The 72,089-nt window shown below is 32.7% G+C and overlaps 5 protein-coding genes, 4 long non-coding RNA genes and 1 pseudogene across 12 annotated transcripts; 5 read left to right on the forward strand and 5 right to left on the reverse strand.

Moving 5' to 3' along the window:
• The first annotated feature begins 1,798 nt into the window (after positions 1 to 1,798).
• On the forward strand, positions 1,799 to 7,502 carry LOC148784495 (uncharacterized). Its single transcript, XR_016063810.1, has 2 exons — positions 1,799 to 1,909; positions 7,006 to 7,502. It is a non-coding gene; the product is annotated as an uncharacterized LOC148784495 (long non-coding RNA).
• Positions 7,503 to 21,875: 14,373 nt separating this feature from the next.
• On the forward strand, positions 21,876 to 23,822 carry LOC148784496 (uncharacterized). The gene is made up of 3 exons (XR_016063562.1): positions 21,876 to 21,943; positions 22,609 to 22,671; positions 23,557 to 23,822. It is a non-coding gene; the product is annotated as an uncharacterized LOC148784496 (long non-coding RNA).
• LOC148784497 (uncharacterized) lies at positions 23,819 to 25,795 on the reverse strand. Of its 4 annotated transcripts, none has more exons than XR_016063559.1 (4): positions 25,617 to 25,795; positions 24,566 to 25,370; positions 24,287 to 24,496; positions 23,819 to 24,206 (listed from the first exon to the last, which is right to left on the reverse strand). It is a non-coding gene; the product is annotated as an uncharacterized LOC148784497 (long non-coding RNA). The 4 variants fall into 4 exon arrangements; XR_016063560.1 differs by having other exon boundaries at positions 23,877 to 24,206; positions 25,621 to 25,795; XR_016063561.1 differs by having other exon boundaries at positions 23,877 to 24,206; positions 25,301 to 25,370.
• A 1,483-nt stretch (positions 25,796 to 27,278) lies between these two features.
• On the forward strand, positions 27,279 to 29,831 carry LOC105176868 (uncharacterized). The gene is made up of 4 exons (XM_088877330.1): positions 27,279 to 27,610; positions 28,280 to 28,316; positions 29,333 to 29,454; positions 29,559 to 29,831. Exons 1-4 carry the CDS (start codon positions 27,359 to 27,361, stop codon positions 29,619 to 29,621), a joined length of 474 nt encoding a protein of 157 aa, XP_088733456.1. The 5' UTR covers positions 27,279 to 27,358; the 3' UTR covers positions 29,622 to 29,831.
• Positions 29,832 to 30,303: 472 nt separating this feature from the next.
• On the reverse strand, positions 30,304 to 32,530 carry RUG2 (Regulator of chromosome condensation (RCC1) family protein). Its single transcript, XM_011099801.3, has 4 exons — positions 32,147 to 32,530; positions 31,409 to 31,625; positions 30,929 to 31,247; positions 30,304 to 30,852 (listed from the first exon to the last, which is right to left on the reverse strand). Exons 1-4 carry the CDS (start codon positions 32,458 to 32,460, stop codon positions 30,368 to 30,370), a joined length of 1,335 nt encoding a protein of 444 aa, XP_011098103.1. The 5' UTR covers positions 32,461 to 32,530; the 3' UTR covers positions 30,304 to 30,367.
• A 2,107-nt stretch (positions 32,531 to 34,637) lies between these two features.
• Positions 34,638 to 37,179, forward strand: LOC105176865 (chlorophyll a-b binding protein 8, chloroplastic). The gene is made up of 4 exons (XM_011099800.3): positions 34,638 to 34,738; positions 34,826 to 34,978; positions 36,161 to 36,222; positions 36,408 to 37,179. The coding sequence occupies exons 1-4, from the start codon at positions 34,655 to 34,657 to the stop codon at positions 37,021 to 37,023; spliced, it is 915 nt and encodes a 304-aa protein (XP_011098102.2). The 5' UTR covers positions 34,638 to 34,654; the 3' UTR covers positions 37,024 to 37,179.
• A 3,364-nt stretch (positions 37,180 to 40,543) lies between these two features.
• On the reverse strand, positions 40,544 to 42,490 carry LOC105176864 (polyphenol oxidase I, chloroplastic). The gene has a single exon (XM_011099798.3). It carries the CDS (start codon positions 42,463 to 42,465, stop codon positions 40,684 to 40,686), a length of 1,782 nt encoding a protein of 593 aa, XP_011098100.1. The 5' UTR covers positions 42,466 to 42,490; the 3' UTR covers positions 40,544 to 40,683.
• Positions 42,491 to 45,850: 3,360 nt separating this feature from the next.
• On the reverse strand, positions 45,851 to 46,285 carry LOC148784498 (polyphenol oxidase II, chloroplastic pseudogene; annotated as a pseudogene).
• A 500-nt stretch (positions 46,286 to 46,785) lies between these two features.
• LOC105176863 (putative amino acid permease 7) lies at positions 46,786 to 50,702 on the reverse strand. The gene is made up of 7 exons (XM_011099797.3): positions 50,353 to 50,702; positions 49,830 to 50,066; positions 49,270 to 49,363; positions 48,423 to 48,637; positions 48,061 to 48,194; positions 47,716 to 47,943; positions 46,786 to 47,378 (listed from the first exon to the last, which is right to left on the reverse strand). Exons 1-7 carry the CDS (start codon positions 50,447 to 50,449, stop codon positions 46,977 to 46,979), a joined length of 1,407 nt encoding a protein of 468 aa, XP_011098099.1. The 5' UTR covers positions 50,450 to 50,702; the 3' UTR covers positions 46,786 to 46,976.
• Positions 50,703 to 60,947: 10,245 nt separating this feature from the next.
• LOC148784499 (uncharacterized) lies at positions 60,948 to 61,535 on the forward strand. Its single transcript, XR_016063815.1, has 2 exons — positions 60,948 to 61,086; positions 61,209 to 61,535. It is a non-coding gene; the product is annotated as an uncharacterized LOC148784499 (long non-coding RNA).
• The last annotated feature ends 10,554 nt before the right edge of the window (positions 61,536 to 72,089 follow it).

The raw sequence follows: 72,089 nt of genomic DNA on the forward strand, positions 1-72,089 counted from the left end.
GTTATAGAGTCGTTGAGCTATATATACAGACTGAAACAAAGAAGAGGAAGAAGATAACTGTTCCTAGCTAACAAGTACACGTGTGTGCCAGTTGGATGCTGACTGATAAAGAAAGAAAGTGCCTATCTACTTATAAAAACGTAAAACAGAAAAACACGATTTTATAAATAGACAAAAGGCAGCTTCATCTCCAGGTGAGTTGTATTAAATAATATAAATATATTTAAATATTTGTCTTTTATGCATTTTTCTCTTTGCAATTAATGTTTTTCAATAAAATATATCTATAATAAAATATTTTCAAACTTTTTCACCATATCATACATAATTTCAACATATGTTATATCTATATCTCGAATTACCAATTTTTAAACTAGTCAAAATTCTATTTTGATTTTTCGTAAAAGAATATACTTTTTAATGCATGGTTTGAAACTTTTCCAACGTCTCCTCTCTCTCTTCAAAACGCATTCTTAGAAATCTCCTTCCCCTTTCCCCTTATCACACCTCCTCAAACCCAACTCCCTTTCTCTCTCTTACTTTGCATAACCAAAAACGCATAACAATCCTACCTTTTTCTTGCACAATTCACATAAACTTTTATTCACAAAATTGAGTTGATTATTACTCTCAATCTTTGTAATTTTTGGGAAGCTCATCACAAAAATCAGTTCATCAATCTCTAGTTGCTCTCTTTTATAACTGACGCATTTAGGAAGAAATGGAGGATGGATCTGTTTGGAGTCGGGACTTTAATTAAGAAAGAAGTGGGGGTTTTCTACTCTTTTATACAAATGCACATACAGTTCCCACTGGTCAACGGCATTTTTGGTCATGTATAATACGTTGATAGGTCAAGAATAATGAGTCACTTTATAATATTTTAAAATATAAATCTTTTAACTGAAAAAAAAAAAATAGATTTCAATTTATAAGTGATAACTTGAAATATATTTTATATTCTAGTTTTTTAGTTACAAGAAAATACTTGTCATTCTATTTAAACTTCAAAGTGACAACTTTTTATATTGTCACTGTATTAAAATTTTCAAGTGATCACATGAAAATAAAATTATTACTATATTGAAATTTTAACGTGACAAGTAACATGTTGCCGCTTTATCAAAATTTAGAATGGGTTATGTATGGATCAGTTTTGACCTAACTGAATTAAACCAATCACATGACAAATGTGATTAGTCACGATTCTTGAAATCTACACCAATTACTTGATGTATTACATTTGTAATATGATTTTTTTTAAGTTAAAGTTTAAGGAATATTACATGTCCGAATCTTCTTCCACACTTACGCACCCCACCTGTTCTCCATTGGCTTCTCAACGGCCATTAGTCGTTGTTTATGCAAGTATTGACAAAACATCAGCAAATATTTTAGCTATGGCTAGAAAAAACCATGCGGATATTGTATTGATGGTGGTAAAAATTTAAGTTTTTATTTTGATTTTATTTAATTACTGATAATTGTATTGATTTACCGCGATTTTTAAATCGTGATCATCTATAGTATAACGGGAACTCAATTTTTCTTTTTTTTGGCATTGACATGTATATTCCACCATGTCTTTCTATCTTCACATTGCACTTGCACGAGTTTACTGGTTCCTGCGCGTGGATTTTGTCGTAACTTAGTTGTCGTTTCACTGTTCCATGACGATGATTTCAAATTCCACCATATGGAGAAAGACGAAAGAGAAAAACAAAAGAGAAGCGAATTAAGCTTATTTGTACCTGCAAACATTTCCTGGAAACTGCAGCCCATTTCCAGGCTATATAACAAATCTGCTTATCGGCCGAAATTCAGAAGCTCAGGGAAAGAGAGATCATACATAAAAATTTCTGAGAAGCTTGGCCAGTTTGGTTGTCTGCCACTTCATTGAGGAAATGAGGTATGATATATATTTTCTTTTATAGTGATTTCTTTTCGTAAAGAATGAAAGCAACTCCTATAATATTGTAAATGAGCAAATTATTTTTATATATCTTTTGCTAACTCCTAAACAGATTAAGGATAAAAATACTGAAGTATCAAAATTACAAAACTAAAAATTTATTTAAGCCTATTTGTAATCCACTTTAACTTTGTTGGTACTATTGGATTAAACAAAATATTCCTAAGATTAAAATTTTGTATTTCGTATTCACGAATGATTATATATAGTTATCTTGTATTAAATGAATTGATATATAAATAAAAATAATAATATTCAAAAATCCAATATTAAAATAAAATTAATTACCGAAAGCACTTTATTATTTGAAATTATTTTTATAAGAAATCCAGTTTAATAAAATTGATCAAATCTTATTTGTAGGTTTTATATGCCTATTTGCTAGTTTTCAATTTAGTTTAATTTATTTTTATCCTTTATATTGCAATTTTTAGTTTCATATTTTTTATCATATTTGTCATATTTGTTGTTTTAATACTTTTATGCATTTAATATAAAAAATAATAATAATGTAATCATAAGAGATTCAATGAATAGTTGAATTTTCATAAGCATTTTCAATTCAGTAAAATTAGTGCTTTTAATTTTATATATCAACTTTTATTCTTACTACTTTTCTGTTAATTTTATAAATCCATTTATGGGAAAATGTATTTCTCTTTTGTTGATTTATCTATCAACTTTTATTTCTAATTTCAACATAATTAACTCATTTTTTTATTTATTATTTTATTGTACTCAATTGATTCTCAAAATTCATTAATTTGCTTAATATGAAATAGAATTATGCAATTGGAATTTAGTCTGTAGTTGATGTGTCATATACATTTATATATATATATATATATATGTATTATTTTTTATGGATATCTTTTTATTCTAGCTGTTTTTGAAATTTATTGATATACCATTGTTAGTTGTATCTATACTAATATCGAAAGAAAAATCCTTTCATACTCACAAACGGCGGTTAATGACACTGCAGCATCAATTTTTTGTGATGTCAAAATGCCCTTCATGATAAAATAACTAACTTATTCAATTTTTTAGAATTTACATTAATTGATGATTCTTTTTTTTAATTAATATAATGTATTAATTTATATATTTTAAAATACAAAACATTGTTTATTATATGCACGCAGGAACAACGTGCCATAGAGACTAGTCTATAATATATTGTAAAATGTGAAAAATTAGTTATTATATGCACGTAAAAACAGCGTGCAACAACGACTAGTTTAAAAAAAATAATAATTCAAGTTGACTAGACCTTGATATCAAAATAACTATTTTACATATAGCTAGTGGCCAAACAGTTATTTAATTATATTTCAATATCAACTACCATATTTGTATTTTAAATTTAATTATTTTAAAATGAGTAATTATATATCAATTTTTTCAATACATATATTTTTTAGAAATATGTTAAAATATTTATATTTATTCATTTTTTTCTAAAAATAATTAACGTTTGGTTAAACATATATATTTGTCAATTTCTTGTAAAAACCATATATAAGTTGTTGATTATATTATATTTGTTGTATATCTACTATATTTATTAATCTATTCTTTCTTTTAAATTCTTTTTTTATTAAAAACTTATTAGAAAATAAATTGATGATGATTTAATGTGTAAAATGTTAAAATATATTGAGAATAATATAATTATTCAAAGTATGAGGGGCATTTTTGTCAAATCAAGGGGATAAATGTTGCATTTATTAATTTAGAGGGTAAATATTATATTAAAAATAGTTTAGGGAGGCAAAATATATTTTAATATAAGGAAATAACTATGTCAATTGTATTAACTACATGTAAGGTGAGATTTTAAATTTAATTATTTATTATATTTACAATCTTCAGCAATTTAAGATTTTAACTATTGATGTTAAAATAAAATTAATTAGTCAGAAGTCACTCATTTAAAATTTTCATCTACAATTCTAATTTAATAAGATTAATAATTTTTTACTCACAATTATATTTTGATATTTATTTGTTATTATATAAAGAGATACATAGATTCAAATTTAGAATAATATTTTATATATTATTCATGTGTTATTTATTTTAAATTTTAATGTTCCATAAAAAATATTTTTTTTAAATAATTAAGATTTCTTATAGCAAAGTAATTAAATTGAAATATTATTTGTATATTTACTTTTTAGGTGGATATATTACTAATTCTCTAAGCAGTTTAGAGCAATTAGAAGTATTAACATTCCCCTATATTTCGGTGAAATAGTGAAATCCCCCTGTGTTAATTTTATAAGTGAAAATTTTCTTGTATTATTTAAGATACAGCAAAAAAGTTCCTCTATGTTAGAAATTAATGGGGACTGTTTGACACTCGCCTATTGCGTGACTAGGCTTCATATTTTACCTTTTTTAGAGTTACTCTAGGTGTGCAAAGTTCCATTTTACCCCTTTTTTGTCCTTTATATATATTTTAATAGATTAAATATGATTAATTAATTTAAATTATTATTTAATCTAACTATATTTAAATAAATTATATTTATTTATAAAAGATATTAATTAAATTCCAGAACACCTAAAAAATACAAAAATTTGAAAAATTCAAATTTAAATTGAAAATTCATAATACAAAAATATAATATACTAAAATTCACTTTTTAAATTTAAATATTTATATAAAAATAAATATAAATTAATTATTTAATCTTTTTAAATATTCATATAAATATAAATTAATTATTTTAATTATATTAATTAATAATATATATTAATATATATAATTATATATTTTAATTATTTTATTTGTGCTTTATTTGTAAAAAAATAAAATATTTTTTCCCCCTTCCCTCACTGCCGGCCGCCATTGAAGGCAGTCACCGCGCCCATCGCCCAGATCCCTGGGCGACGGCGGTGGCCAAAAGAAGTGGGCGACCCCAGTCACCCAGATTGAGGGAGACGTTGCTCCCTCATTTGGACGACAATCGCTTTGCATCCAGTCACCCAAATGAGTCGACGATCGGTGGCCCCCTTCTCGCCGCCCACGAGGTTTCGGTAGCGATGCATTGCGGCCTAGATTCTGGGCGGTGATGGGTCGCGGCCACAAGGCTTTGGGAGGCGTCAAAGCGGCGATGCGTGGCCATCCATAGAACGACGTTGCCCATCATAGAGTTGCTACCGTCGCCGCATCTATATATATATATATATATATATAATTATATTGTGTATAACGATATATATAAATAAAAATTATATGTATAGTATGTATATACTTATATGTATAATTGTATATATATAAATAAAAAATATACTTTAAGTTACTTCAAATCTGGACTATCCATTTTTTTACTAGTAAGATTAAAGGCTGTCATTACAAGGGTATAACGGCAATTTGGTAAAAATTTTAACGGTACTAACCACAATTAACGGAAGGGGAGTGTGTTACAATTTTAAAAAATACAGGGGTTTTTTGCCTATCTTTTTAACATAGGGAGTTTTCAAATAAATGTTTAAATCAAAGGGGGGTTTTATGAAATTTACCCAAATTGTAATATTAATATATTAACACACATCTAGCAGCATTTAGAACACTTCACAGAATCCCTTGTCTATTTATTGAAACATAATGGTTTAGTGTTCTTTCGACAAATGTTTATTCCCTCCAGTCGTATCTCCTTTTCCAACTTCAAACTCAATCAATTCACAAAATTGAGCGCTAATTTTTCTCCGAATCCTCAGTTCAATTTTGTTTTCAAAAATACTGTTGAGCTAGATAAGTAAGTCGGCATTGGGGAGGATGTCTGACTTAATACAGAAGGTGCACCATCGACAAGATCTAAAGAAGTGTCCTTTTTCAATCGAAAGGATCATATTCCAGTCTAATTAGAGGAAGGTCATCGTGTTCTCAAAATAAAAATAAGTGCTTCCATATTTGAGCCAGATTCAATAAGTTAGCCTCAACCATTTTGGTCCATTCTTTTGAACTCACCACATTACATCTCATATCTTTAAAAATTTACAATATTAATACCAAGTCTTAATTCCGTTAAATTTTTGAAGGGTTATCTCATACTATACCCTGTGTTTTACAGGCTTTCAAAATTAACTCCACATTCCATTAAACAAATAAAGGCCAAATTCATTGACAAAAAGCCCCTTCTACTAACGGCAGTTAGCATCTGTTAATGGCAAACTAGATGTGAAACTCACGTGCCCTAAGCAATTATTGGGTCAAAAAAGAGAAAAATGCCACTTGGATCAGAAATGTATCATTTCAACTATTTTCTCACGCTTTATGAAATTATATATTTTTTTTCTGTAGGTTTAGTTAAAATTTGCATTGTTGGTCCAAAAACAAATATCAAATTTTGTCCTTTTTGGCACTCTGTATGTGATATTCAATTGGACATTAGCCGGTGATTTTTAGAAGCAAAATTATCACATGTCCTTCACGTGCATACAGTAAAAGTCAAACCAATTAAGTAGATTTGGAAAGATTTTCTAGAGGATTAGCAGATGGGTTTAGAAACTATTTTTTTTTTTCCTTTTGGCAATTTTAAGACGGCTGGTTTTTTATTTTTTATTGAATGCGTTTGAGGCTTGTGTGTGTTATGTTTTTCTCTCCCAATAATCACTAGCTAAAGACTATGTGAAATTATGTGGAATGTGAACTAATGGTGGAGTGAATAAAACTAAATTTTATATGATGCATTTTTTAATGGAATCTGTAACCATATGCAAAATCCTATTCTATAAAGTGTGTGGTCAAAGTTGAAATAGCTCAATCTTCGGGGACCAATGTTGTAATTTTGCCATCGAAAGATGTTAACATTTAACAATGGTTAGTGGGAGAGGGCTTTTGTGCAGCAATTTTGGCCTTTGTTTGTAATTTTTAACAAAATATGGGTCAATTTTAAAATTTTATAAAGCATAACATCAAGTATGAAATGACATTATGCTGTAGGACTAGATTTGTAATTTTTTCCGTATGAGGGACATCTGGAGCCAGGTCAAACGAATTTATCTTGTCTTTATTTGTGTAGCAATGGAGGATCTGTTGAACCGGGTGTTGCTGTTGTAATCATCGTTGTCACAATCATTGTGACTTTTGGATCAGTTTGCCTTATCAATGCTTGTAATCGCCATAGTGCTACCGCTCAGATGTCACAGACAACCACATCCTCTGATAGAAATGATGGCGATGTGGTTATAGATGTTGGGAGGGCAGCTGAAGCGGCTACAGATATTGCTATTGAAATGCAAGGTTGCTGTTGTGGCGGCGGTGATGGCGGTGGTTGCGGAGGATGTGGTGGAGATTAAAATCAATATGAGATATTAAATATAAGTATATGAGAGTAGGCATGTACGTACAGTGATGGAGAAGGTGGTAATAGAGGTTCTAAAGGAAAGCATGAAAGCCGCATTTACATTGAATAATATGATTATGGGGTGATAGATTAAGTATGATAAAAACATGGGATATGTTCTAATAGGAGCGATACCATCAATTTTATGAAATTACAGAGATACAAAGGATACGATTTTACCCAAAAACATTTCGCATGGATTTTTCGAGCAATTGTGCAGTTTAACGACATGGATATGTTGCGTTATTCAAAATGTGCTATATCAAGTTTTACAACAGAATATTTGCTCTTTATATCTAACAATATTATTTGTTACTTTACACTATCATTGGCTCTTCCTATTGGCACAATGTTATTATCAGTCCCCAGATCCGTTTTACCCTAGCATGTGTGTGGTGTGGGGGAGTCCCTTGAGGCCTACATGTGATGCACAAAATGAAAAACAAGAGAATGGTCCAATAGCTATGATACTGCTAATTAGCAAGTAAAATTCTCGTTCAAACATGTATTTGCTAACAAATTTAAAAATGAATTGTTCAAACATATATATTAAATAATATAGATTAGCACAAAAAAATTTACTTACTAATTAACTCGATGCTAAATTTAACATCTTGAGCCATTTCCTTGTAATATAACAACAATGTTTTGGGTTAGGATCTCCACAAGTGCAATGGCGTATGTAGTCAGATCGCTCGATAATTTTGTCCCGAAAATAAATTTATGATCTTCTGTAATTCACTACCAAATAAAACTAGTCGAAAAATTAAAAAGTCCCAAATGAACTAGATGCATGCAAGAAATGCAATAATTTCTAGTCACTTTAGCTTTTTGCACGAAATTTGGACTAAATGAGTTATCTTTTTTTTTTTAAATTACAATTTTCAAATCGAACCAGAGTTAAAGTACCATCGCCCAATAACGAGTGGACTAAAATTATATTTTTTCCAAACCTTAAACTAAAAGGCACGAAGGCCCTTTTCTACTCTAGGGATTTTTAAAATGATGAATTTATGGGTTTTAGGTCATCTTATTGCCACCTATTTAAGAAATATGTAAATGCAAAATTTTGAAGACATTAAAAGTTAGATAAATGCTAGATATTCGTAATCTCTAATATATAGTATCCATCAAAATTAAAAAAGATATATATAATTATCGCTATATATGACCAGAATCCCCCATACTTAAAAGACGCAGCAAAGGGAGAAAATAAAAACCCTAGCTATATAGTCTCCTTCCCTTAATTTGCTCAATATCATTATTTAAGGAATATTTTGAGGATGAACTAACTGAAGTTTCATCATTTTAATTAATGGTTTTATTATTATTTTTTAAATAATATATAATTTATTATTCATACAATATATTAAAATTAAACGATTGATTTAATACATCAATACTTCAAAAATCAAGAAATATATTTAAACAAAATAAAAAATTAGTATAAAAATAGAACGTAAACTTAAACTTACAAATTTTTATATTATGATCAACCTTCGGCCTTAAAGGCGTATTAGATCTATATTTTTGTACTTTTGTTTCTCGAATTTTTAACAGAAATAGTCTTAATCCATCTCAGGATTTTAAAAGAACTCATGCCATGCACGTGTTGCTTCAGCAGAATTTAATAAAATTAAAATTATAATTTTTTTTTGAAGTTATGGTATTTGTAATGTGATGATTAAGTTCAAATTTAATGAGATTAACATCACAAAAAAGTTAACTTATGATACATAAATTGTACTTTTTTCAATTTATAACCAAAGCAAATTTAGACCTCAACTTATGGGATTAAAATTAAAACAAAGAATTAATTTTTCAATCACAAAATACAAAGTAGTAGTAAATTAAGATAATCAGAGACCTTAGACCAATTCATGCTCAGCCGTCCCTCAGGTGTACCCGGATTCAAACCTCAAAACCGCCAATGTTTTTTTTTTTTTCTTTATTAAATGAAAGTGATTGATTATTATTTATTGAATAAATCGATTATAATTATCAATATCAAATATTTATATCTAACAACAATCGATAATTATATACTAATCACCAATATCAGATAAACTATATATCTAATCATAAACACCTATTATCAAAGTAGAACAACATGCCTACAATTAAAGTATAATAACATCCCACACGTTGGTGGAATTCGAATTCACCACCTTATAAAGTCATGAAGTCGCAACTTTACCAAATTGAGCTAGACCACATCAGCACCACAATCGACGTTTTGTTAGGTATATGTTAAATATTAATATTAAACGATCATCCTCCTTAATTAGTCGTTTAACTTGGTATCCGACCCAATTGGAACAAATAGTTCTAGATTCAGATCTCATCGCAACAGCTTTTACGTACAGAATTTGCTTAAAATATTAATATTAAACGATTCTACATAGTTTAAGAATCAATGTTTAACAGTATAATCCGACAGTATATTCCTACTCCACCGTGTTCCCTGTTTTCAAATTGTATTTGCATGAGTTAATTTATTGGGTCTTAGCCTACGCGGTTTTTGGTCGTCAATCAATTATTTTTTATTGATCCATGACGATGATTTCAAACGGATAAGGGGAAACAAACAAACAAAAAACAGGAGCAATTGTGTATCCATGGTCTTATGATTCAATTGTATAAACATTAATTCTTGCTAACTGCGCGTCCTGCAGGCTATAACTATATATATATAAACCAATTCGGAATATATGTATTATTCACAACCGATCAGAAGTGAGAGCAAGAAGACATATGTACTATACACCACCCACAAAATTTTACGAGGAGCAGTTCCATCCTTGTTGTATGGCATTTGAGTGAGAATTTACATTGCAGGAGAATATCGTGTTCAAGATCATACAAAGTGGAAATGAGGTATATATATATATATATATATGATGTCGGGAAATAATATTTTCGTTTCGTAATTTAGGGCTTTTTTAACTTTTGGTCACATTGGTTATGGGATTCTTATTTTTGGTCATGTAATTTCTTAAAAGTAGCATTTTGGGTTGCATGACACATTTTCGTTATATGTTTTAACGAAAAAAGTCACGTGTTTAGCTCATGGTCGTTAGATTTTTTACACTTTTGATCCCTTATGTTTTAGGATTATTGCTTTTGGTCCTATAATTTTGAAAAAGTAACACTTTTGGTCTATTCACTGCCGCTCTGACCTTTTTCGTTAAACATTTAATGAAAAGGTATCATGGAACAAAATTTGCTACTTTTCTAAAGTTACGGGACAAAAAGTGAGAATTTCACAACCAATGGGATCAAAAGTGAAGAGACTCTAAATTACACGACCAAAAGAGCTATTTCCCCTATATGATGCTTTATGTATTTTCATTTATTGTATATTCATTTTCCTATGTGATGGGTTAATTGCATTTAGTCCACTAAACAAATAAAAAAAAAAAAAGGATAATATGATCGTGACTTTTTATTTTTCGGTATATCTAATTTTCATAAATAGAAAAAAAGATATAGTACAACAATCATGAATCAAGTAGTGTTTCTCTCGACAGGCCAAGAGATACGCCACAATCTATAAAGTGCATGTGATCGTGACTTTTTAAACATAACGTAACTTGTTGCCCCCCACTTCATTCTTAAAGTTTAGGGGGGTGTGTTGTTATTTTTTTTTTCATAGAATTTTTTTATTTATTAATATTTTAAAGGGGGCCTATTGTATTTAACTCTTGTGTAGCGCGTTATTGTTCCGTTAGAAAAAAGTGTAATTAGAATTTACCTCTTATGATATGGAAAATGTTCAAAATACCATCATGTGGGAAAAAAAGCTATTTTCAAAATGGTGGAAAAAACACCCCTCATGCGTCCTTGTGCGGGTCTGAGGGAGCCAGGGCGAGCGGGTGATGTGCGGGGACTGATAAGGCAGGGGAAACGGGAGAGATGGGGAGGACTGGGGTGTGGGGACATGGTGGAGATAGAGAGAGGGGGCAGCAAGGCAAGAGGGAGGTGGAGGGAGGGAAGTGGTTGTGTCGGAGGCAGTAAGGGGGAGAGAGGCGATGAAAAAAAAAGATATATAAATTTATATATATATGCAATATTATATAAGTATCAATTTTTTATTTTATATGAATATAAGCATTTATATATAAAATATATTTTTGTTAAAAATCTTACAAAATCCCATGAATTCCCAATGTACAGGGATAATTACAGTTTTGGTCCGCATGTATTGTCATTAATTCATTTTTAGTCCCCAAATATATTGAAATTTTATTTTAGTCCTTCAATTTTTAAAATGTTAACAGTTTCGGTTTTAGGCCTAATTAATGACTATTTTGCTCTTTCAGAGAAAATATATAGTCTAACTATATTTTTCCTGTGCTCATGATGAGGACTAACATGTTTTCGAAAATAAAATTAAACCTCTATAAATTAATATACTAGAAACAAATTACTATTGACTATAATATTATTGGTTATGCTAAAAGCCATGATAAATGATTACAATTAACTACGGTTAAACAAAATTGATGCAAAAAACTAGCTTTTCCACCATGAAAAAATTATTTGCCACAACTAAGAGTCATGGTCAAAACACTTGCTATGACAAATATTTTAGCCACATTCACAAAAACCACGACCAAAACTGTAATTGTCCCCGTCAAGTCCTACAAGGATGTTTTTTGGGCTTAATTATTTTATTATTATAAAAAAATATAATTTATTTATAATATGTAATAAAAATATGTCAAGTCGTGAATTACATCCCCTACTCGACATTAAAAATATTTTTTTTTAAAAAATGTGCATGTCGTGGATTGGATCCACGGATCCAGCCACGACATGGATTCAATTGAATACAATATTTTTATATTTTTATTTAATTTTATTTTTTAAGTTATATTTAATTAATTTTTAACATTATATTAAAATTTAAAATTATAATAAAAATTATGTTAATTTTAAAAATATAATTAACTGTACAAATGTAATATGTATATATTTTTTATACAACTCTGAAAAAAAAAATACACTATTGTTTATTAACAATATAAATTACATTAAGACCCATAATTAGTTCATTGTATTTTTATATAATTAATACAATTTTAATATTATAATTTTTTAAATTTTAATATATTGTTAAAAATTAATAGAACGACTGAGCCACACTTTGGGAAGAGAACAGGAGGAGGAGCTTTTAAAAAGTGTCGGTGAAGGTTGATGTGACTAAAATTTTGGGTCTTAATGCAATTTATATTGTTAATAAGTAATAGTGTATTTCTTTTTTAGAATTGTATAGAAAAATATATATTATTACATTTGTACAGTTCATGGCATTTTTAAAATTAATATAATTTTAATATTATAATTTTTTGAATTTTAGTATTTTGTCAAAAATTAATTAAATATAATTAATTCATAAAAAATAAAATTAAATAAAAAATAAAAATATTGAATTCAATTGAATCCATCTCGTGGATGGGATACATGACATGCACATTTTTTTAATTTTTTTTTTTTTTTTAATGTCGAGCTTCTAATCGCGGAATCGACATATTTTTATTATATATTTATAAATAAATTATATTTATGTAATTTATTTTTTTTATAATAATAAAATAATTAAGCAGTATGCTTACCAAGTGAATTAGAAGTTTTCATGTGCAATATTTGCCCTAATCAAAGAGAGAGTGGCGTGAACTGTTTTCTTTCCTTTGTATGTATGTATATAGCAGTGGAGGAGAAATTGCTGCTATAATCATGATTTGCTTCGTTCCTGTGATTATGGTAGTAGCTTGTCTGATCAGTGAACTCAATCGTGCCGATGCTCCGGCAAACCCACAAACGGGCACGACCAATGGTGAAAAGGATGGCGAAATTGTGATAGATGGTGGACAGGTTGCTGAAGCAGTTGTTGAAATCCAAGGTTGCTGTTGTGGCGGCGGCGGTGGAGGTGGTGGTGACGGTGACGGTGGTGGTTGCGGTGGATGTGGTGGAGACTGAAATTCATTGGGTTGAAATGTACTCTTTAGTCACGTAAAGTTAGTGTAAAACTATGTGAATTATGTCTGTGGCAAAGTTATAATTTTAGTCCCATAATATAGGGGTTCAATGCTTTTAGTCGTACGTTTTATGGAATTTTTAATATGATTTCAAAATTAAAAAAAATTGACACATTTAGTCTTATGCTTTACTGAAATTTTGAAATGGTTCCAAAATAGAGAAAATTTGGCACATTTAGACCTGTACTTTACAAAATTTATGCGATTAAGTGTGCCAAATTTTTTTAATTTTGGGACCATTTTAAAAATTTTATAAAATATAGAATTATATGTGTTGAGTTTCCTAATCTTAGGACCATTTTGAAAATTTTGTAAAGTAAAGGACTAAAAATATTGAACTTCTTAGTTATGGGATTAAAAATATAATTTTGACTGCATCTTTCGTAGCTTCGGGGACGAAATTTCTCTGTAAATTAAGCTTCTTGTCACGAAATTGTGAATTCAAAACAAATTAAAAAGTACAGGAAAAACTGGAATATTTGTCATATAACCGTACGATAGTGGTATTTTAGTCCTTTTAAATTTAAAATTTGCAAATTATATAAGGAGAATAATCTTTAAAAGAATTCGCACATTGAGGACAAATTTCTACAAAAATGACATAGTTGGCCTTATATTATATATTCAGTAGCTCAGTTAATCATCTTGTTCTATTAATTAGACATCAATTATATTATCTATTACGATAACAAATTATGTTTACTAGGGAAGTTTATGAGTTTTGGCACGTACCAAAACAGTATTTTATAAGAAATAAAATATTTTTGCAACAGATTTTTTATTGTTCGTAGCAAAAACATTTAGTTCCAAAATTGTTTCTTCCTTCCATTGTTTAATTGTAATATATATATATATTATATAGGTTTAAATATATTTTTAATCATGTAATTTTGACATTTTAGCATTTTAGCAAAATAGTTTGTAACTTTTTTATATTTTGCTATTTTGATCATTTCAGTGTCAAATTTTATAAAAATTGTCGGAATAAATCATGCGCTTCTTGTAATTTTGAATTTTTTATCATTTATCTTTCCAGGGGTTTAAAAAAAAACCTGTATTTTTTTTTATATATATTAAGCAATTTTGGTCCTTCCCGTTCAAGATTTTATAAAAATTATCGAAATAAATCATATGCCACGTTATTTTTTTTTAATTTTTTCATCCATGTTATTTTTTTTTAATTTTTCTCAAAAAATATTTTTGGAGGTAGCTTAGTTCTTAAGGCTTAATTTAATTTATAGTCTTGCAGTTATAACTATTCTGCACTTTAATTCTGTAATTTGTTAAGGCTGTAAAATGGTTCTTTATCTTTTCTTTCTTTCTTTTTTTTTTTTTTAAGAAAGGAAAATGTCATTCATTAATCAATCAAAAACGTCCTTTACCTCTTCTAATTTTGTGATTTGGGGACAAAATTACATTTCAAAGTTGGCCGCAATTATAATGTCACTTTCAAGCCAACTTTGAAAATTTCGGCCATTATCCTCAAATCTCAAGATTAAAAAAGGTGAAGGACTATTTTACAACGTAACAAGTTATAGGACTAAAATATGAAGACGGTATATTATTACTGTACTAATCAAGGGGAAGGTTTCTCCCATATCAGTTCTTTATAGCTGCCGTCCTTAAAATGCCACCTCCTCTAACATATGTATAAAATGCAATTCAGTCATGACTTATGTGGCTAGGGGGCTGCAGATTGGAAACTTCGTCAACAAAATTTCAATTCGAAAAACCCTAATTTCATCTATGTCAACAACTTTCTGCGAGTAGAAAACTTCGATGATCAGAGTTCTCTGATTACTAAAATTTATTAAATTATGAATTATAATTTTCCACCTCTGTGGTCAGTGTCCTTAAAATGTTGTCTCCCTTCCACATACAGGCAATTTAGCCTTTTGCACACCACCGTTAATTTATGAAACTAAAATATACTATTATAAAAATATGGAATTAAAATTACAATTAATTCATAAATAGTAGCTAGTAATCAGAAAGTACTTTTGATCGAATTATTGATGGTAGGTGCGAGATCCCGTATCGGCTGTAGGAGGAATATCAAAATAGTTTATAATTGGGTGTAATCCAGTTCTAAAGCAATTTGGTTCAACTACTTTTATAAAATTAATATACATTTGATCAATTTTTTAATATAAATATATTGAATGATTTAATATACGTATCATATCAAAAGGGCTTAAAATACCGCAAAACAATAAAAACAATTATCCTGGTACAACTTAAAAATCATGCTAAATCAATTAATACTTCCAACCACCGCCAAGCTAGCTAAACCACTCTAAAAATATATGTTTTGAAAACTGTTAATTGATTTGTCGTGATATTAGCTACGACGACTAAAATATTTATCATGATTTTCAACTATTAATTAATATTTTGGTCTCACCCATTAAGAGTGAAACTATAATTAATTATTATTTATCACAAAATTTAAACTTTAACGATGTTGATTAACTCGAGAAAATGTCATTTTTTTTGGTAGTGGAATTATAATTCTGGAGGTCATGTGGTTGATACAAGATCTTGAGTATATATGGGCAATGATCTGTATCGTGTAGGGGAATGTATCGACAGAGTCAATAATTGAAATCTTTGATAATCATGCAAAAGAACATATCCATAATTGTATATGCACATGAATGGTAGGATCATAAGTTGATACATAGCTGTCTCACATGGGCAATTATGCTTCATCCCGATTGCACTGCTGCACATGCAACCATGCCAGTTTCCTACATATAAATACAGCGCTTCCCTTTGACTTGGACATTGCAACACATTCTCAGTATCTCTTCATCTCTCACTACAGTACAGCAAACTATTTCTGCAATCTCTGAGTTAAATCCTTTTCTATCATGGCCAGCGCTACAATATTAGCTGAAAATTGCTCGTTTGGTGAGAATCTTGATGAGCTTAACGACGTTGAGTTCTCAAACATCGACAGTTCATTTATCATGTCATTACTCGACGACTCACCAGTGGAAGGAGGGGACGACCAAACGCTTATAAGCGTGATTCAGTCTCTTGAATCGGAGATTATGACTCCGAACTCGTTCTTGGAGACTAACTCGGAGTGCTGCCTAGAGGATTATGCATTTTCTGATGTAGAGCAGATGTATGGCTGTTCGACATCAAGTGATCACGTCTACTTTGAAGGGATCGACGGGGACATGTCTTATATGTCGCTGACTAATGACATGACTAGTTATTTCATTGACCAATCCGCAGACCTGATGGAAAATGTGGTTGAATTTGTAGGGTTGAGAGATTATTCACAAGTTTGTTGTGGGGTGGCGATAGAGGAGGATGACTATAATGGTTTATGGCAGTAAATCTACCTGATGTATTGGCTTTTCACGTTTGTATTTATTTTTTCAATCAACACAGTAAAAAATGAATGTATTTTAATTATTTTTATTTATTTTACACTAATATAAAACACAAAATCAAACATATCAGAAACATTTAAAGACACACATATATAGACGATAGTTGTCTCTGCATGAGGGTTTGTCGTTCTCTCTACATGATATTCCATTGTTATCATACTTCTTTCTCGTCCCTTCTCCTTGAGACCTGGTGTCGTCCGTACCTGCTTAGTGAGGTTTGTCAACCGTTCTTTGCTAGGGCTAGGCCACTACACCGAGAGTTTCCGTTCTTGATTTATTATTTTCTCTGGTGACTTTTGCAGTGTATCTTTCTTTTGTTTTTTCTATTTTTTGTTTTAATTTTTATCTGGGTCTTGCAATCTTGTTTAGTAGTGTCCCTGTTCTTCGCTAGTTTTGCCTTTGTTTGTGAGTCCGTCCGAGCTATAGGGTTGTATGGTCTTCTAAATATTAAGGTTTTGTCTCTTTTTGGTTTGTTCTTTATAGGGTTTAGTCTTTTTGGGGTTGGTTTCTCAGGATTCGAGGGGTATTTTCTATTTCATGTTTTTGCAACCGATCCAAGTCAAGGGGTTGTAGGTTCAGCATTCTCTACTACATCTACTATGCGGTTTGTGTGATCACTTTTTTCTCCTCTATTACACTCTTGGTCGTAGGTTACATGGAGATTGATATAGGGCACTTACGTGGGGCTCTTAAGCTCACAGATGATGAGGGGGGTGGGTCAGTGATGCCCAACGGTTTATGGAATGCAGACTAAGAGGGACACCTGATGATTTTGGTAGGATGATCATTATCAGATAGGGTGTTTAACTTGGAGGGGATGGCTTGCTCTATTAAGAGTATGATCAATCCGGTTAAGGGGGTCAAGATCAAGCAGTTTCCCACGAGTCAGTTTCATCTCCATTTTGACCATAAATATAGACGCTGGCTAAATTCTAGTTGAGTTTTTAGAAAAATATTTTGATCCTAATAGTTTTCTTGTCGAGAATCCTATGCAGACCGACCTTGGTAGGTGTAATTTCTATGTCTACGTCCATGATCTCCTGCTAAGTAAATGAACCTTGGAGTGGCCACATACATTAGCAATCATCTAGGGAAATTTAAGGAGTTGGAGATGGATGAGCATGGTTAGGCATGGGGGATTTCACTTTGACTCCTGGTGCCCTATGCAGACATAAGGACACTTGTTTCATAAAGAAAAATGCAATTGTTTTACCTTTTCATGATAACACAACACCTATAGCCACCTATGAAGCATTTATAGCTACATCAAAGGGAATTTTAAAATCATATAATAAGAGCATCGGAAAATGGAGCATAGCGTCTTTGAGGCTTTGGAATGTTCATATAGTTTTTTGATTGAAGTAGAAAGAATTGGACTTGAGCAAATTTGTAAGTGGGCCTACAATGGTAGCATAATTCTTAATGAATTTATGATAAAAGCTCGTAAGGTCCAAAAAGGCACGAAGGTCTGTAGATGACTTCAGTATTACCACCTAATCACGAAGTCTCTCAAATGATCAAGCTAAGAATTAGTCACAAACCCTTACTAGTGACTTTAAATAAGGTCTGACAGTAGTTCTCATACGATAAGGGTCCAAAGCGGAGTTCAAGCGCTTAGATAAAAGTCTCCCACGAAGAAGGGTGGGAATTGTTGTGCATCATTTGGATCAACTCAATGGGCCCTTTTTGAGGTAGCAAGTAATACGTTGCAAAAGCTGCTCCTCAGAAATTGTGTAATAATAAAAAAAAATATTTGTAGCCTAGAAGACCCTACAAAATGGGTTGGAGCCGTCGAAAGGTGAAAGCTGGAGCTTGGGGGGTAAAGGGAGTTCAACCATACTAGTAGTGGTGTCCGTGGTGGTTGAAGTTTGAGGGGTAACTTGAAGCTTAGGCTGCAAAGGGGACCCCGAAGAGGAGATCTGATGCTGAAGCTTAGTGATAGATGCCTAAATTGCCACATTTTTATTAGAGAATTGTTTACCTTTCACTATTAAATAACTTTTAAACTATGTTTTCAGATTAAAAAGTTTAATGGAGTAATAAAAGGAAAAATGAAGCCAAACGATTGAAAAATAAAAACGGTTGTTAGAAAAAAAATAATATGACAAATGTAAATTCTGTTAGACGTGACCACGTCTAACTTAGCGAGAAAGTAACACATGAGAAGTGATGGACGAATTTTCTAGAGAAAAGCTGGTCCACATGGATTATAGTGATTTTTGAGATTTGTAATCTTCTTTTCGTAAAGTAATTTTATTAGGGTTAAGAGTTTTAATTAAATAGAACTTAGAATTTTATTAGAAATCTACCTTTTTAAGTATCTAGGTTTATTGGGAAATTAATTAGTATAATTAGAGTATGTAATTCCTAGTTCAAGAATCTCATAATTTCATATTTATCTCTTGACTTTTATAAAATTCTTCTCACTTTCTTTTATGTGATCTCTCTTTAGCATGCTACACTAACTTCTTTATTTTTAGTTAAAAAGATAAGGCAAATGCTTGATTTTATATGTTGTGAGATCTGTGTTTTTTACTTCCATTTATTTGGGTATTTGTACTCTTCTCTAGGCTCTTACAAATAATATGATTTTTGAATAATTGGTATTGTTATTCATTGTTAAGAATATTTGCCTAACCAATTAGACTTTCAAATTCATAATTCTTTGTTTAGTTTTAATAACTACTAGCAATCCAGCATAATTCATTATATTGTAGTAGCTGATTATGCTGTGAGGATTTCACAATCTAGTTTAAATAAAGGATTAAAGGTAATTTTACTCCACTAACTTAAATCATTTTCTGTTTTAGTCCCGTAACTTTTAGGTTTCCATATGAGTTCTTTAATTTTTAAAAATGCTCAATTTTGGTAAATAATTGGATGAAAATGTTCAAAAACCGCCGAAAAGTGGCACAGGGCCATAATTTGCTCACATGGGAATGAAATGGATATTTGAAAGGAGGAAAAAAAATGATGTGGATTTCTTATCACCGTCATCTGATGAGAATTAGGGGGAAAGAATGGGCACCAACTGGTTTTATAAGTGGAGTCCCTTCTTCGATTTGCTCCAAACTGAATAAGAACCCTAAAAGACCCATTTCTGCGAGCAACCCAAAAAATTGAAGAACAATGTCAACAATAACGAGCGCGGCAGACTGTGGAATAGTAGCCATGATGCGTACATTATGGAGGAATGAGAATCCAGGAAGGCCGTTTCTTTCATGCCGAAAATACAAGGTAAAATTTATTCTAATTTACTTTAAAATTCTAGTATTGAATATAAAATTTTGGTGTTTTTTTGTTAGAAATGAGGTTGTAGGTCCTTTTATAGGAGGACCTCCCAATGTGTGAAAAAGTTAGGCCCTAGGGCCATTATTCCTAGATTGTTAAGAAAAATCAACACTTTGAAAGAAGATGTTGAAGCCATGCGTAGGAGAAACCACAAAATGAAAAAATGATGATAGGTTTATTTATTTTTTTTTTTTGTGTTGTTTGGCTTTTGTTTCAGAGCAAGGCATCTCCTACGAATTAATCTGCCATATTGTAAAAAATGTTCTTCTTTTTTTAAAAAAGTGGATTTTATGCTATGAAATTGTTGTAATGTAATTATAATTATTGCAATGTCATATCCTTGTTTGTAATGTTCAAAAGCCGCTGAAAAATGGCACTAGGCCATTAGTGGTCATTGGGCCATTTTATAACAATGACTATGTCCATTTCCTACAATTTCATGACTATAATTGAAAAGAAAACAATTCATGAAATTGTAGGAAATGGACATAGTCATTGTTATAAAATGGCCCAATGACCACTAATGGCAGGCCCATCTGGCAAGACCCACAAATCGACTCGACCCACTACCCGTAACCCTACCCAACTCACTACCTACTTATTCTAACCCTAATATCACTCATTCTCTCCTCTCCCTCTCCATACCGCCGACAGTCTTTCATTCTCTCTCTCTCTCTCGCCATGGCTATTATGAAATTTACCTTCCTTCTTCTCCATCATTTTTTAAGGTGGCTTTCCAAAGCCAATCCGATGGTGTTTTGGAAAGCCACCGCGGTTTTTCTATCATGTTCCTTCTTCTCCCCTTTAAAAGGGATCTCCCCTCTCGGCCATTTTGATACATATTACTACATTATTCTTCTATCTCACTCTAAAAGGTTCTGAGTGAACATTGTAGTGGGTCTTTGTGATCGTGCTTATCTGAGATCTCTATGATTTGTGGTGTGGTTTGGTGTAGCCGTGGGTGTGGCTATCTGTGGTGGCTGAGTCTCTATGACCATGTTCTGAGTATTCTTAGTTTGGATTTGGCTATATCTGAGCCTAAACTTATTCTCATATTCATATTCTTTCACTCTGTTCATTTTATTACTATTTTGATTATATTTTTGGTCTGTAATTATTTAAGGAGTTTCGTACTCCATTCTTTTGTAATAGTTGATTAGGTTATTCTGAAAAAGAATACCACAAAAGGGGGTGTTTCCTCCCTACAGTGATAAACTATAAATACTGTAACATTCATATGTATAGGAAAAGGTTGGAAAATAACATTTAAAAGCCAAAAAACGTTGTGATTGTTTACAATAATTGATGTCAAAAAGACCACAAAATATTGTCATTGTCTACCATAAATCTGGCTTCAAAACTAACTAACAGGACCAGACAAAACACAAGTATTAATGTCATCATATTCAACTAGCATTCACTGGTTTAAATTTAAAAACTTCCGCACTTTATCTGTGACGTCCGTAGAATTTTTATGTAATTGGGAGACTAATTGGTAATTATTAGAAATCTAGATGTAATTAGTAAATAAATTATAGATTGAATTTGGAATATAATAACTCTTAAACGGATTAAATTGGAGTTCATTATAATATTTGGGGCAAATTATAGTAATTAAGAAAATGAAAAGGGTGTAATTGGTATTTTAAGAAAAGTTTAATTAAATATATAAAATAATAATAATAATATTATGTATATAACAATATAATATATATATATATATATAAAGTGAAGAGAGAGAGAGAGAGTTGTGAGTGTGAGGCGGTGGGCTTTTTGTTCTTTCTCATTATAAAATAAAACACATACACATTTTATACAAGCAAACACATATTCCAAACACACACACACCGACGCACACACATTGTGGAAACAGAGGTACGGGATTTTAGATTTTAATCTTTAATAATTTATATAATTATATTATTTAATTAGTCCGTTTATTAAATGTTGATTATATTGAGCGGTGAACTATTTAATCGGAGTATTTTATAATTTTAGCTATTTAAATTAGTGTCGTATTAAATATCACAATTGCTATAAAAATGATATAGTTGGGCAATTAAATTATTTGATTTGTTAGATTTAATTATCCTTATAGTTAATTTATACAATTCCATCGGAATGATTAATCGAATATGTAATTCTATGTATTGTTGCTTAATTAAATTGTATAGCAACGGTAAATTGACAGAAAATTCATAGAAATACTTCGGATGTTATATTTTAGAAATATTATGTTATTAATTAGGGAAAGGAGGTTTCAGTGGTAATATAATTTACGAATGTTATTAAAAATGATAGTTATGGATATATAAGGGGTTTGATTAAATGAATTCTTATGAATTTATTGATAAATTAAATATATATTTGAGGAGCTTAAAAAAGGTAGTTATTTGAAAGAAATGGAACAGGGGGTTGGACTTTAATATAAATAGAATATTAAAAGATTGATAGAAATGTACGAACATTATATAATAGGTTATTTAGAGTTTATGATATTCTATATATATGTTGATTATACGTATAACATTTTGTTATAGGACGTGACGACAAAGTAGAGGGTTGAGCAGTCCCTCGTGAATCGAAGTATTTTGGGATTTAAGGTAAGTATAGCTAATTGGATTTATACATAATATATATCTATATGTGTAGTATTGTATATATTATATATGTTGATTTTCTTGGATGCGAACGTGGATTTGGCTTTATATTATTATGCGTGGCTTTCGTATATTGATTGTTTATATAATTAGTTGTGGATTATTTGCTAGATTATCATAATATTGGTGAAATTGTTACTATGTGATATGTAATGGTAATGTAGAGATATGCGGGATATGATTATGTGATAATCATATAATTGGTTGTTGATGAAATCAAATTGGGAGTTGTTGTTGAAGAAGTGATTATTATAAAGAAAAGAATGATGATCGTGAATTGAAATAAAAGATGATGCTTACCTAGTTGGAAACACAGTCAATGGTTTATGAAAATGTGATTGATATTGAGATATGAAAAATATGTGAATTAAGCTAGGTACCATGGCGCGTAGGGTACCGGGGTATTTCGGGGCAGCAGGGAATATCCTGTGCTTGTTAGCTACACACTGGGGTGGTGTGGGGGTACCATGTTTGTTGTGATGTCCTGTGCTATATTGCTACACAGCTGGAGTAAAAGAGTGTGGGGATATCACACAACGGGTATCCTGTGCTGTATATAATATGATGATGGCCGGCGAAACCATTGACTGATGTATACCAATTAGAGTAAGTGGGGCCCTTAACTAATAAACGATAATGTTGAATATTGTGTCATAGCTTGATTTTTAATTGTGAATAGGTATTACTGCTTATATTTGTTGTTGCTATTGATAATGACTGTTAGTCGATGTGACTGCATGTACGTGAAATTGTTGCCTGTGTGTATATATAAACTGATCAGCTATACTTATTGAGTAGGCAGCTCATTCCTTGCCACGTACTTTTCAGGAGATAGATCACACTGACTAACCACATTGACTTTGAGCGGTGCCGTCGTCTTTATTAGGTGGGTCAGCCGTGACTTCTGAAGCCAAAGTTTTTGATTATTGGGTTGTAAATATTCTGGTCTTTTGTCGGGATTTGTGTTTAAAAGTTGTGGTATGATTTTTCTTGAGGTTATGTACACAAGAACATGTAGTGAGGGTAAATATTACTTTTGGTGGTATGTATTATCTTTTGTGACATATAATATTATATTGATAAATTAGCATTTATTTTACTGGTTGAAATAGAATTACTTATAGAATGAGTTCTGATTACAGTAAGGCTGAAATAATGATAATTAGATGTAGCGGGTAGGGGGGTGCTACATTATCTTTGACTATTAGGTAAGTTGTTACAGATTGTGGCCTTGCAGAAAATGATGGCAATATTTGTCTGCCTCTGAAAGGTGGAGGTACTCAGATTGGGACTCTTGGTTGTAAAGTTGATTGTGGATTGGTCATTTCTAACTGTTGAAACATTGATGGGTCAGGCTTGTACACTGGTGGATAGGGTGCAGCTTGAGATTGCATTTGATCTTATGACAAACATACTTCAGGTTGCTCCTCTTCAGTGTGCACTTGCAAGGGTGGGAGAATAATTGTATGCAGAGTTCCCTGTAATCATAAATAAAAGTCCTTAATACTGGAATTCATATTGTGTGTAAAAATAAAACTTCATGTGTATGTACACTTACAATTGTTGTAGCCTGTTCCAATCCTTCAGTTTTAGACAATTGTTCAATTGCAGGTTGAGTAGCCTTTTTTCCTCCAGCATAATACAAAGTAACAGTACTTCAGCATTGTTATAAATAAGTATAGATTTAATATTAGTAATTGCTTACTCTTTTCTTAACTGTTTCATGTTGTCCCTTGTGAGTATGTCCAACTTCATGCCTTACTTGACCCTGTTATACAAAGTTGAAATTAGAATACATATGTGTAAGATGGTTAGAAACAAAAAGATGAACATATACTTGTTAGGTTTCATTTGGCACTCCTTTAGACACTTAGCAATGTCATGTCCAGACTCTCCACAGGTGTTGCAATACACTGTTTTCTGATGTCTTCTGAGCTTCTGCACCTGTGGTGTCTTTGACTTGTTTTTTTCTTGAGGCAGGCTCATCACTCTCTCTTCTTCTAGTTTTTATGGTCTACCTACAACCTTTCTAAAGTTTGGTGGTAGGGGAGGTATGATGCAGGACTCAAACAACATTCCTTCATGGCTCTATACTATAATATTCCTTCATCCCTCCCTCCTTAATCACACTATCTTTCATTGTCACCCTCAATTTGATCATAATCACTATCAACCAATTCATCACCTTGAACACCCCCACCCCTCTCACCGCCCTGACTACCCTTACCCCCTGTAGCACCATGAGCACCCTCACTCCTTACAGCCCTTAAATGCAACAATCTTCAGCCCCTCTACAACTTCAGGTATATCCCCCCCCCCCCACCACTTTAGTTTCTGCAGGCTCCTCACCCTCTTTAACTTCAACATAAATAAACATCTCTCTATTCTTTTTAATTTTCCTCTATTTTCTTTTCAAATCATTGTTATCAACTAAAAATTCAAAGCGTCTATTTACAATTATATAAACTATCCTACCTTTACTAGCCCAAGACCATAAAATAAGTTTAAAGTCTCAATATTGATCTCCTTGGCTAATACATAATCGTATTTAGAGACACTACGCATTACATACATAGCTTTAAGGACATGTTTAGTCATGCCATTATAATGCAGAGACAATGTAATTGAATCACCGTCAGGATCTGTAATTAAAAACAAAACAAAAAAAACAAAAAACACCAATTACTATATTGTAAATAAAGGAATCATGTAGGAGACCACATCTATTAAAAGCATAACAAAGACCGAGCAAATTAACTAAAAAAAACCCAACAAAAGTCCACATAAACATAAAACACACTGCACAAACCCAACAAGGATCCACATAAACAATAACAAACATAAAACCCTTTCGATACTTTGTATCTACAATTGAGAAGGGAGCATACCCACATGTCTCGTATCCCTTTTCTACACCATCGCTCTCTAACTAGCACTTCAATCAACCTGAATCTTGCTCTTCTTCACAGAAGTTTTAGGAGGAGTTCTTTTTTGGGCTGAAGATCGAAGAGAAATTAGGAAAAATTTGGGAGACTACTCACATGTATTGGGGGTGATCTCCATCTTCCCCCCCCCCCCCCCCCCAATTCCATGTCTGACGTGGATAAGAAATCTACATCATTCTTTTTTTTTTTTTCAAAAAATTCATTTCATTGCCATGTAAGCGAGTTATGGCCAATAAAATATTTTTCCCAATTAAAAATATCACGTGATGGCAATGTCTCATTTTTCGGTGGATTTCGAAAATTTTCAGCCAGTTTTGTACCAAAATTGAGCATTTTTTAAAATTAGAGGACTAAAATGAAATCCTAAAAAGTTACGGAACTAAAACGAAAAATGACTGAAGTTAGTGGACTAAAATTACATTTAATCCTTAAATAAATCATTGTAAGAGTTTATTGGTTAAGATTGGGTCTTTTTAGTTCTTAATGTTGTTGGTAAATTAAATCTTGAAAATGTTCCCAAAATTATTTACTAATTAAAAAATTAGGCAATGGAAGTTCCTTGACTAATGAAAAGGTAAGGAAAGATAAGGTCCTTCGATTGTACCAATAACATAACCAATTAATCCACTATGAATGATGTCATTGTTGTATCGATAATCAATAATAGAATCGAGTAGGATCGAGTCTTTAACTGCAAAGCTCTCATACTTATTCATTCTTTCACCTTTATTTTCCATATTTAGATTTTACCAAAACTCCCCATGATTTCCATCTGAAGAAATTGATTTAAAATCGATTTTTGTGGATTCAATCATACTTACTACTTTTATAAATATTAATGTAGAAATTTCTTACCAAATGATATAAATATTTCAAATTAATTTTAACTTCCTCAAGAAAATACTTTTTTTTCAAATATATTGAAAAGTAAATTAGTAGTTCAATTTTTAATTTTTTAAACGAATGTATCTATTACAAAAAGAATAAAATCGTCATATTTGTAAAATGACATTTAAGAAAAGTTTTTTTACAAATAATAATTTAATGGCCAATGAAACCTTGCTAGGTTGATATGGTTGAGGTCCAAGAAAATTATGAATTCGAGCCCTCTGAATATATATATATATGTACACTTCTATAATAATTAATTATCTTTATCTCGTTTAAGTGCATTCGAATTGATCTTTAAATTTGAATATATTGAAATCTCATACTAAGAAAAATAAAAATTATTGAAATGAATTCTTTAAATTAAAAAATATTAACAAATTTATTAAATATGGAAATCTATTTCATGGAAATTTTTATAATTTTCCCTACTATAAATCATATAAGATAGATTTTTATTTTTAAATGAAAGCAATGAACTATTATTTCTAAAATTGATTACAATTATCAATATCGCATACCAATATTCAACTATTATGGACAATTATAACAATGATGTAATAATCGTTAATATCTAATCAACAGTAGACGAGCATCCCTACACGTATGTGGAATTCAAACCCAAAATCTTATAGTCATGAGTTATCAATTTCACCAATTAAACTACGACTCCTTGGCAACATAGAAAATCTTTTGCTCATCACAATTCTCAAATCAAAGCAGGCTCAATTTATTTGTCCTATTGACCACACATTCCCTCAGCGAATCAAAGAGCGGATAACAAAACAGGGCCAAAGATGCCATTGAAACCTCCCCATCTTCATCTCCACCGTAGCTTATCGCCCACAGCAAAGCCTCTCACTCCACCGTATCATCTGGCATCAAACTTGCTCCCTGCACCGGCCGCATTGAATCTGAAGAAGAGTGGAGCAACAAGGCTGAGAAACCAACGGCAGAGATCATCTAAGGCTGCAATCTCAGCCTCACTTGGGCCACTCGATCTGACAGAGGATAACATCAAGCAGGTCCTGGATGATGCTAGAGTTGAGGTAACTCTTCTGTTCATAAGCACAATAATTAAGTACATTGAATACAAACCAGAAAATTAATTCAGAGATTTAGGCCTTTTTTGTTCTTATTTTTGTTTTCCATTGCCCAATTTTTTAAAAAAAATTTCTCGAAAAAAATAAAGCGGAAAGTTGACAATTTCAAACATTTATATAAGGATTATATAATTTCATCAAATATCAGGGAAGTATTTATAAATTTTATATAACAAGAGAATATCAGTAATTAAAAAATGAATGAAAACTCACTGATTTGGCTAACTGTTAGACGACCGTTAAATCAACGGTATTTTGGTAATTGTCCAAACGTCAAAACTTAGAAAAACTCGTTAAAATTTATCTTAAAAAAAAACTTGCATTTACACTCGAAATACAAATTTGATATGCTCAATCACCGAGCTAAACGGGTACTTATTCAAAGGAATTAAATTTACAGTGCCTATATCTGATAAAATGTTAGAATAGTTAAATTAAATTGCTGTTCCATACTTTCTAAGGCGACAACAAAGAAATTAAATAATATTTTTTTACTCCAATATAATTCACTTAAATGAGACGTAAATAATATAACATGACGTACTGATTATATTCACTTTGTTACGTATGCAAATTTCTCGTAATTTCATGCCTTTACGTTTTGACCTTTTGCAGTTGGCCCAACTATTTGACACTTCTGTTAACATAACAGGTAATAGTCTCATTGTGCAAACAACGATTTCACTTGTTCGGATTGAATTTATTATTTTACATTCTATTGTAATTTTTATTTTATTTAGATTTAATATAATTTACTTTATATTATAAAGGGATAATTATATTCCCCTTCCCTGAGATTTGACGTAAGTACACGTAGACTTCTTGTAGTTTGGAAAATTATATTTAGCATCCTTGATATTTGCTTCCGTCTAACAAATAAGTCATTTTATTAGTCAAAATTTATCGAATTTGCCGATATTAAAAAAAATAAAAAAAAATCTATATTTACCCATGATTGACTTATTACTGACTTATAGCAGGTCAAATAAATCTTTTTATGATCAAATTACCCTCATACGTCTTTACATATTAATGTATGTGAGGAGGTATATCTACACCGTTATAAGGGTAGTTTAGTTCGAAAAAATTGTTTGAACTGCAATAATTCAGGTTTAAGCCAATCAATGGTAAATATCAATTTTCATTTAGTTTTTTCGTTAATATCAGCAAATTTTGTGAATTTTAACTAATATAGGGACTTATTTGTTAGATTGAAACAAACTTCAGGGGTGCTAGATGTAATTTTCCAAACTACAGGGGATCTATATATAATTTCACCAAACCTCGAGGGAGGGGAGTATAATTGTCCATATTGTAAATGAGCAAATTATCCCCCTATGTTTTTTACACTTTGAAAAACACAAAAGATCAAATCACTGCATCTTTAAAAACACAAGAGAGAAATAACTATTTTTTTTTTCACTAAGAAGTAATTTGTTGCAATATTAGAAGATGGTTGCATGCATTTTTCCCTTTAATATATACACGCTATCAAAATAGAATTCTTCTTAAATAAAATGTGTGGCGTCATCTTTATACACATAGCATGTTTATGTTAAATAAAATAAAACATGCAATAGGATTTAAAACAAAACTTAGATCCCACGATTTCAGCTCCACGAAGTTGAATTGAAATTTGTATGTTGATGTGGAGAATATGTCGAACAGGAAAAGCAGAACTTGCTGAAGTAGACGGACCGTATGTGAAGATCAGCCTCAGCGGCCGGTTTTGGCATAAACGTTCCACGGTTTTGGCCAGGCTTGGGAATTACTTGAAGCAGAGAATCCCTGTAATTCACATAATTTTCCCTACATTTCTTGCCTTTTCGTTGTTTATTTTTCCTGTTAAGCATTTTGAGGTCTGAATAACATCATGGGCTTCTTCGATTCTCAGGAAATATTGGAGGTTGATATTGAGGATGAGAAACAGTTGGATGATAGCCCAGAAAACTTCTGAACTGATGCTCATTGTCCAGGCCTGATTTTTGCTTAATTTTCTTGTAGTTCTATTAACCACAACTGCTGTTCTGTCAGTCTATTCTCACTCCCTTTTTAGTACCTAAAGTTCCTTCCTCTTAATTTTATATAACTATTTATATAGTTACTTGTACCAAGAATTCTATGTACACTTAACTTAGAGGATATTTGGTTAAGCTTTTTTAAAACATTTTATAATTTTCAAAGTCTTATTTTAAAAAAGAATACCTCGAACATCTCTTAAGATGATTTTAAGAGCTTATAAGCTTAGTCAAAAACCCTCTTAATTCAAAATCAGAGTTTACATACATTATTTTGTTAAGAATGTTCGAATTCAGGTATTTGATCCGAACCTCCAATCTCTTTTTGATTCATTATACTACGTAAGATGTGGTTGGATCTAAGATCACATGAAATCTATGAAGATACATTTGAATGAAAGGTTTTGAATTTAAGTCAGAAAATCGTTTCAAGTGATTCTATATTGAAAGCCATTAATATTTTAAAATACATAGTTCAAGATGAGAGTCCAAGATTTTAAAATCTTTTTTAATATGAAATTATCCAAGCAAATCGCAAAGTCAAACAACCATTGGATCTGTATTTTCTATGATGTGACATGCAAATATTGCTCCAAATCCTGCATAAAATCACTCGTTAACTAGGACAAAGAAAAGATTGATAAGCATGAGGATATGAAGAGAATAGTGTCAAATTCATTTCACATCATTCAGCAACCAGAACAAGATTATGGTCAAACCCTGAGACAGCTTGTAAGACTTCACGACCCTCCAAACATTCAACCAGCGTCGGTTCAGGTTCATCAACAGAGCTACCCAATCCGAGCCTGCCATTTCTACCGCAGCCCCAACTCCAAACCTCTTGCTTGGCCGTCACAGCTAAGGAATGGACCCGCCCTCCAGAAACAGAAATTGGCATCTCGCCAACAAGACTGTCGACAACCAGAGGGACGTTCACTGACCCTTCTCTCCCAAGTTGAGAACTCTGGTTCCATCCCCATGTAACGACACTTCTACTATCTTCTCCCGACTCTGATAGCGTGTGTTCACAGATCGCCAAAGAGTGCCCTAGTCCTGACGCTATACTCAGAGGTCTTTGGCTCATATCAACTTGATGCAGTCCTAAATCTTCTTTTACTCTACCTAACTGCCCATATACGTTGCTCCCCCCACTTAAAAGAGAACCATCACCTGAAAATTGTATCCGAATTAGTTCAAAATGATCACATCACACAACATGAAAAAAAGGTGGATGGCATTGACTTACTGCACAATACTAGAGAATGATCAAGTCCACAAGCTATATCCACAACTTTAACATCAAAAAGTTCTTCGACTAAAGTAGGTTCCCATATGACAGGCATTTCCTTTTCCTTCTCTATTGCTGCTAAAACCAATTTCTCTGCTGTTTCAACCATCAAATTCGAGTTTTCACTTGATGAATACACTTTCTCAGCAACTGAATCAAGTGGAGAGGCCTCCAAAGATTTACCAATCTTTCCTAATCTACCATCTGCATAGTAACCCCAGCCGAACAGTTTCCCATCTTTAGACAGAGCAAGAGCGTGCCCCCAACCCAGGGAGACCTGCAAGATCATACAGATGAAAGGCATTAGCTCACTCAGCCCGTGATGTAACTTTTAGTCAGCTCCAAAGACTCTATAACAACTGTTATAATAAGCAATAGGCATCTCTAACAATTCTAAAGAACTAACATATTCTACCTTAAACATTATATGAGGACCACCTTAACTATCTCTTGTCCAAGAAGTGATTCAACTCTAGCTGGTAAAATAGCTTCAATAACATCTTTCCCAAGACCTAGCTGCCCACGGTTGGACTTTCCCCATACCCACAAAGTGCCATCATCTCCAATTGCAGCAGATATAACACCAGATGCAAATGCAGCTTGTATTCTCACTTGATTCAGTCCTTCTACTTTTTGTGGTTGACTCCACGTCTCTCTAAATCAAAAAGAAATTGTAATATTAAATGTTGTGATCAATGAATCAAATTTTTCAAGAAGCAATTTGCAGTATTTTCAATGCATAAAGACAAACTTGAACACAAATTCAAGCATTCTATAAGGCATTACAGACAGTAATTTCGGGCAACATATTGAATTTTTTGTTAAAAGTGAAAATTTTAATAATTTTCTCTCATTCAGAGGCTCCAATTCAAATGCAGCCATCACAGCCTCAAGAATACAAGGGTAGTTCTCTCAACAAAAGAAAAGCATGTCAGAAATATCTTGAAATTATGATAAATTTTTCCTTTTATGTCATTGAATTAAAAGTATGAGCTTTCAAAGAATTCCCAGCGGCTATAGATATCAGCTCATTTCGAAAAAAATGAATCATCAGCATTCATTTCCCCACCTTTCTTCCCAATTCTCACTATAATTGAACACATATTGACAATCCCAAGTAAAATTCAAAATTCAGCAAGCACAAAAAAAGAATTAGCAAATTAAATAGGACAAAACCTAGGAGAAAGTTGGCCACGGCCAAGCTGCGATTCGCTATTACGGCCCCAGGCCCAGACCTGGCCCTGAGAAGTGACGGCGAGGGAGTGGTAGTGGCCGGCGGTGATGCTGCAAAGGTCGGGCGGCAGGCCTGGGACAGGAGTGGGCTCGTAGGTGTCACAGCACAGACCCATTGGAGAAGCGGCCAGGCCTAGCGCACCCTGGGAACCATCGCCGAAGCTCATCACGGTCGTTTTGGCGGACATCCATCGCCGAGCCAGACCGATTAGGAGGCCCGACGGGGATCTGTTCTTTCTGTTGAGGAACCGCAGCATTATGCTCTTTCAGTTCTGAGGGACTGAAAGGTTAGATCTTGTTTGTAGTGATGTGATGTAATGCGTTTTTCCTTTATTTTAGAGTGTCTAAATTTAAAGCCAAAATGGGGGTTGCAAGATTTTTATTTTTATCAAATATCCGTACATACACATGTGATGCGTCAATAAATAAAATAAAATATTATAATAAAAATATTAGAATAAATAATATTCACACACCTTAATATTAGATCAAAATATACAAATACTCTCTATTTTTTACAAAATTACAACTATAACGTCAGAGTTGTAGTTTTAATTACAATTACACTCCCTATTCAAGTGCAAAACTTATGAAAATACCCTCCAAATAATATTACACTAACACCCCTCAGGGATGTACCTATAATTTTGCAAAAGATAGGGGATGTTTGTTTAAACTGATTTAACCTCAAAGAGTGTCAATTTAATTTATCCAAAATATTAATATATATTAATCAATGTGTTTAAATTATATATTTTGGTCAGTTTTAATACATATATACCATCAAGTGAAAACGATACAAATGTAGTGTCAGTTGAGGAATAAGTGCAAGATTAAGGATTTTGATGCATTTTAATTTATTTATCTCTCTTTATGTAAATTATTGTAATTTATTCATTATTTTTAATTGTATTGATGTATTGCTTAATCTATCGAAATGTTAATGTAATTATTACCTGTCACTTATAAAAATATATATATATATATACATATACATATAGTTTCTATTTTTTTGATAAAATGGGTTGTAAAAAAGTTTTAAGCAATATTAAAAGTTGGGAGGTTTTAAGAGTTAAGACTAAAAACTAAAAGTAGTGAAAAACTTGAATTTGAATTGTTTGAAAAAATGACTTAATATTTATAATTTTATAGATAAGATACAGATGTTGTACGGACCTAGTATTTTTAGTTTTTAGCTTAAAAGAGTCTAACTGAATCAGTAAAAAGTTAGAAATTGTAAACCAAAATCTATTTTTAATTTTATTTGCTAATAAGCTGATAAATAATTATTTTAATTCATTTGAATACCCGTGGAGTGTATGCATTAAATGTAATATAAGATGCAATATTAAAAAATAAATAAAGCACTTAACTATAGTCAATTGTCATGGTTTAAAAGATATAATTAATCTTGATCGCACAATGGTTATTGGCCGTAATTTTTGCAAGGGTGCTAAAACATTCGTTATGGCTAAAAATTATTGCGATAATTTTGCTGCGAATACATTTTTTACGGTGAATAAGGTAAATTTTTCGTATCGATTTTGTTTAACTATGATTAATACTAGTTATTTACCATAACTTTTAGTCCAAAACAGTTAAAATGTCGATAATAGTAACTTTTTTCTTATTGCAATACGATTTTAAATAGTGATATTTTGCAATAAAAGATTTCAAGAATATATATTTATACAGATGGCATTAAAGATTTATTCATGGAAAAGCCAATAATATCTTGGGTAAATTACATCTACACTTCTAAAATTTATCATAATTATAAATATAACATGATTCCATTAAAAATGAAAATTACAATTGAGATTTGAAACTCATTATCTTACTTCTCGGAAAAGTGAGAAAATACAATAATTTCGTCCAAGTAATTTTAGTTCAAAAAATTATTCAAATTACAATCAAAATTTTCAAGGGATATTTTTAAAATGTTAGATATTAAATTTGCGAGAGCCCTATTTGCAGCATTTTATGTAAAATGGAAGAAACCTCAGACGGGTAATTTAGTTATTTATCTTATATGATTGCACTTATTATTAGAGGATTGATTATATTTTGCCTTTCAAAGGCTGTTTTTATATTTCGACATCTAAACTTTATTTTTTGTATTAAATTATTATTTCAACTTTACAAAATTTTACACTTTGCTATTTTATAACTATTTTTCGATCAAGTTTTTGTTGAAAATGCATCACTTGTAGTGTACATGTGATATTTAAGGGTTATGTGTGATATGTTTTTCCATATATACATAGCATGTGATGTTTTTTCCAACAGAAAAATTAACAAAAAAAAGGTCATATATGGCAAAGTACAAATTTTACAAAGTTAAAATGGTAAGTTGATTGCAAAAAGAAAAAACAATAACAAAGTGGAAAAACGGACAATGGCAAAACATAATTTACCCTTATTAGGCCACATGTGCGTATTCCATTTGACATGAAGATCCCAACTCTATCTGCTTGCTCATGTTGTGCACCACAATCTCCATGCTGCCAACCAGCCCCGGCCACACAAATCCTGGTGGCCTGCTACCTCCGCCCTTATTTTGCACTCTCTCCGTACTTGCATGCTATTGCTAGCTACTAACTCTTCTTTCTTTCCAAGTAGCTCACAACGAAGATGGCAACACAGGCGTTGGTTTCTTCGTCGTCCATATGCTCTTCGGCAGAGGCCGCCAGGCAGATTCTGGGAGGAAGGCCAGCAGAGTCTTCGAGGAGGGTTTCCTTTGTTGTAAAGGCTGCTTCTACCCCTCCTGTCAAGGTAAGATTCGATTTTTAGAACGTCTTGGGAGTTATATTCCGGATGTCATGATCCGATGAAATTCCACTTTTCGTCCTTTACTTTAAGGAGAATTGCGTATGTAATTATGAATTTTATGGGCTAGCAATATCTGGTTGACGTGCAATTTAAAAGATAGTACATTTTTAATTGACACTGTTAGAAAACTAACTATTGCCATTAATTTTTATTTTTAATTTTCTTTTTCTCCTATTTGTGTTTATGGCCCTTTTTTATTTTTTTTCCCCTTTCTTTTGCGTTTCCTATTTCTAGTTTCCTCTTTCCCTAATTTTCTTTCTTCTTCTTTCATTTTATCTATCTTTGTACTCAGTAATATTTGGACAATTTTATGGGATTTCATCTTAAATCAATATATTTAGATTAATGACAAGAAATTAAAGGTTGGTTTGGTTTAATGAAAGGAGGGGAAGTGAAAATGCTATGGCATGGGAAAACATAATAATTTTTTTTCAAATTATTTGTTATGATGAAAAGGAAAGTAAATTTCAAATATTTTTTATTCAGTACACAAAAAATATCATAATTTGATTTGTTTAAAAAATTACAAAGTAAATGTACAACGATATGTACAGAATATAATTTTTTTTAGTTACATTTTGAGTAATTAAATAATAATGAGGAAAAACTAAAAGGGACTCCTAGTGAATTAATTGGATTTTTATTAATATTTGGACTCCATAGTCATGTAATATTAAACCTTTTTAGTAATAATCAAATCATAAATTAATGATTGGTAATTCTTTTACTAGTATTATATTTCACCACAATTTAAAACAATAGTAAATAAAGAATATTAATCATTCATCAAATAAAATCAATGCAGAAACTTAAATTTTTAACACAGTTAATCAATATTTGTTATAGCTTTTAGCTATGATCAAAACATTTGCCTATGGTTTTAATTACGGCTAATTTTTTGGGTTCACTTGCAGAAATAATGACCAATGATCATTGCGGACGTTGACATGATTTGCTACAATTTTTTTCTTTTAATTATAGTAATCAACTATGTATTTCTTGCAGTGTCATAGTATAATTGTTGTGATTTCACATTCCTTTCTCTGTTTATTTTTAATACAACATATCCTACGACTAAGGACTGAGGCTTAATACTTCTATATACTTTTGGCTATATGTTTCCAGCAAGGAGCTAACAGGCCCCTTTGGTTTGCATCCAAGCAGAGCCTTTCCTACTTGGATGGCAGGTAATTGCTTCTTTCCTACAAGTTTGATAGCCAAAATCTGTAGTTTCTAGGCTGCTACTAATGTGATCAGGGCCAAGACAAAAATTCATGTAATCTTGCCATCTTACGAGACTCAAACTGATCAATGTATCTGAGGTTACATAAACCTTTCAGCAAATCGCCTTAACCAAATCTCACTTTCTCAGCCTCCCTGGTGACTACGGATTCGACCCGTTGGGGCTTTCGGACCCTGAAGGCACCGGGGGATTCATTGAGCCGAAATGGCTAGCCTACGGTGAAATCATCAACGGGCGTTTCGCTATGTTAGGGGCAGCAGGAGCCATAGCACCAGAAATCTTGGGTAAAGCAGGCCTGATCCCTGCCGAAACAGCTCTCCCATGGTTCAAGACTGGAGTCATTCCCCCGGCTGGAACATACGACTACTGGGCAGATTCTTACACCCTATTCGTTCTGGAGATGGCACTTATGGGCTTCGCCGAGCACAGGAGATTCCAGGACTGGGCCAAGCCAGGCTCCATGGGCAAGCAATACTTCTTGGGGTTGGAAAAGGGATTGGGAGGGTCAGGCGATCCTGCCTACCCTGGTGGCCCTTTTTTCAACCCGCTTGGCTTCGGGAAAGATGAGAAGTCGATGAAGGATTTGAAGCTGAAGGAGGTGAAGAATGGAAGACTGGCTATGTTGGCAATCTTGGGGTACTTTGTACAGGGTCTAGTCACCGGCGTCGGCCCTTACCAAAACCTGCTCGACCATTTGGCTGACCCCGTGAACAACAATGTATTGACCAGCCTCAAATTCCACTAAACTTGTACTCATGTATGCTGCTAAGTACTGTTCGTAACTCCATTACGTGTAGAGAACTATTTAGCATGTCATTAGTAAGAATACGTAAGGAAAGATGATTTTTTATCGGAAAAACTATATTTTTGGTTCCATATATTAGAATTTTTTTTCAGTTTATTTCTATTTATTACAATTTTGTTACATTACATCCTATTAAGTTAGAAAATTTCTTGTTTTCATTCCTCACGTGACTTTTTTATCCAATAGTTAATTAATGGAGAAGCCATATGGCCGTTAGTTCAAACACGTGTTGGACTAGTGATCCCGTGATTTTTTGTTGATTTTTGGATGAAAAAGTCACGCGAGAACTAAAAATCAAAAAACTATCTAACTTATTTGATGTAATATAAAAATATCAGAATAAATAGAATTAAATTAAAAATGAGTCTTAGTTATAAGACAAAAAATGTGATTTTTTCTTTTTTATCTTTGTATTTACTTTAATATTGTTGCTCCTTGGTAAGATTCTTTTATTGCGCACCATGTAAGTGGACCGACAATTCTTTCATAATATTGTTGTAAAAGCAAATTTTTGTCTCAATTTTCCTAATAAGTCAGAAGATTTGTAATGAATGTTGTTAGTTTTTGATTAATTTCAATCAACAGACGAGGAGCTTGCCATATCCACTGGAAAAATAGATGTTGTCCCAAACTCCTTCGAAAAATGGGACATAAAAAATTGTTCGTTCCTATCTGTCTGAAATTTGGTTGGTGATTTTGTTTTGTTAATTATTGTGATGCATTTTGTACCTTGATAGCGTTCAGTCGAAAATTGTGGATGAAATAAATTTTATTCCCAATGATCATCCAAGGATCAAATTTCTGATGGCCATGCATCGAAAATGCTGTCGCCAAACCTCAAATTGCAGGGGTGTTTTGGGCGGACATCCTCTGTCCTCCGTCCAAAATTTTTATGCTAAATGATGTCCTCTCAAATATTGTTTCAAAATCGATCGAAAATTTTTTTAACGGTTGTATTTCAACAGCTATATTATAATTTAGATGTCATCTCTAAATCCCATCAAAAACTAATTAGAAATTAATCTATGAATTCAAGTTTTTCCTCTAACTTGTCTTCCCATTTTATCGCATTTATCTACACGTGCCCTTCATCCCAAGCTTAAGATGTTACTAGAAGAAGTTTGTTTCTTGCTATCTTAATTGCTGTCCATCAAGCATAAAATAAAATCTGATAACACCAGTTTGTGAACTCAATTTGAATGGGCTGAATATGGCCTTGCGAATTTCTCTTCTTGATTTGGGCTCAACTGCCTGATCCTTGCGAGTGGGCCTATCATATATATATATATATATATATATATATATATTTCTTTTATGGGTTCACCAGGTCTAGAATGCGATTTATCATTTTGTTCTGAAAAATAAGTGTAGGATGTGGGTTATTATCCAAATATTAAATAATGTACTCATTTAAATTGTGATGTTGTTCTTGTTTTGGATATTATATACTAATTCTTTAAAGTTAAGTATATATGTATAATTGTTTAGGTGCTTTTAATTAATATATTTATATTTATACTTTTTATATAATGAGGTAAATGTATTAAGACAATTAAGGAGGTCAATGTATGATAAGCACCTGCCAACAAATTTAGGAGTTAGACAGGAGTTTGAGGATGATATTTGAGGTTACGTAAATTAGGAAAAGGATCAGTATGCATATATTAATCGCGAAAAAATTAGATGTCTGTGTCGTAAGTGTAGAAATCTTGTGTTACTGCCTGGATCCACCAACGAAAGGCTACTCCCACAGCTTGCTTTGCATCCAAATGACTTTGTAAAAGAATCAACAAAGCCTGAACAACAAATAGGCAGTCCAAATATTTCATAGACGACGTTTGAGCTGCCCTCTAGGCATATTGGGGCACAAACAAATTCAAGTAGAAGTTGACCGAGAACAAGGTCAACCGATTGGTCAATCCTGGCGTGGCGAATATCGGCTATCGTAGGAGTCCTTTTCAGTTGGCGAGCACAAAAGAACTAGTAAGTACATTTAATTTATTATAAGTTTAATTCGAATAATAACTATTTACAAATTTATAACAATATCTTAAAATATCTTTGCATGAGTACTCTCAACTTAATTAGCCGTCTCAGCTGCTACAAAAAGAAAGCAGATGGGACCTGGTGTGGGCCATCCACTCACGAGAAGGTGGTAAGTTGTACATTCTTTTTTTCTTAAAAACAAAAAAATTATTTATTTACTAACACATTGTATTTTATTTATTGTCAAGAGGCTTATTAAAACTTGCTCGAGGAGCTTGCCTTGCCGTTGATGCCCGGCGAGGGTATCTTATCCACTGTCAATGTCACACCCCTAGAAAAGGGCCAGCTTTATGCTGAGGTTGTGGTGGGAGGAAGCAAGACCGAGTCTTTGGCATAGGATCCGAAGCATATACATCAGTGCTACCCGCCAGTCGATCTAGATATCAGAGCATTAACATTCACTGCTGCGCCGCCGAAGATAGACTCTCACGTCTCAACACAACTTGATCAAATCAAGTAGGTACTGAGAATGATGTGCAATAAGATGGGGCTCCCACTTTTGTTCCCCAACCTGCAGCCGACAGCCACAGGCCCACCCCCATCCCCACCCTAGGCCACTGACACATCCAGTCGAGGAATCAGAGCAACAACATTTCTTTGTCCAGAATTCATTCATACATCTGTCGAAATTTAAAAAGGGACGACTAGCCTTCTGAAACGCGGTCACAGAATCCATCACTAAAGGGCCTTTTTCCTGGCAGTGGAAGTAAGCTCTAAACTTAAAAAGAAAGAAGCAAACACCAATGATTTGATCATGGAACAGGTACAGAAAGAGTCTTTTGTGGCGGATGAATGTAGGATTCTGCTTACACATTTCATTGAAGCACGAGCAGTCGAAGCAGTTTTAACTTTCTGAATTTTAGCTGTTTAGTTGCTTTGGTTAATTGTGTAGTTGTTTCTATTATGATACTTGTTTTTATTCCAATGTCTTTTGCTGTCTGATGTGAATTTTTGTTTAGGTTGATTGCAATGTCACCGCTCTTATTTCATCATGTGGTTAAGAACATAAATTCGATAGTTTTTATTTTTTGTTAAATTTTACAACTCTACTGTTGACATCAAATTATATTAAAAGAAATTGCAGTCTTTATCAAAAAAAAAAAAGGGTGACAATTTTGGTCATATTAAAATCAACCATAATAAAAACTAATGCGTATATAAATTGATCGAAAATCCACAAATTAACGTGTAGATGCACAATACATGCGACTTCCCTACAAGATTGGTTGAAATTGCCCTCAATTTGCGAATTTTAAAAAATTATAATTTCCCCATGTTGGTAGCATATATCTAAAAGAAATGTATTAATTTTAATATCTAAGCCTTTATTTTCTTTTCCCTTATCATTGATATATAGAGCGGAAATTATAATAATATTATATAAGCCAGAATAATGACACATGAAAAGAGACAATTATATATATGAAAACCCAGATTTTTTTTTTATAAAGTACTTATTCAATAATAATTATTTTCATGTACTTTTTGATAATACTCAATTACTGAGCATCATATAGTTCATAGGCCAAGACTTGATCATCACAACATGCATTCTTATGAGGAGGAAGGAGCATAGGTGATCTTGATACCACCAATAGTGATATCCCCCGCTATAGGTACCAAAGTGATCAATATTTCCTCATCACCTTCAACATCCAAGTCCTCCAGCGGCGCCTGCAATTCCAACCTTTCCTGCGCCTTGATCTTCATCGGAGTGTCATGTTTATGGGGCACATGGGAAAAGGTTCCCAGATACTCAGCCTTGTTCAAGTCATCAAAATCGTCCTCTTCCTCATCCACGAAAACGTTAAACTTTGCAAATTCACCTATATCCACCTCTATGTCTTCGATCAACAGTAATTCTACCTCGTTCTCCTTCTCTTCCGGCGTCCTCAATTTCCTGGGCCTGGGGACCCGAACTTTGACAACCTTGTCGAGTTTCAGAGGGAATTCGAGGGTTTCCAGTTTCGGGGCGTCCACTATTCTTGCTGCTCTGGTCCCGCGTACACTGGCAGAAGGGGGGCAGTTAGTCCATGGAACAGAGACCCCATTAGTTTGGTACTGATATCCCAGTCTCGCATTGTCCAAGCAGTCAGCAACCCGAACACGCACAAGCCGGCTGTTTTCATCATAAAACAAAAACTGGGTATTCAAATAGTCTGTATCCGTGAAATCTCGCTGGTTGTTGGCTCTTCCCTGTCGCCATATTGTCCACATTCGGTCGACGTTGGCGTGGTGACCATAGAAGATGGGGTCTCGACCTGCGGAGTAGAAGTTGCCCAAGTCCTCTCCCGCTGGCTGCCTCGGGTCTCCACACCATCTGTGTACGGCATTGTGTGAACCACGCTCGGATGTTCCAGGTGCATTTGGTACAGCATTTCCTCGACGATACGGACTCCCCATGAACGTCTCAAGGGTGGTGGCAGTACGAATCATCTCATTATTCATTACGGTGCAATTGTTATTAGCTATCTGTTGGGGAGTCATATTGCTGCTACCTCCAGTGGCCAAATTGACAGGTCTAGTGTAAATCTGCTGGTTACGCCTTTCGTTGAATAAGGCAGGGTAGGTTCTACTATCCGTATACATACGAGGAGTGTTCATACCATCAGGACTATCCCAGTTCCAATATGGTAAAGCAAAATTTGGATCGCCGATTAAATTCCCCAAGATTCTCTCGTGGAAGTACAAGTACCACCTGTGGAACGGGAAAAATAGCCAGTTACCATGAACCTGAATCTGCCCTCCATTCAGCCCTTGCGCGGCTGGATAGAAATAGGCACCATTGCAGTAAGCGCAATGCACATACGATTGTTGCATAAAGTTGCGTGGGTCGGTTGCAGGAAGATTCCTCATGAGCTGCACTGCCCGGTTGTATCTCGCCATATAATCAGCATTGGCCAAATGAGCCGCAGGCCTAGTGCGCATGGGAGGATTATTTGGGGGCCTGAAGTCGACAATTGTGGTATTAACAGGAGGGCAACAGCTATACGGCACCGGCGGTCCTAAGTTAGGACGACAAGTGTTAAGGTCAGGGGGTGGTATCGGAGCAGCCGATGATTCAAGTGTATTAGAACCAAGATTTGCCGCACTATACAAACCCCCCAATCCTATTAGCATATTCCTCCTGTCCAACTTATTTTCTTGGGTGGAATTCTTGTTTTGGTCGTCATTTCTTCTGGCATTGCAAAACGGCCTTGTGGCCTTGGTACTACCATTACGTGCCTTTGGCTTAGGGTAGAGAACTAGAGAAGAAGAGTAGGAGGAAGAGGAGCTTGGGATGGAAAGAAGAGGGATGGACGTGGCTGCCCATGAACAAAGAAGAGATGACATCATTAATGGCTATATATTTGTATGTTAATTTAGTGTATGATGAGTAGAAGCATGCATGAAACTCCTCTATTTATACTGCATTCCTTTGAAAATTCAGGCCCACTTGCTTTTCGTCATTTTATCATCTTATTTCGTTTACAAGTTTTATTACCACAGAAATGTGTGAAAAATCATACATGCATTCATAGTGCGCCATGCACGTGTTTTGCCTCTTCTTCAGAGAAGGTATGCAGCGGAGCGTCTAATATTGCGGAAAGTTAATTAATTTGGATTGGATTCAATTATATATAATAAATGTAATATATGTACTTTTCATGTGATTTGTGTATAATTTAAGAAAATTGGCCAATAACATCACTGGAAAAAAAATTGCTATCGGCTATGATTTTCTTGACCATGGGTTGAAACTATGGTAAATAATTAGTAATAACCACGGTTAAATAAAACTCGATGCAAAAACTTAACTTAATCACCATGAAAACTATTTTTGTCATAACTTTTAACTATTATATATTATTAGCCACACTGGTAAAAACCACGCCAACAACCATTGCGTGACTGTGGTCAATGACTTTTTTTACTACGGCTATTAACTTAATTTTAACCATGGTTATGTTATATTTTTTATAATGCATGATAAATGTATATAATTGATTTAATTCGATCAAATTTGATTTAAATAAAAAAAAATCCCTAATAATTGATCTCCACTCGAAGGTGCTATCAGTGAAAGTTTGAATCAACAGCCGGAGTTCAGTTTCTTCACGATTATAGGGTCAGGTTGAACTTAAATGAGATTTCATGACTTTGATCTGATCAATTAACTTAGGTCGTCAAGATTTCTTAATCTGCATCATATGTTCATTATAATAAAATAATTAATTGCGAGCACAAATTTGACGAATTTCATTAAAATCCAGCAACAATAAATTAGAAGAAAATTCACTTTATCAATATTTTAATAGCTATGGACTGAAAATTATGGTAAATGATTATTATTAATCATAATTAAATAAAATCGATATAAAACTTAATTTATCCATCACAGCAAAAATATTTGCCATTGTTAAGAGTTATGAATATTCGGCATTCCTACACGGATGTCGTTTCACAAAAAATAGCAAGCTACGAATTTCAACAACCCAAAAATAACTATTTTTATAGTTGAGTCAAATGAAACATTTCTTATGAATATATAAATTCAAAATTTTTACTAAAAGATTAATATAAAATTTAATATTATAAAATTGTCATTTAAAAAGTTAAAAAAAAAAGTAAGAGTAAAGGGGAAGAAGACTCAACTTATTAATTTGTTGTGTAAGGAGGCAACCATATAATTCAATTCAAATTAATTAATTAAGTTTTTAACTTGAAGTGCATTAATATAATTTGTAAATCCTATATTAGATAAGTTAGAATATTAATTAATATAATAATGAAGCAAAATCTACTTTAACAAAATTCTAATAGAAGTGCGTATTTCATTTATTCATTAGAAATTATGAAAATTTTATCCGAGTACCGAGTTTAATTAGAATATTATTTGATTTTTTGTGCTGTTACCTTATGATTTTTTAAGTTAATTACGCTTAAAATTGATAAGCTACAAAAATCATAATTTGATATGCATGAGTCAATATTCTAAAATAAAGCAAATAACATTTGATGATAGGAAAAGTAGAACCACAATTTATAAATTTTATTAAGTATTTCAAAATACATATAATAAGCAAAATCAAGTATGAATTCAACATGAATTAATTTTTTAAATATTTTTCTTTAAGTCATTTATGAATTAATTTTTAAAATAAATTGTGTAGAGAATTAAAGAATATAACATATTATATAGTGAAGTACTTTCTCTTATATGAAAGTATATAAGAATTATTTTTATTTACTTGTTCACTATATCATATTGGGTGTACAAAAAAAAAAGAAGCAGGTGTGGTTTTCGTACACCCAAAAAACCTTCTACTTGGGTTGTCGTCGGTCCATGAGGTTTTCAAAATCGCAAGTCTTCCACAATGACAAAAAACTTCTCTATTAGAAGCCATATTTTGTGACATTTTTCCTACTCAATGTAAGAGAGAAATGAAAAAATATGACTTAAATAGAAAGCAAATGGTATACTGGTTTTTCCCATTAAGTTGTTGATTTTTCCTCCACATTTAACAAGTAACAAGCCTTTATCAATTGGACGAAAATTCCTTAATGGTCCTCTAATTAAAAAAAAAAACTACATATGAGACTCAATGTGTGAATTGGCCTGAGTGTGGGACCAAAGTTGGAAACAGGTCCACTTATGGACCAAAAATGTAATTTACCCTAGACAGGTGTACGATTGTGATATTAGTTATTTCATGATTTTGTGGTGGTTGTATGTTGAAAATTTGTGGGCTTGTGTCATTGCATGAAATTGATTTTACTGTCTATCTGTATGTGTGAATATATGTATATAAAATAATTAGCTATATATACTTTTGAATAGAAAATTTATTTTTGCTATATATTTTTCAGATAATAAGTCACACTGATTAGTCAAAATTGCATCATAAGTGGATCATTACTATTATTAGGTGGGTCAAGAGTGATATCTTGAGTTGAGGGCGCTTGCTATATAATTGCATATATATATTAGACTTTCAGTAGATTTATAATTTAAGTTTTGTAATATCTGAAACTATACTTTTCTCCTTTTCTTATGTTCATAAATGCTATGGTTAGGGAATAAATACCATATCTTGATGACGTATGCCATTTTGTGATGTTTACGTAATATATTTGAGTGACATATAATTTAAATTATTGGGTTATATGAATATTTCTAAGAAAAAATGCAATTATGAAGGGGGTGCTGCCATAACCAATTATTTAATACTAATTTATGTGTTTATATTTTATTTTAATGTATTAATTTCTTATGCGCTTCTATGATTAATTTTATCGATTACAAATTTAAAGATTTTTGGTTTGTAAAATTATGTAGTAATATTTGTGGTCCTTAATTTTTTATAATATTTTTGTTTTCAATTTTTTAAGTTTCAATAAATATTTTTGTTTCGTATGGCACAATAATATTTTGATACACCGTCCCTTGATGTAAAACAATATTGGACCTTGATGTAAAACAATACATACCAATATTATCGTGGATGCAATTTGAACCATGAGACTGTCCAGTAATTAACAGATTTCAAATTTTAATATGGAAAAAAAAAAAAGGACACACATGTGTTATTTGGAGTAAAATTTAATTTTCTTATATGATAATAAGGTGGAAATAATTAACCCATTACAGAAAATAGAAATTCCTTTCTTTTCTCTCACCAAAATACCAGCAGCTATTACTGAACATTTTCTACTCAAAAGAGTACTTGACAACACATTCTTATGAAGGAACATATATGATCTTGATACTTCCAATGGTAATATTCCCAGCTACTGGTACCAAAGTGACCAATATTTCCTCATCATCTTCAACGCCCAGCTCTTCCAGCAGCTTGTTCAATTCCAGGCTGGTCTCTGCCCTTATCTTCGTCGGAGTGTTGCCTCGACGGGGTAATAGGGAAAAGGTGCCGGCATACGCAGCCTGGGCCAAGTTATCGCGGTCATCCTCATCTTCCTCGTCCAATAAAATGTTGAATTTCACAAATTCTCGTGCGTCCGACTCTATGCCCTGGATGGATAGCAGTTCTACTTCTTTATCCTTTTCTTCTTGGGACCTGGATTTCTTGGGCCTGGGGACTAAAACGCTGACGGGTTTTTCAAGTTTCAGAGGGAACTGTAGGGTGTTTAGTCTTGGGGCATCGGATGCTCTTGCCATTGTAGTCACGCGTACAAGGGCTCGTGGCTGGAAATTGTGCCCTGGAACATGATGTATTCTTGAATGAGAGAAGGAAGATGACATGGATTTGGTGATATGTGTAATATTCAGCGTGTGGAGGTCTCTATTTATTATTGCATTGGTAAGGAAAGTCGGCCCTTTTTTGTCATATTTGTGAAATATATTCCAATTCGTTTTAATTTAGTTTCCGCAGGAAAGAGAGAAAATTCACATATGCATTTACAACGTGCTATGCTCATGTTTATCAATTTCCTCAAGAAATCATTGATGGAAATGTCTGGAAGATGTGATATGTTCTGTTCATTTGAATCGGTGTTTTGAACTGATATGGCTGGTTTTATTAGATTTGATTAATGGCATCAACGTTAGAATTACGGAAAAATGGGTTCATCCTAAGTAGAAAGTGTAATTACTCAATTGTTGTTATAGTCTGGAAGAATGGGTTCATCCTAAGTAGATTTGTAAACAATACTATAAAATTGAGAAATTCCTCCATCCATATCATAACTATCCATTCGTGTGATAAGCTAGTTATAGTAACTACATCTCATATTACAGAAGATTGGAGTTGATATTTAAGCTGAACCAGACTATGATTTCCTTCCGCTTCATAAACTGCGAAAAGAATATCAATGCAAAGCACAGATTTATCAGTTCATACTGCCAATTCCTAGCTTAATTTGCTGCTTATAAGTCCTTCCAGCGACCCAATGAAAGCTAAAATTGTGCATAACAAGCAGAAAACTCTGAATGCTTGAAGAACTATCCATTGAGCTGTCCAAGCTCTTATCTTGTTCTGTGCAAGATACATCTCCACCGGGAAATATATCGCCAACGGCCAAAAATTCAAGGCCCCAAGAACTCCTAGAACTTGGTTGAAATAGGGGAAAACTATTGCAAGTCCAGTTGTAGATGCAACATATACAGTTCTAAAGCATAGCCGAAGATGGTTCAACTTGAAATGCGGCAGCAGTGGGAGCTTAACTATGTACTCGTCGTTCACAAATCTGCTATTAGGATGCTTCTTCGCTATGTACCTTTCAGCTACTGCAAACAATGGTTGACTGTATATCTACAAGCGTACAACAATGTTACCATTCAAAAAGATGAAAAGGCTAGATATAAACTCATTTTGGGTTAATTGCAGTTTACCCCCTGTGAAAACACAACTAGGTTCAAAATCCCTCTGAACCAGAAACATAAGTAGAAAGGCAACGCAACCTATGAATTTTTAAAAAGGAATCTCAATACGTCCTGAGCGTCGAGTTGTTCCTTTTTACCCCCTCAATGGATTCTTTTGCCTATTAGTATTTTTACAGGGTTATGTTGTGTATTTTACCCAAGTCATTCCAAAATCTCATAATTTCTATAAGAACGTCAACTAGTTTTGCGTCAACATGGGAGCTAACCTGGTACCCGCCGACAAGGTGAAGAACAATACATGCGTTAGCGATGTCAACGAGCCAGTATGGTTCGTAAAATCCGAAGCCTGTCAACAGATTTCCTGGTGCTTCATTGCCAAAAGCAGCATATCCGAAGCATCCACAGCAGAGAAAGAAGAAGCTGGTAATAAGTATAGCTATAGTTGATGCCTTCTTCATTGTCTTGTTTTCTGGAGGAGGTGCTTTGAGAGTATCCTTACATTTACAAGTTTGGTTTTTAACTATTTAGGTACTGAGGTACTGAGTTTGTAACTATAAGACAAAAGATAGTATCATAGGCGAATCAAGGGGATAGCAACAACTATTTCTAACCTCAATGTCCAAAAGAATGATGTTGTACGTGAAAGCAAAAGCAATGTCTCCGATTGCTTGTGACGAGAGCCATACTTTTTGAGCGACAGTAGTTGTAGGGACTCCACCAAAGTCGCCCCTGATCTGTCCATCTCCTGCATTGGCCAACAGTTATCTACATGGTCAGAAATGCAAACTGGACTTATTAAGATATCATTTGATGTGCCCGAATTTGAATTACAGAACTTATTCATTCTGTTCAGTTTTGTCAACCAGAAACTACTCAGTTGTGAATTGAATTTCTTCTGCTACCATGAACCATGCATAGTTGTGCCTATTAGAGAAAATGAAATCCATAGCCATTAAAAACGACAAAACAATACCTACTACTTTTGCGAAACCAAGAGCCAGCCCAATGAAGGTATAGCCGAAGGACATAATAGCAGCAAATATGGAGAGCCACTCCATGTTGTGGAAGTCGGGTATCTGAGAGAATACTACCTGAACGGCACCGAACAGCAATATGAACAAATTGTCTCCATATTCACAGGGAGCATCATGCCCTTCCTTGTGGTAGCAATTTGATTTCAGAATTGCCCTACACCAACAACAGACGAAGATAAATTACACATTTGGCAAACACGATGTTGAGAAGAAATCGAGTACCACATAACTCAGCAAAACCATGAACACGCAGGAGGATTTGTACATAACATTCAGAACTTTTGTTTCAAAATTGTTATTTTAAAAATGAGAAATAACAGTTGAGTAACCTTCAAAATCTGCAACACTAAAGACAGAGCACGTAGTTTTCTGAGAAACTTACAGATACGTTATCAATCCTTCTCTTACGAATCAATAAATGGACGTCTACAGAGAACTACTCTGCAATTTCTAACAAAGGTTTGATTTCTGTACAAGAAATCCATTGCAAGTTTTACTGACAACTACTATTCAAAGAATTAGAAAATGCACCAAAGCTCACCATTTGAGCCCTCACTATTGTCGACGTAGTAACTTGGTAGCTTTTTTTAAAGATAAGGATAATGAATACTGTCACAGTTCTCCTATTGTTTGAGCATGACAACAGTGCGGAAAAGTTGTTGATATACTTCTTTTGCAACTGAAGATCAAATTGCACGTTTCAAGATCCAGTCATAGCATGATAGGGGCTTGGAATCTTCTCAAATCATATGAAAAAAATCAGGCATAGGAAACATAATGGGATACCTCATACTGATGGCCGATGTTATAGTATAAGCAATCCCATATCCGTAATAGCTTTCTTGAAGAAATATTCCAGCCACCCACATACTCTTCTTCCCTGACAAAGAACATTTTATAGCTGTTATAGCACACTTTCTAAGAGTTCTTGAAAATACTTTATTCACCCAAAAGCACAAATTACAACCTGGTCATTTCATATTCGAGTACCCCTAAAACAACTTGCTATGAGCACGAGTTCCTCACCATTGATCGTTGTTGCTCATTAGCCAAAGGATAGGAGAGAACTAATACCATAAAGAGTTCTTCAACGTTCTCCAGTAGAAAAGAAAAGCGAGATAAATCAACCAAAATCATAAACATGCCTGGATCAACTACCAAACTCCAAAGCTCTAAACTACTATAACTTAGTTGATCATACGTTGTCCTACATCGAATTTCAAAGTGACGAATCCTATCACAATTCTTATCCGCTTTTCTCTATGCTTTCGATGCACACGGGCATATCGTGCCGATCAACCTAAAGATTATAACTGGGACCGATATATAGATATATCATTCATTACCTAGATAAGAACTCACGGCTTCGGCATAGGACCTATTTCTGATGTGGCCCACTTCAGGATGAGGATATCTGTAACAATCACAAAGAAGGTTTGAAGATACAATAGTTATTAGCCCAAAAACCACCATACACAGAGGACCAGCAATCCACCCCAGCTGAGCCACACTCCACGCTAGTGACAGCACCCCTGACCCTATAACTCCAGTTATTATGTGGGCAATTGCTGTCCAGACAGTCCCTTCACATTCCAAACACAAAAATCAGAAAAGAACACAACCCCTAAATTTAAATCTTTTTCTATAAAATAACATCAGTTTCTTCACCAAGAACATAAAAAACAAACAAAAAACTCATCAAACATTCAAGCCCATTATCACCACATACACTATACACTAAAGGAGTATCAAGAGTTCACCAATTATGCCAAGATCGAAAATTTTCACAGAAACTAATCCAAGAAATGCAAAGATAATGGAAAAGGAGCTACAATCAGAAAGGTAAGAAAAAACAGGACTAAAACTGACCAGTTCTTTTGAGAGAAGCATGAGAATCTGTGGATGAAGACGCAACATCTGTGAGCAAAGGATAGGAGTGTTCATCTTTCTCCTCCACCTCAACCATGCTGCTTATCTCGCGGCTATTGGCTGCAGCAAGAAAGCTCCACTGTACTGTCTCAACTTCCCCTGAAATCTTCTTTTCTAATAGTTTAAGCTGCCAAACAGACTGCTGACTTCAAAATAAGAGCCGTATTGATCATTCTTGGCTACAATATAAATTTTATTTATGATAATTTGGCTGGCAAATGACACAACTGCATCTTTGAAGGCCTGTGGCAGTGTTTAGTTTCCTTCGTACAAGACTTCTGTGCTCTTTGCAATAACTTTGCATTTTCGTCCAAAATAAATTGTGTTAAATGCAATTTAGCCTGCATTATATTAAATGAGCAAATACTCTTTCCTAAAAAAAAATTAACAAATTACTCATGTCTTTTAAAAAATGAAACAAATAGGGATTAATTTGCTTTATTTTTCAAAATCCAGAGATAATTTACTATTTTATTTTTCACAAAAGATTTTTACTCATTTCCCAAAATAAATTAGGGTAAATTACATTTTGTCACATGGTTGGTTTTGCATTTATTATATAAATTTTTTATATTAATTTATCATCTCAACTTTGTAAAATTTTTCTATATATAATTATTTTCAGATTGATTTTTTTGCTTGAAAAGACATCATATGCACTGCACATAAGAAATTTTTAATATATTGCCTTTAAGTATCTTATGTGCAATATATATAATGTTTTTCTAACAAAAAAAATTCGACCAAAGCTACAAATTTTATAAAATTAAAATGGTAAATTAATAAAAAAAAAAATTAGATGGCAAAACAAACAAACAAGTTTGATTCAAATGACAACATATAACGTACCTAATAAATTATAAGAGAGTTCTAAGTTAACCGATAATAAAAAAAATTCAAGTGTCTAAAAACAAAACTCCAAAAATGATGAAAGCTAAAATATGAATTGTTTAAACAACGCAATATTTATAATTTTATTAATAAATTATATAAAAGAATAAAAAGTTGCTTATAACTTTTAATTTTAAATTAATTAACTAAAAATTTAACATAAAAAAATGTAAACCAAAAATATTTTTTTAAATTTACTTTCGATAATAAATTAATAAACATTTATTTTAAATAATTACAACACTCTTGCAACCACCCTTTTATAATACAAAAGTTACTAGATGATGGCCCAAAGGGTACAAAATAGTGACAGCCATGAACTTTATTTAAGGTAAAATAATTATTGTATCTTGTCAACTGAGCTGGCATTGGGTGAAGTCGTTCCTTATTGAGTCTTCATCCCACTTGCCCAAGTTCTCGATCTATAATGCATGAACACGAGACACGAAAAATTTTAAAAAATTAGAACATGATACGATTATAATATAACAATATATAGTATATTTTTTATTATATATATTTTTAATTTTTTATAAATCAAATATATAATTATTGTTTTTCTTCGTAAAAGAATAATTTGCTGATATGTAATATCATAGGGGAATAAATTACATTAAACTCAAATATAAAATAAGCGTGTCCTATATTTACGGAGTTAATCAAAATACATGATTCAAAAAATATCCCTAAAATAGTCATTTTTTTCTTTTTTTATTATAAATTTCCGAACATACGGATATAATATTAAACACTGCACAAGGTAACTTTTTAGAGTATTCGGACATTATAATTCTTGATGTGTATATATCCCACTTTTCTCAAATTTGACCTTTCTTCATTTTTCTTAGCAAAATATCTTTCAACTTTTTCTACGTCCACTTAAATTATATAAGTACCAATTATAATTATTATTGCTTTTATTGTTAATTATATATGAAAAAGTATAAAATTATTTTACTTTTTTAAAGAACATTAATTTGTCATGAATTCCAACATTTCTTTTTTGGTTTTTGTAATAAATAGCCATGCAAAGTATGTTTATTAACATATAAAAAATGTAGAGTTAGAATTCACAAGGGAAAAAAAGAACCATATAAAATAGTTATCACTTTTTAAAGGAATATTATAAATGATTCTAATACTATGTAAGTTTAAAATGTAGAGTAATATGGTTAAAACATAACTTAAGATAATTAATAAAAAATCAAAGTACATTTATTATAATTTGAAATTATTCACAAACATACTAAAATTCGTACTATGAATTTGGGACGCAAATTCTTCAATCTAAAAGCATTGCAAGGGTAATATGTTAGCTAGTCTATGTAGAACACAACAACAAAAATGCCCAATAGCTATAAAAGATTTTAATTTTAAAATTAATAAGTAAATTTTCGTTGCTGATTTATATTATTTAATATATATTGTAAATAATTTATTATTAAATTCATAAATTCGATTTTCATTGCTAAATTTATTTGCAAGTAAAGTTTTTATTTTAAATAATGTTAATTAGTAACGAGACCGCTGATTATTATTTTGCTATTAAATTATTTTCTTGTAACGAAAGATCATCTAACACATTTGTTGGGGTTTGGGAGGTAGGTGGTTGGATTCTTGGAAACTTGGGAAGATAGATTCTTGGACAATTGTGCTATTTTTATGGGTGTTGATTTATTACTCAATAAATTTTTAAATATTTGAAGTATTGATTTCATAGATGGCATAATTATTTCTAAATTAAAAATTTAAAGTCAGATAGAAAAATGGAATTAATTAATAAATGTTTCTTGCGATTAATAATAGGTTTTGACTAAGACATACATTTGATTTAGAATTATTGATTTTGGTTTGAACAAATCTTAATATTTTAATATAATAAATGATACTGAGTATTATATGTTGCGGTGAATGCGGTCCTCACATGTAATATGTATATAAAATTTGTTGTTAAAAGTAAAGATATATTGGTAATGGTATATTAGGCCGAAAAATTGCAATTTATATTTCATAACTTAGCTCATTTGTAATTTTAGTCTTATTGTTTTATGACTTAGCAAATTTAGTTTCATAAGTAAAAAAAATTATAATTTACATCCAATTACCAATTTATGTTAAATTGTTAGCAACTTAACGGAATGGGTAATGGGACGTAAATTGCAATTTCTTTGGACTCATAGGAGTAAATCCGCTGAGTCATAAAATAATCGGACCAAAATTGCAAATAGGTAAGTTATGGGATGTAAATTGCAAGTTTTTCGCAATTTGTCATTTGCTTTCCCTTATCTCTTAAATGTTTCTTTCCTTTAATCAACATATTAGATCATATGAACAGCTGCTCTAATCAACGGATAGAAATATGATTGAGGCTGACTGAATAAGCTCGTTGTTAGATGAATATTAAAATTAGAGTAATATTTATAACTTTTTTAATTAATGAGACACATTTATAAGTAACAAAGTTCAAGAGATGTGATTGTAATTTATTCTTTTTATGGGCTGAATCAACTGACATCTTATTTTAGCTAAACTTTGTAACTTTTTTATGGGCTAAACACAACTAATTCATTACAACTATGTCCAAAAATTGCGATATAAAAATATACACACACAAAAAATAATTATTTTTTGGAAACTATAATTTTATTTAGAGTGAGAAAAAGAGATACGGAAGAAATATTTTAGTATGAATTAGACGGACATTTACATTATTTGAATGTGACCCAATTTGAAATTGGGTCCACTGGACATAAGTCATGTAAATATCTTTTATACAAGGCCACACCCCCATTTCCCATTTTTCATTTGCCATCTGTATGAAAAATTACAATTTAGGTCTCATACTTAGTTCATCTGTAATTTTGGTCCCATTATTGTACGACTCGTGGGATTTAGTCCCACAAGTCCAAAACATTACGTCCCATTATCCATTTTCATTAAATTGCTAGCGAAGGAGCACATCACCTGCATGACACGTACTCCTTCCGTTAACAATTTAACGAAATTTGGTGATGGAACATAAATTGTAATTTTTTTTATTTCTAGGACTAAATATGCTGAGTGTAAAATATTGGGATCGAAACCGCAAGTGAGCTAAGTTATGAGATGTAAATTGCAATTTTCTCTATAGGGAGTCGAGATAAAAGTTGAAATTTTTATTTTTAAGATAATTTCATCTCGTACCGATCCTGATGGTGACGGTAATTTTTTTCTTAAGATACAATTTTAAGAGTATTAGCACTATAAATTTTGAGAAAGAACAAACGAAAATGAATATTTTGAAGCTTTCTCACAAGGAAACAAATGTTACAGTACTAGAATGTTTTTTCTTAATTGAATTAATGAAATGAAAAAGAGGATCCTATTTATAGAAGTTGAAAAATTTGTTGTTGAATAAAGATGTCCAAATTTGAAAAGATATGTTTGTAAAAAAATATGACTTTTCATCAAATAACACACATCATTTCAACCAAATAGTACATCACTTCAACTATGGAATGTCTAATTGGTTGTCAGAACATTATTGGATGATGACTTTGCGTCATCAACATTTTCCATCAATTATTATATTTGTTAAGTCACCATAAATATCAATAATTGTCCATGGTTATATATATATATATATATATATAATTCTTTTTGTTTTTAATTATGATTTATAAACAATTTTTAATTTGCACGATAATTATTAGTACTATTAAAATAATAAGAAAAATCACAGTGATCAATAAAAAGTCTTGTTATTTAATACATATTAATTTGTGCAATTTTAATGTTTTCATTTAATATTTCATATATGGCCAATTCTCTTTTTTAATACTGAACGAAATTAGTCTTGCATAATTTTATTTAATAACATAACAAATCCCATTAAGTAAGAAAGAATATGAACGGACAAAAAATGCAAATTAATTGGCTGCATAATAAAGTAGATAACAAGTGGAAGTTCCTTAAATAGAAAACATCAGAATTACAAAATACGGACAGAAATTGAACAAAACAATTAAGACAGTTATACGTAAATTAATTATACAAACATAATGTTGAACTTGGACATATATGACATATATACTAGAAAAAAACACAAAAGGGATGCTCCATTTACCAATCCTGACAGACAAAATACGACTTGAACCAGGTCAACCTCCCCCTCCCCCACCACCACAGCCGCCGCCGCCGCCGCCGCCCCCGCAGCCGCCACCACCACCGCAGCCTCCGCCTCCGCCACCACCAGTGCGACCCCTTCTCTTCCTGTGCGTGCCGGAGCTGGGGTGATCAGCACAAGCAATGATAAGCATGGACATGATTGAAATGGACAAAGCAATCATGCCAAGAATGTACAGCAGCCCTGAACCCTGGAAGAGAAGAGCAGCTGCTTCACTTGCCACATTCCCACCATTTGCAGAAGCTAAGAGTCTAACCATTTTGATCCAGCCAAAAGGATATTTTCAGAGGCTTTTAGCCAAAAGGATATTTTTAGAGGCTTATCCTCCAACAAAAACCTGCTTATATATATATATATATATATATATATAGAGAGAGAGAGAGAGAGAGAGAGAGAGAGAGTTTAATTCTTATGTAATATTAATATTGTGTTTTGGAGTCACTTTCATGTTGAATTTGCTTGTATCAAACGGAAATACGTCTATATTTGTTTTTTGTTTGTGGTTTTCCAACCTCTTAGTCAGCTTGGAATATTTCCAGGGAACTCACCGGCATTTTACATGAAATTTCGCAGTTTGGCTCAGTTACACGGACTACCCTCCAAATTACACCTCGGCTTTCTGAAAACGCTGTATTTCTAATGGCAAGATTGAAAATTGTAGTCTCAAAGAATAGGTCCATATATTTCATACATATATATATGGTCCTTCCCACTAATTGTTGTGAAATGCTAATGGTTGACCATAATTTCGACTGCAAAATTGCAATATAAGATTGAGTCATTTTAATTTTGGTGCCGCGTCTTATGAAATTTTAATTATAAATTTCATTAAAAATTGTATTGTTGGTCCAAAAATATATCAAATCTAGTAATTTATTCAATCCATCATTAGCTCACAACCCACGTAATTTCATGCGGTTGTTTGCTAGTGATTTTTGGGAGAGAAAATTATTACATGAGCCTCACACGCATAAAGTAAATTAAAAGCCAAACAACAGTCCTAATAGTAATAAAAAAAAAAAAACGGAAGTTTTTAAGTCCAAATTACGCCTCCCAAAATTCTCTCCAAATCCACCCAATTGGCTTTTCTTTCTACTATATGCACGTAAAGGTCAAATGACGATTTTTCCTTTCAAAACTCACCGGCTAACGGCAGTGAATATCACGTAGGTTGTGCTGTTGGTTTACGATGCGGACTGCCAAAGAGGACCAAATTTACCACGTTTTTAGACTAATGATGCAATTTTTAATTGAATTTGTACCCAAAAAATATAATTCATTAAAGTGTGGGATCAAAGTTGAAATAATCCATTCTTTTGAGACCAAAGTTGCAATTTTGTTTTTTTCTTTTTATGAGTAGACATCACTTTTTCCCGTCAACTATGCCACTTATTCAGCACTACAGAAAAACGCGGGGTTTCAAACGGGTAAGGAAACCGTTCCAAAATCAGTTCCATATTGGAACGGGCTTTGGAATATATGAGGAACGGATATTGATAGATGACGTCATGATCCACATTTTTTTGGATTGTAATTTTGGAACAGTCAAATCATTCCAACATGTGTTCCAAACTAACAGTTACGAGATCCGTTCCAAAGACCATTCCAAAATAGTAACAGTTAATGTTTGGAACTCTGTTTAGAACACATTATTAGAATTAGGGATGGTATTGCAATGACCGTTTCTATATGTATGACAAAGGATGTCCAAAAGACGACAGTTAGAAAATGTACTCCAAAATAAAGTACAATTTGAAATGGTTTTAGTACACACTTAATCAATTATGCCAAAAATTGTTTCAAATTATGAGTTTTACTTAAAAAGTAATGTATTTCAAAAATCATTCCAAAACCCGCTATAAATTGGAACGATTTTTGGAGCGAATTTTGAGGACAATTTGCAAATAATATTCTCACACAAATAAAATTATCTTTTAAAACAAAAAAATAATATTTTTCTGTTTAGGAAAGGTCCAAAAACCAACAAACCATTCCAAATGTCGTTCCAACTTTGAACGGACTTTAAAAAAAATCGTACCTAAATAGATTGCAATATCCTAAATAAAAAAGGAGGAAAAATCAAAATTTAGGAACAGTCAATTTATTCTAATTGTTCCAAAATCAGTTTAAAAAAAATTAATTTCGCACCAAATGAAAAGTGGAGGCAAAATCAAACTTAGGAATAATTTTTTAATATTTGACCGTTCCTAAAATGAATTTATATAAAACTGTGCCTAAATGCATAAATATATGTTTCTAAAATGATTAACAAAAACTGTTCCTAAATGAGTTCCAAAATCGTTCCTAAATGTGTCCACAGATTCCTCTTTCACTTCTGGATTATGATATCTCAACATACGGGAACCTGATTAAATCCAAACTTAAACGCATAACAATACTTTCCATATGTGAACATATCTAGCGGTCTAGTCTAAAATCACATGGTCTAATGAACAGTTGCATTGTTTTTAACCTTATTGGTTGTGTATCAGATACGATATCTTAGTATCTGTATAACAAAAAAGTCTAAAACTTCATCGAATTACAGTATTTTGTCGATTCAATAATATTCGACGGTCTGATTGAAATTTTAACTGTCTGATTAGGCGATCAATACAACAGTATAAGATCCTACTTACATTTATGTAAGACTAACAATCTTATATATACAAATGTACTTGATCTTTTGAACATGTATCAATTTAATTCAAAGCATTATACGTTTTCAATGGCCTTAATTAATTTATGGTCTATTTTTTTTTTATCATTAACATGTCTGTGACGATTTTTTCTATATTTTTTATTTTTTTGGGAAAATAATTTTGGCACATAATTAGGAACGATTTTTTTTTAAAAATAGGAACGATTATGTTAAAAATGCTCCAAAACGATGTCGTTTTTGGATTAAACGACATCGTTTTTGTTTTTAGGAACGATCTTTTAAAAAAAGCCCGTTCCAAAAATTAATATATATGCAACACTTAACAGATTTTTTCTTTTCCTTCTCCCTCACTCTCCCTCACTCTCTTCCTCTAACCCCCCACCCCTCGCCTCGCCGTGCCGACGGCTATCGCCCGCCGCTGTCAACCGCAGTCACCAGTAGAGGTAAGTAATCGATTTTTTTTTTCTTTTTCTTCCCTAGTTTTGTGATCCTACCTTTTTCTTCGTATTTTACTCCCCCATTTTTCAAAACTTTTCCGAAATTTTTCTTAATTTTATGAGATGTTTAAAAATTTTGTGTAAGTTTTATAAGTATTTCTAGTAATTTTTTAAAATTTTTGGTAATTTTAATAATTTTCTGCAATTATTATAAATTGTAATAATTTTTTATAATTTTAAAAGTATTTAAATTTTTTCTTACAAATTTAACAATTTTCTGCTAATTTTCAATATTTTCATAGTTTTCTAATTTTTTAAAAATTTATGCAATTATTGTATAATTGTGGATATGTTTCTTTTAGCATTATAGATGTGGAATTTCACCTAGTCAGATATATATATATAGTACTACAAAAAAGTCATTTTTGCTAATATGTACCTATCTCCTATTTTTTTTTTAGCTGTTCCGGATGAGAACATAATGTTTGATAGACAATTTATAATTCTTTCTACAGTAGGGGCTGTAGCATCTAAATCAACCTTTATACAAAGATGTAATATATATATGAATTATGACAAGTACAACTAATATGAAATAATTTTTCACCAAACACGATTTTAAATATTGGTTTAGATATCAAATAACTTTTGAATTATTTGTTGCATTGTCAAAAGAATCATTACGAATTAACAATCAAGAACAGCATCCGCAATATGAACACCCATAAAATTGTTAGAAGGATTACTTGGGATTCTTCGCAAATGTATTGTGAAGGAGCCAGAGGTCCATCGACATTATCCCAATAAGAAAAATACAAAGTAACGCGTCTAGTTAAAGTTTCGATACAATTATTTTTTGCATGTCTAAAACTTCTCTTTACAAATGTAAGACATCGCAGGTTCTTGTTCCGGTATTAATATTAAAAACTATACCAAATTTTACTGGTTGTATTTCTACTAGTGGAAGATTACGACTCCTAGAGGTTGTTGTGTTAATTTACAGAACTAAGTGCTTAAATAATAACAAATAACATAGTACACATACTCATCTATTTTGTCAGAAGATGTCTGATAGCGATTCGGCGGCTTGTTCAGTTTGAATGGCCTAATAGAGAGTGGCCACGGGATATTGAGTGGGCTGCAAGGAAATGGAGAGGAAAACATATCATTAACTTGGCTTATCGTGCACTCCTTGCTGCTTACATTTACCATATTTGGAGGGAACGAAATTTGAGATTCTTTGAGCATACGAGGAACGACCACCGAGCATCATAGCCACCATCATTGTGGAAGATATTAGACAGAGGATTATCAGTGTTCATTTATCTCGTTTTGTTAGTTCATGTCCGTTATATAGATTATGGCGTATCCCTTGGTCTGTCGAGGGAAAAATCACCAGTTGAGCACTGTTGTACTGTACGATCTTGTTTTATTAATAAAAAATCAAATAATATAATAAATAAAACAATCAAATAATTATAAGATTACGGAATAATGTTACCCAATATTTGACGAGATCTTCAAAGTCAATTGCCGAGATCGACTTGAAGTATTAGAACTTACAATCACAAGTTCAGAGAATTGAGAGAAAAGAGAGTGATTTTGATGAAAATGATACAAAATTATCTCTAAATTTATAGCCAATATAATAAAATAAAAAAGGCAAGATAACAATGATTTTGACTCAATACTTAGGCTCTAAAAGAATAGGAAAAACGCAAAAAGTTTGCTCAATATTTGTGATCGTTAGTTGCAATGGAGAATTGGGCCCAGACCAGCCCCATCTTTTGTTTGGACAGAAGCCACACGATATATTGTTGTTTGGGCTCAGCCCAAAGCAGAAAAAATTAAAATAAAATAGGCCCAAGTACTACCCAACTGGGCCTCAATCGGTCTCGATCCGTTGCTCGAGCCTGAGTTTTAAATAATACAATTAATTGGGGGCCCATTTAGAGGTCGGGACCGGTCATGAATACTAAATTTGCCAGTCCTTTTTTTGGACTACTTCGTGTTAGTTCTATAATGACTCGTCCCATTGTGCACCTTAAAAAATGAATAAAAAATGTCAAAGTAAATATTGCATTTGATCTTGTTTCAATCACTTGTGCAGATTCCATATATTTAATTATGTTTAAGGAACAATTATTCAGTCTCTTCTAAACATCAATTCAGATTGAACTGGTAAAAGATGATTACCTCACACTTGGGGTTGTGACCTAACAGAACATATCTCCCCACCTCCCCTAGAATTTGACTTGTTGATGTTGTCTGCTCTCTTGACCTTGACTTTCAGTATCAGCTGGTTCAGATCAAATCTGCGGATCCTGAGGCCGAGATCAGATCAATCACTCATTATAAAGTGGCGTTTACCATGCTAAAAGTTCAGCAGAAAAGCTAAACGATACAGTCAAAGATGAGGAGTCTTTGCAAGCATGTTGCCATCTATATTCTGATCATAGCCTTCATTTTGTTGTGTCTTTGCACTGAAGCAAGAATTTCAGACTTCTCGAGCGTTCAAGGTGCGCATTAAGTTTCTAACGTCTTGTGTTCGATATAACTTTCTAATCTTCAATACGGTCACTCTGTGCTTCGTAAAAATACTTATTGTTGGTTTTGTTTCCGTGGTTCTTGTTAACGGAAGGTTTAGTCCACTGGCGGATCGACAGGGAGGGTCCGGGAGGCGGTGCTAATCCTTCTCCGGAACCTAATATAAACATTCATGTGCATGGATGACATGAGCTGATTATATTAGAATTGAAAGGATTGAAGGATCTAAGACATTTTGTCTTCTCATGCACACCAATTGGTCTGTAGAACTATCACTCGCTTTTGTACCCAAAAACTCGTTTTGGATTGGCACAACAAAAAAAAAAATAAGTTTTCGCTGTATTATGAATGTCCACGGCTTGAAATCTGTAATAAATTAATACTATTAACCACGGTTAAATAAAATCTTAAATTTTTACCACGATTGATCAATATTCACCAATAGTTTTTAACCATAGCGCCAAAACATTTGTCATAATTTTAGCTATGGCTAATGTTTTGACCACACCTGTAGAAACAACGGCTAACAGCCGTTGCGAAGCCGTAGTTGATTTATATTTGCCACGATTTTTCTTCTTTTAACTATAATAATTAACCATAGCTGAAAATCTAAATTTTTTTAGTGTATTATGGTGTTTTGGTTTAGAAAAAACAGAGCAGAATCTAGTTATTATAATATGTTGCTGCAAATTGATTGCTTATACAGTTGTATTATAAGTGTAACCATCATCTAATAAGAATAAAGTTTCATACATGAAACAAATGCAAAAACAGAATTCTAAGTATCATTCTCTGTTTCTGGCAGTCTTTAGTAAAATAGTCATAATTTTCTCCAAATATTTTCAATAGACTTAAAACTTGGACTATTTGAAACTAAACTCATAGAGCTTTAATCCCATATAAAATAATCATAACTTTTCGTCTTACAAAGATCGGATAGTCATCCATCAAACAACATAAAAACATGAAACTCAGCAACCAATAGCACTACTAGAAAATTGCAAGGAAAAAAATTAGCCTCAAGCTAATTAGCAAGTAAAATGTTCGTTGCTAATTTATATTATTTAATACAAGAAATTTACTTATTACTGAATTTAGAAATAAAAATTTACTTACAAAAAAATTTTAGCAACGAATTTTTTAAAATAGTGTAGATTAGCAACCATTGCTAAAATTAACTTGTCGCTGATTTTAGCATCAAGTTTTTTAATAACTATTAAATCATTTTCTTGTAGTGTAGACTCAGTCGCTATTATAACATGTTTCACCAGCCATTATATTATTTTCTTGATAGAATTGTTTTCATTATTCTGTAGGAATTATACAATTTTGTAATTCATACAGGAAGTTCATATCAAATTTCGGGAACTTAGTCAACAACAGAAATTTTTTGTCCGCGTTAAGTTTGATCGAACTAAACCAATCACAGAACAAGTGTAATAATACACCAATCACACGTCAAATATATTATACTTATTATAAAATTGGTTCAAATTATCCGAACTAAAACTTTTCCAACAAAGTATAATTAGTTTGCCAAAAGGCAGGACTCATGGGTATTCCAGAGTTAACATCTTATCTTAGATGTTCTGAGGAGGCACACACAAATTCAGACAACTTTGTTGTTGACAGGAGAAACCGACGACAGGAAAGCAACCATCTGTCGAGACCAAAATCACTAGAAAACTTGATATAAGTGCATCAAAAGTGAAACCTTGCTATGTAATCTTTTCTAAACATATACAAAGAAATAACACCTTGTCCCGACAGCACCTCTATAGTAATTAGACCTTGTAATAGACCTCAATGATTCTTGACCAGCCCGACTGATGTGGAAAGATGAAAGGCATCATTTATATCCAAGTTTATTGACCATAAGGATAGAATATGAGATATAATTCAAAAACAAAAAAAGGGTAAGTTACAATCATTTTTCTTAATGTTTGACATAATTATAAATACTTTCTGGTTGTTTAAAAGATTACAAATACCCCTCTGATTTTAATGACTGATGGGAAAGTGACCAAAATACCCTTTTGGATTATAAATTATAATTATATAAAATTTAAAATTTTTTAAAATATTTTTCTGAATTAATATTCCCTTTAGATTACTTATTTTATCTACTCTCAATTTTTTTTATATTTTTTCAAATTATTTAATTATCTTTTTAAAAAATTCAATCAGGATAAATAGTAATGTTTACTTCACAGTCTAGGGGCTACAAAATTATTTTTAATTAAGGGGAGTATTTATAATTTTTCAAACAACAAAGGGGTATTCGTAATTATGTCAAACCTTAGAGGAGGTAGTTGGAATTTACCCAAAGAAAAAACACAAAAGAAATCTGCCATGGGATTGCTATTGATCCATTTACGAACACGGCTCGGTCAAACTTGAATATGATTGGCATTCAATTAAAAAAAGTGATCAATCATATAATTAATAAGTGTCATACACTTACTCTATAATTGGTTTGATTCGACTAAACTTGATTCGAGCAAGAATATTCCCTTAGTCAACATGGTTTGTCATACAAAGTTGAATGAAATTACAAATACGAGTCGAAACCCAACTTTTAGGCCTTGGATTAAAATTAGAGGATAATCTTCAGTATCAAATGCTAACTTTTCCATTTAAAGTTAAAACATTTGTCCATAATTTTTTATTATTATAATTTATTTTTTTATATTCAAAATTTGTGTCGATTATAAATGGAGAGAGAGGAACAATTGTAAGTTAAATGCACCTTGTAGAAATATCTATTGGGCAGTAGCAAAACTGTAGAGAAAAAGTGGTTGACTCTGTGTTGTGGTGTGCACCCCAACAAAGTGATGAATTGTTCTCTCTGCAACAGTAGAGGTGTAAGAGATGGGCATCCCCACCCCCACGTGCAGAGGCCAAAAATCGAGGGCAAGAGGCCCTTTCTGGAAACTGGAATCACTTCTCTTCGATCTTTAATTACTATCCTTTCCTTTTTCCCTCCGTTGCCCACACAAAGCTAACCCAACAATTACTCATTTCTTGGGGAGAAAATTGCAATTATGGTCTCAAAATATACGATGGTATGTCATATTAGTCCTTTAATTTTTAAAATAATTAATATTAATCCCATATTTTAAAAAAATATAAAATCACTCCTATCATTACAATATTATTAGTCCCACATTTTAGAAGAATGGTGTCAAGTTAGTGCCAAAATGTTGCAATTTTGTATGATGGGACTAACTTTGCACCGTTTCCCTAAAATGTAGGACTAATATTGACTATTTTAGAAAGTATGAGACTAATATTGACTATTTTAGAAAGTATGAGACTAATATTACAAACTAAGTTATAGTACTTTGGGACCGAAATTACGATTTTATCTTTTCTGGGTTAGCATTCACATAGTACTCTTATAAAAAAAATTACATAATCAAAGTGCAAAGAGGGGCTCAAAAAGTCCCATTTACTATAAACAATATTTGCAAAAATTCTTAGAGTTGCATGCTTCGCTAGACAGTCCGACATTGTATTAGCGTCTCTATAACAAAAGATGATTACAATAGCACATTGGAAATTACTCAATATCTTCCAGCAGTCAATCATTGTAGACGGGAGGGTTCTCGGAGGATTCTTCTTCCTACATATAAGATTGATTAGAGTGAAGGACTCCGATTCAATGATAGGGTCTTGAATTCCTTTTTGTGCAACAAGGTTTCTTTCGAAAAATAACTTATCAAAATTCAGATCAGAATAAGTTAAAAGACTGCGGTCAATTCCAACTTTTATTTTTAAACCACTAAACTTAAACAATTTCAAGCCAAAAGGTGAAAGCACTAATATATCGATTTGTGCGACTTCTCGTTCTTCTTGTAAATATCTAGATTTTTTAATTGGACCATTATATCCTTGAATATTTTCTTCTCTCAAACATCTTCATATCTTAGGGGTATATGAGGAAATTTTGTCGTAAATAGTCGATACAACAATTTTTTCTTCAAATCCTCCAAAGATAAATTTTCTCCTCTTCATACATTTATTTCAAATACTCTTAACACATTTTATTATAAGTAAACTTGCAACTTTTTACATAAAATACTCGCTACAAGAAATATAGCATTTAACTATGACTAATGTTTAATAATAAATAATTGTAGCAAATAGTTATTGACCATGACAATGTAATGATTGCTAGTCGGGGTTTTTTCGAGGGTAGTTAAAATATTTTTCATGACTAAAAGCCATGACGAATATTTTTTCCATAGCTCTTAGCCGTGGTAAATAATTTTTTATAATAAAAAAATTAATTTTTTATATTAATTTTATTTAATTATATTTATAATAATTCATTCCTACCTTTTACCTTTTTCCCAACCCAAAAAATTTAAATTTGTAAAATACGAATTTTATTCTCAAATCCTATTTGAAAAAATAGGTCCAATAATTTAAAATATAGGACCATTGCTACAATCCAACCAAGATTTTGGATACTTTCTTTACATGTCCCACTTCTCTAATAATTGTGTGCTGCATGATTGCACGTGCGCCGATCCACTCAATCAACAAAGTCGCATTGACGTTTTCGTCTTCTGTTCCTCTCCGATATTTGGGCCATGTAATGATGAGTGGATAGAAGAAAAGGAACTTTAGATGTTCAAATTGAATCAGAAATAACAGAAATGGTTGGAAAAGTCTTATGGCTAAATTACACATTACACCCCAAAACTAATTTAAAATTCTTATCAATTACTATTCGACAAATTAATAATTTTTTTAATATTTTTTGAGTTCCGACTTGAGTCCAAGGTCTAAATTAATAAAAAAGAGAAAATTTCTATAACTTTGGCTTGAATTCACTTTGGTTCATTATTTTAGACAATATTAGATTTAGTCCCTTATCTATCGATTTTGGATAGATTTGACCCTTTAGTCTAATTTATGATTTTTTTTGTCTTTTTGAAGATAAAGAAAATAATCCATCATAATGATCTAAGTGTAATATAAACAAATATTTCTTCAATACTCTTATACAATTCTAAGCGAGCATTAGCTACGAGATGTAAATGAATGGATATATATATGGATTAAAAGTACTCTTGAAAAATAATGTAGGGGTAAAATTGTTCGAATTTGGGTCAAATGATTAAAATTAAGTAATTTTGAAAGTTTTTCGGACTAAAACTAAAACTGATAAATTTAAAGGACTAAAATTAATAGCAGGCAAGCTTAAAGGACTAAAAAAATAATTTTTTAATTAATAATTCGAAAAATTAATAAAAATAATAATTTTTTGAAAGACTTATATAAATTTATGGTCCCTTTAATATTTTAAAGTAATAATTTTAGTAAATTATAAATATAACAAGGACAATTTAATAAAATATGATTATATTGATGTTTGCTTCTTTTTAAAATTTAAATCTAGTTGTATTTCATCTCTAACTTTAAGGGGATATATTATATTTAATTACACATGAATATTGTTTAATTAGTCAAAACAATGTGTATGTTTTATTCATGAAAAATAATATAGGTTCATTGAATCGAACAAAATCTCTTTAAATTAATAAATTATTAATTTATTAATTAATTAATATCTCTTTAAATAAATAAAATTATGTGTTCCCCACATTATTAATTTATAAAAATTTTATTGTCTTTCCATCCTGAGAAAAGAAAAAAAACCATATTGCAGTTTTTAACTTGAAAATAAATTTATCTCTAACTGAAGGCCTATAATACACTAACACTCCTAAAAATTATTCGATGCAGTGTCGGACGTAGTGCCGGATATGCGGATGGCATGTCCAAAAATTAAAAAATAAAAGAAAAAACACGGTGTCGGCACACACCGATGGCATGTCGGACACATTTTATACACATATTCGATTTCTTTTTATAATTTCAAAAAATTTGGGCTATTCTTTTTAAGAAAAGTTTGAGCTTAATAAAAAATAAAAAGAATTAACCTACTCATCTGAAACTAAAAATTTTGAGAAGAAATTACTAAAAATTAGGGAGATGATCAAAATGATTTAATTAATTTGAATATTATTTTTTTTTTCATTGAGTACTTTTAAGATAAACTGATTATGTATAATTTTTAAGCTATATTTGGTAAAAATATTGTAAGACATGCTTATTTTATATTTTATCTTGATATTATTTATATTGCATATTTTAATTTTATGAGAATTTGTAGATATATATTGATCCAGGTCGCTAACAATAGGTCAGGTTGTGGCCACAAATGGTTGTAGATCGGGTCGCAGCGATCCAAAGCTTCCTGTAAAGTGGATCCTGAAAACAGAAAAACACGTCAGACTTGCTGGGAAACCCCCAACTAAGGCCCCGCCAATACTTAAGTTAGAAAAAGTGGGGTCGAATACGATTTGGAAGGCTTAACGTAGTCGAAATAACATTAAATGCACATACCATAAATACTCATGATTGGTGAAATTTATAACTTTTCATACCATATAGGATTGCTCCATGTGGCAATATCTGGAAGAGAGCCTGTTAGAAGATCCAACGGCCAATTGTCCGGGTCTCAGTTCGGGTCGAATAGAGCAGGTCGGTTGGCGACCAAACCCGCTGATTAGCATGCGGATCTTGTCCCATTTTTGTAATTTGCCTTAGATTGAGGGGTATTTTTGTCACTGTTCAAAAAGAGGGGTTATTACCCCTATCCTTACTCCCCTATTTCTAGTATTATTAATTACACTTAGAGAAGTCGATCAATCCTTTGTCAGATCGTTATCCCTCAGCCTAGATCATCGTTGACGTGTCATCATCCTGTTGCTCCTGAAAAGGTGCGCTTTTTCACTTTTCCCCTATATATAGGCCCTTATTTGACCCTCTTGATTGCCCCTTATGCAATCGCTTTCGAGCTTCTTCCGAAGATCGTCCTCGTTCTCAGTCTCCCTTTCTTCCAGGTACTTAATTTTTTTCCTGCTCTTAAATGTCTTCCTCTAGTTCGGTGTCCAGTTCTAGTTCGAGTTCAACCTCGGGGTCGATCGCGGCCTCCCCTAAGGAGGTCGTAGGTACTTCACATGGTCCTGGTTCCCCTATAAACATCTCAACGATCTCCTTCTCTTCGTCGAAGGGTCCCGACCACTGCTTAGTTAGTGGAGTTGGTTGATTCTGACGACATTCCCTTAAAGAAAAATACGATCACATGATGGCTAAGGATTCCTAAGCTGGGATCGTTAGCACTGTTAGAACCCCAATTCAACAATTGAAAAAGAAATATTACATTCCTCATAATTATGAAATTTTGATTCCATGTTCTTTTGGTAGGATGCACCGCCCCCCTGAGGGGTTCTGTTCTATCTCAATTCTTCATTTAGAAGCAGGTATTTGCTTCCCTTTACCTCGCACTATGCATAACATTCTTACTAGATTAGATCTCTGTCCCATGCAACTATCTCCCAATTCGATCAGTCATATCTTACTCTTCCTCATAGTTATACAACATTTAGATTTTCCCCCTTCTTTTGATAATTTCTGATCGCTTTAATCATTCACAACCTCAAAGAGATCGGGTGAGAGGGGCTGGTTTTACCTTACTTTCCGTGAGGACTGTCGATACTTAGGTGATCTCAACTCTATTGTAGGTCCTTGGCGTGAGAGATTCATTTTCATTTGACCCTTCCTAGTAAAAAATGGTCCTTTCAATGCGATTGGCACGTTACAAAGCTAGAGCCCAAAACATTTAGGGAGGGGCTGGACAAACCTCATAAACTATGTCACCTTATATTGGTATCAACCAAAACGTCTTTTGGTAGATAAGGTTTTAAAGCTCGCAGGCCTCTCCCCAGCAGCCATTCCTATTAGGGTTCTCTAGGTGACTAGCTCTCTGTCTTTTTCTTTATTCGATCGCATTCTTTTGCTTATACTTAGTTAACTTTTCTTTGCAGAATCTATTATCATGTTGGCTTGAATCGAAAACAAAGTGAGGGCCACGAAGGGTACCCTTCCCCCTATTGTTCCCAAGAGTTGGCTTAGGCTCGACCCCTTACTCCCGAGAGTGCTTCGCACGACATTCTTGGGTCTTTTGTTGCCGCCCACCTTGAAATCCAGGTTGCCAGTGGGAGGACCCAAAATGCCCAAGCTGCCCCTTCCTCTATTGAACTCCCTGAGGAACAATCGCCCGATACTTAGGTCGAAATATTAGAGGCCCTTGTTGACCCAAGAAATAATAGGAAGAGGAAGAGGGCTAAAGGGAAGAGCAAAAGTAAGAGCCAAAGTAAAAGCTCCCACTCATCCAAATCGATTCGGCAGAAGAGACAAGAGGCTCGCGAGGCAACAGATTGAGCAACAAAGCGCAAAACCGCGACAAGCTACGAACCAAGAAGAAATTTGGCAACAAGCCAGGGAAACACTACGATCTCCTAATAGCAGGGTGGCTAAGATGACAGGGGACAAGTTAATCCCCAACTAGGCGATCTCCACCACCAGCAACGTTCTTTGAACAAGGGTAGGCCAGGACTTTTGGGAGTTATATAGGGCATCATGCTTGGAAAGTGATGGTCCTGGCCCAAACCTCACATACTCAGGTGGAGGAACACTTTCGATCTCTTCTCCTTGATCATATTTCTTTTTTTATCTAACACTTAGATGTTTTGTAGGCAATCGCTTTTGCCCATAATCTCTTATTGCAATGCTCGATGTGGCGTCATGAAAAGATGTTGGGTGATGCCAAGATTGCTGAGCTCGAGCAGCAACTCTTCCAATTTCAAAGCAAAATAATGAGCAAAATAACCTGCGATCTCAACTGGAGCAAAAGTTAGCTGATATTACTCAGAAATTTCAATAGGCCATGGCTGCTGCTGAAAGAGATTGTCGGATGGCTTTGGAGGCAGGTAAACAGGAGGGCTTCGCGGCTGGTCGCGAAGCTGGAATGACTGAAGGTCGTCTAACTTACCTTCAATCAAATGCACACAAGTATGCCCTTGTCCAAGCTCGTTTGCAGGGGGCTCGGGACTTCATGAAGGCTCCTGCTTTCAATGATGCAGTGGAGACCAAGGCTACGGACTTCACGATCATGGGCTTCGAGAAGTGCCAGTCGCAGATCCAAAAACTTAATGGATTCGTTGAAGGGTTCGACCAAGCCCAGCTCGACTTGCTTTAGATGGAAACTTGGAGCCCTACCCCGCTGAGCCCAAGACCCCTACCACCAAAGATGAGTTTGCCTGTCTGCTAGTGGAGATGGAAGATCGAGATGATGATCAAAAGTAAGCCTTCTAGAATAGAATTCACTCATTATCTTAGATCGCATAGGCATCTCAACAATCTTTTGCCCAAGTAGATGTATATGCGATTTGATTTTGTAAATGGATTGACAAACTTATCAATAGCTCACTTTTGTACATGCATTGATCACCACGAATGAAAATGATATTATTTTGCCTGGAAATCGTTCCAGACTTTTAAAATAATCTACTGTAAACTGACCTTGTTCTTAGATCGCAATAATACCTTTAATAAAAATAATCTTTTTCAGATCGTAGTAATACCTTTAATAAAGATGAATATTTTCAGATCGTAAAAATATCTTTAAATAAGATGATCTTTCTCAGATCGCAGGCATACCTTTGATAAGGATGATCTTTCTTAGATTGCAATGCATAATCGAATAGTAGGTAGGACCCCTTACAAGCTACAAAATTTATTTAATTAAAAAATAACCTTTTTCAGATTTATTTATAAAGAACAGTTTGGTAGACTGTGGTCTTTCACAGACTTTTTTACAAAAGAGAGCCTTTTCCAAGCTTCAATCATCAAATTTACATGACCTTTTTCAGGTTGTAATATTCGACGTGAAATCCTGAATTACATCTTGGTGTAATACTGACCTTTTCCAGGTCGTCTACAATTCATAAGTCTTTTTCAGACATCTCATCAAACTCAAGGTCTTTCCTGGATCGCAAGGTTTTGCAAACAAAGCAGACCTTTCTCAGGTCACGAAGCTCTGCACTTGTCCTTTTCAGAGCTCACAGCCTGCCTTTTTGCTTTATGCATAAAATTTTTTCAGGTTGTGAATATTCCATTGCCTGGGTAGGTCTTTTCCTTCCATATCTTGGAGGGTATAAGCCCCCTTATTTTTTACCTTCACAACCTTGTAACGACCTTCCAGGCTTTAGACACGATCCCGACGTTGGACAACCAAGCGTGTATTGTATCTCGGACTTGTAGTAACTTGCTGACTTCCTCTTCAATAATCTTGTTCCTTTCGACCCCGAACACCCTCTTCTTCTGTTTTATTCGCTTGATTTGAGGATCTATATTGAGTCGATGCATTATGATTTCAAAATCTATACCCTTAATGTCTGATGGACTTCATATGAACATGTCATTATTCTTCCTCAAGAAATCAATGGTCATCATCTCTCACTCAGACGTCATCTGCAATCCAATTCTGGTCGTCTTGTTGAATTCCCTGGCACGAGCTCGACCTCTTTGTACTCCTCCACTGGCTCCATTCTTTCGGTCTTCCTTTCTTAACCTCTTCGCATTGTCCCTACTCCTCTTTTCTCTTCTCTCTCTTTCCAAGGTTAGCCTGTTTTATTGGTAAGTTATAGCATTGTTAAGCCGCTCTCTGGTCGCACCTGACCTCTCCCACACGTACTTTGTGGAAAATTTCATCTTCAACTGGTAGGTAGAAACTACTGTGAAGGGACTGTCGGCCACCAAAAATTGAATCATGCATGTTTTTATTGACATGTTTTGTTAAGATTATTTAAAAAGTTTGTTGCTTAAATTAATTTTTTTTGTTTATTATCTTTTGAAGTTTGAAGAAAAATAGAAAAAATGAGCACATTGGATTACAACTTTAAAAATACCACAAAATGAGAGGAAAGTAGCAATTTTTCCACTTTAAATAAAATTTTCATTAAATTTAATGAAAAAGTTAACGGAATAATCAAAAGTACATAAAAAAAGTCAAAGTTTGATACTAAAATTACAACTTTAAATTGTTTGAAAATCA

This window comes from Sesamum indicum, linkage group LG13 (genome assembly GCF_026168435.1).
Source record: "Sesamum indicum cultivar Baizhima isolate 11 linkage group LG13, ASM2616843v1, whole genome shotgun sequence".
NCBI lineage: Eukaryota > Viridiplantae > Streptophyta > Magnoliopsida > Lamiales > Pedaliaceae > Sesamum > Sesamum indicum.

What these genes read in the sequence shown, in the direction of transcription:
- LOC105176868 (XM_088877330.1), top strand. Translation starts at nt 27,359, where the DNA reads ATGCCATTGAAACCTCCCCATCTTCATCTCCACCGTAGCTTATCGCCC. An exon ending in TGGATGATGCTAGAGTTGAG is followed by an intron (nt 27,611 to 28,279) that starts GTAACTCTTCTG and finishes GACCTTTTGCAG; the next exon opens with TTGGCCCAACTATTTGACAC. An exon ending in ACTTGAAGCAGAGAATCCCT is followed by an intron (nt 29,455 to 29,558) that starts GTAATTCACATA and finishes TTCGATTCTCAG; the next exon opens with GAAATATTGGAGGTTGATAT.
- RUG2 (XM_011099801.3), bottom strand. Translation starts at nt 32,460, where the DNA reads ATGCTGCGGTTCCTCAACAGAAAGAACAGATCCCCGTCGGGCCTCCTA. An exon ending in CGTGGCCAACTTTCTCCTAG is followed by an intron (nt 31,626 to 32,146) that starts GTTTTGTCCTAT and finishes TTTTTGATTTAG; the next exon opens with AGAGACGTGGAGTCAACCAC. An exon ending in TCATTCTCTAGTATTGTGCA is followed by an intron (nt 30,853 to 30,928) that starts GTAAGTCAATGC and finishes TACAATTTTCAG; the next exon opens with GTGATGGTTCTCTTTTAAGT.
- LOC105176865 (XM_011099800.3), top strand. Translation starts at nt 34,655, where the DNA reads ATGAAGATCCCAACTCTATCTGCTTGCTCATGTTGTGCACCACAATCT. An exon ending in CCCCGGCCACACAAATCCTG is followed by an intron (nt 34,739 to 34,825) that starts GTGGCCTGCTAC and finishes CTTTCCAAGTAG; the next exon opens with CTCACAACGAAGATGGCAAC. An exon ending in CTTTCCTACTTGGATGGCAG is followed by an intron (nt 36,223 to 36,407) that starts GTAATTGCTTCT and finishes TCACTTTCTCAG; the next exon opens with CCTCCCTGGTGACTACGGAT.
- LOC105176864 (XM_011099798.3), bottom strand. Translation starts at nt 42,465, where the DNA reads ATGATGTCATCTCTTCTTTGTTCATGGGCAGCCACGTCCATCCCTCTT.
- LOC105176863 (XM_011099797.3), bottom strand. Translation starts at nt 50,449, where the DNA reads ATGGTTGAGGTGGAGGAGAAAGATGAACACTCCTATCCTTTGCTCACA. An exon ending in AGCCGTGAGTTCTTATCTAG is followed by an intron (nt 49,364 to 49,829) that starts GTAATGAATGAT and finishes GTTCTTTGTCAG; the next exon opens with GGAAGAAGAGTATGTGGGTG. An exon ending in TCATTCTTTTGGACATTGAG is followed by an intron (nt 47,944 to 48,060) that starts GTTAGAAATAGT and finishes TGTAAATGTAAG; the next exon opens with GATACTCTCAAAGCACCTCC.